Source organism: Episyrphus balteatus, chromosome 4, assembly GCF_945859705.1.
Source record: "Episyrphus balteatus chromosome 4, idEpiBalt1.1, whole genome shotgun sequence".
NCBI classification, from domain to species: Eukaryota; Metazoa; Arthropoda; class Insecta; order Diptera; family Syrphidae; genus Episyrphus; species Episyrphus balteatus.
In genome coordinates, this window is record NC_079137.1 from 24,251,858 (window position 1) to 24,323,946 (window position 72,089).

Below are 72,089 nucleotides of genomic sequence, written 5' to 3' on the forward strand. Positions count from 1 at the left end.
ATTAAAAACATTAAACTTTTATTTTGTATTTGAGACTAAACTGAACTTTTCTAAAAGTTTTTTTGTGTCCTGCTCTGCAAAACTAGGCCCCAGGAAATAAGGCTCAAAAAGAAAAAATTAAATAAGGCCCCAAATTGAGGTATTTTTTCATGATGAAATTATGCGTTATTATTATTACGAATAAATCGCGCGATTTTGTCAGCTATTCTGTAACTTACTACCTAATGCTTTTCAATGTAAAATCTAGCTGCAAACCATCAGTGAGTCCACAATAAGCGGTACTTTGACAATTCTGGGTCTAAGCGGAGTTTCACAAGAGTTTTTTGAAAGACAATTCAGTTTAGCATTTTCATGTAAATTATGGAAAATTAAATAAGGCCCCCCAAAATTAGTGTTGAGGTCTTATGTCATTGGGGACTTATTTCATAATGAAATTATGCTTCAAAAACAAAATGAAATAAGGTTCAAAAAATGAAACAATACCCCAAAATTTGTTGTTTTGTGTGTATTTTTTGGGGCCATATTTCATGTAACTTGCTCTATAGGGCAAGTATTGGTTTCGTGTCAAAAAAAAAAATTCGAAGTTTTAATCAAAACTAACATTACGCTAATGGAGAAATCCGAAAAAGTGGTTTTCGTCATGACGTCCGTCGGTCTGTGCGTCGGTGCGTCTGTGCGTCGTCAAAAAAAGCTGTACAAGAAGCTGCAGCCTAAACGGGTGGACCAATTTTCTTGAAATTTGGTACAGATGATTATATCGTAATTTCCAAGGTTGGTTTTATTTTGTTTTTTAATATCTCGCCTAGAACGTATACCTCCCATACAAACTTTTCGAAGTATTGCAGTTTTCTCGAAAACGGCTGTAACGATTTTGATTAAATTTGACACAAGTAATGCTGTACGTATATCTAATATAACTGCGTTTTTAGTTTTTCTCAAAAAATACGGATAGTGGAAATATGACAGTTTCTTTTTTTTTGTATCGCTAATGTCGGCTCTTCCCGTGTATCATTAATGAGTTATTGCAATTTCCTCGAAAACGACTCTTACGATTTCGATTAAATTTGGTGTTCGTTATAGTTTTAATCAGTCTAACAAAACTGCGTTTTTAGTTTTTCACAAAAATTTCGGAGAACGGTATGGCGTTGCCGTTGTCTGCCAAATTTATGTATTTTTTAGTTAATGACGTATATTTCATCAAAGGCTAAGCCAATTTTATTCAAAATTTGCAGACAGATATTTCTTGTCATTTAGAAGTGTATATGTAAAAAAAATCAAAAAAGTTTATGAAAAAAAAATTTTTTATTTAATTTTTTTACTTTTATTTTTTTTTTTTTCAAAATTTAACGAAAATCTTTAATTTCCAATAGTTATTTAAGATATAGATACTTTGAACCACAAGAGCAAGTACGTGCGGCCCCAGTCGTGCATTTTATTTTTATTGCAGTCTTATTTCCTGAGGCCGCTGAACTCGAATCCGAAGTCAAAATATAACTTATAAAGCGGTCACTTTTGGACTTTCGCTTTCGTATTTCTTATGGCAAAGTAAAGATAATTGCATTTAAAAATATTATTTCAAAACATGCATTTGAAATAAGATTCGTCGAGCGTTATTTCAATTTTCTTAAGGAAATAAAGCCACCTTTGAAAATTGGGTATATTTCGTAGGACTATTTATTTCACGTCACCAATGGTCCTTAGGCGCTGCATCAACAATAACATCATTAAAACACATGAAAGGTTATACAAAATAAAATTTTCTTGGTATTCGTTGATCTTAAGTTGATTTTTCTTTCCCTCAAAGTACATACTGATACTTTTGCAGATGCTTTTGCAGAAAGCATCGTTCGTTTGAAGAAAATTAAGTTAGTATATTTTTATATCTTAATTTTTTTTTTTTGTTAGAAAAGTTTTCTTGCGGAAGTACTTCTGAATAAACAAATGACAAACTAATTACTCTCGACCGACCTTGATATTAATGACATTGCTATGGGAAACGTTTTCATATTTCTTCCTCCAACCAAATAGCTATCCTCTGCGTCTTTATTACTATCATTTTTTCTTTTTTTTCGCTCGTGTCGCATTTTCAAAGCGAAATATACGCCAATAAAAACACAGCTCAGAAGCATTATCACGAAAACCATATAGTCGGGCCAACCGAACTTCTGTAACCGAACTTTAACATCGTGCACGTTTGTCATGTTTGACAATTTAAACCAAACTAAATGGTAGGTACTTGTTCTTGTTTACTTGTTTTCAATTTTAGCTCTCAACGATAATGCTTTTAATTTAAAATATTCACGCTCGGCTCCCGTTAAATTACTAAGTTACTAAAGCTGTTATTTTTTCTTATAATTCGCGTTTTCATAAGTACTGACTGGCGATAGTAAGATGCCATCTACATGTGAGACTGATGAAGAGATGCGTCAAGCGTGTATCAAAATTAAAGTTCCATTTGACTAAACACAACTCACAACACACTGTAAATACTTATTCCACCGATTTATAGATAATCTTCAAAATGCACTCATGGATCGCACAACCACTCCGCGACTGACAACGTAGGCGAGTAGCTCTAGACGATGCTAGTTTATAGTTTATATAACAATTTGCCATAAGTACCTATGTAAGTTGTATTGGATAATTGTTATCTTGATCATCTAATAAAAAAAAAGATTTAGCTCCCCCATTTAAATGGTTTAGCCACATACCAGTACCGAGTAGAGGAAGATGAGGCAGTTGCTTCAGGGCTCAGTGATTAAGGGGCTCCTCAAGACCCTAAATCTAAAGAAACCAGTGTTGCCAGAATATTTTAAAGGCAAGAAGCTGATTTTGAAAAACATTGGAGCAAAAAAGAGCCGCTTTTAAAAATTGTCAAATTTGATTTTTTTTTTAATTTTCAAACTTTTGCTTACCAGATTTCAAGTATAATTGTTGTTTTTCATTTTGTTGATATATTCTGGTTTTCTGCTCATTGACGGACGTCAAACGTGGAATTTTGTGGTAAAATGCTTTGATTTTAAAAGAGCCTTAAATCGCCAAGTTCAAAATTAAATGAATCGAGATCCCATAAATAATAGATCAGAATTTTAAGGAGTGATTGAAATCTTCAAGGAGTCTGTTTGGCTATAAATAGCCGGCTCTGGCAACACTGCATACAACATCTCTTGGCAATTTGGATCTATATCTAGTATAGTGCTGACGCATACCTACCTTATCATCTATTCTCATAAAAATGTGGAAATCATCGCCAACCACCAGCTGATGAGAAGGGTGACAACCCAACGACATGTCGCGACATCCCAAACCATGGAATCTTTGTACTTTGGATATACTGGATGAGCACATAAATAATCTCAATCGACAACGAGGAAGTAGTATACTTTTGAATTTGAATTTGAAAGTACTTAAGTATTAAGTACTTTCAAGTACCAGTACTTGGTGCTGGTACTGGTACTTAAGTACTTGGTACTGGTACTTGAAAAATACTTCAAGTACCGGTACTTAAGTACCGACTATATAATTAAGAAATGGTAACGGAGTTACGAATAACAGAGTTACGCGCGACAGAGTTACGGCCGTCAAAGTTACGCGAAACCGAAGTTACGAAAAACTAGAGTTACAAATTCTAAAGTTATGTTAAGCTATGACATGTGATTTTTGGGTTGGCAACAATTGCGAGGAACGATATGGAATTATGGAAACATAAATAAGAGAATATCGATTCTCATTGGTTATTTTAATAGATTTTAACGAAAATGGGTGTGGTTTAATCTTTTTATGCAAAAAACAACCCCATTCCTTGTTTATTTATTTGACACAGGATAAGTTAAAAATCAAACAAAAACCCCACCTAATAAAAAGAATTGTAATATACCTATATATTTGCCATATGGGCAGGTCTTTTGTGTCATATTTATGTACCTGCCCAACTATCAGAATTTTATGTTTTTTTTTTTTAAAGACAACGAATTTCAGTATTTATCATCAATTAATACCTGACAATTGCAATAAGGATGACCTATCCAATCAAAAACTCTAGTTTTTCGTAACTTCGGTTTGGCGTAGCTTTGACGCTCGTAACTCTGTCGCCCGTAACTCTGGTATTCGTAACTTCGTCGGTTTCCCTATAATTAAGTACCTGAAGAACTTAACCAAAAACTAGAAATAACACCAAGCCTTTAATTGCTTAAACATTAGCTTATAAGTAAATATTGCTATACGTGCAATCAACTTTACATCTCATTTACATGAAGTCTGAGTTCGTCATTCGGGGACACCCAGTCTTAATCGGGGGGTCTATCTCTCTTCATTTAGGAGGGGGGTAGTTTTCTAAAAAATGATTCAAAATAAAATAAAACTTATTCAAGAATACGGCAACTCTTACAATTGTTATGAGTGATATTTTTTTCAAAAGCCAGAACCTAACAAAAAATTTTTCTGAATTTTTAATTTTTTTTATTTATTCCCACGCCTCTTTCCCTCCCAGATACCGCACGCGCTGGGGTCCATTTTCACCGAGTACGAAGTCATTTGCGGATGATTATCGTATCGGCACATTTTAGTATTTTTTGAAGGTAAAAACAAATTAAAAATAACTAAGTAAGTAAAGAGAATAGTGATACGAATATCAAAGGAAGGTCAAAGATTGGGACTGCTTAGTACAAGCATTTATTATATCTATGCAAAATAAAAAAAATCTAAAATGAATGAATGAAAAAAAAAAAAATAAAATGCACGACTGGTTCGCACGTACTTGGCTCTTGTAGTTCACAGTATCTTTATCTTAAATATCTATTGGAAATTTAAGATTTTGTAGAAAAAAAAATAAAAAGTTTAAAAATTAAATTAAAAAATTTATTTTTTCAAAAATGTTTTTAAAAATATTTTTTTTTAACATTTTATACTTAATGAACTCTGTAAATTTTAAATAAAATAACTAATGCTTTGATGAAATATATGAACTTAAAAAATATGTCAATTTTTGAAAAACGGCAACGCCATATTTCCGTTCTCCGCATTTTTTGAGAAAAACTAAAAACGCAGTTTTGTTAGAATCAATAAGAGTATTCCGCACCACACCAGATTTCATCGAAATCGTTAGAGCCGTTTTCGAGAAATTTGCAATACCTCGAACACGTTATATGGGAGGTATGCGTTAAAATGGAGATATTAAAAAAACAAAAAAAGCGGTTCTAGGGAATTACGTAAACATCATCTGTACCAAGTTTCAAGCAAATACATCCATCCGTTTAGGCCCTAGCTCGATGTACAGATGGACGCACAGACGCACACACGCACAGACCGACGGACGGCATGACGAAAACCACTTTTTTGATCTTCTCCATCATTTTAATGTTGGTTTTGATTCAAACCTCGATTTTTTTTTTTTACACGAAACCAATACTTGCCCTATAGAGCAAGTAATAAATTTAATATTTCATGTTTAATTTTCAGAAAGTGTCAAAATTTTAAAACAAAAATGTTTTAATAGTCAAGAGTTTTTTTTTTTTTTTTTGACGGGAGGAAATCTTCAAAAGACACTTGGCAGTATTCGACACCAAGTAGTGTGGGACTCTTAACCACTAAAACCACCTCTTTATCAGGACCAATCTTGAGAGATCGACATCAGATTTTTCTTTCTTAACTTTGTAAAATCACTTTGGGGGAAGTTTAAACTTTTAATACTTTCCCATGTTTTTTTAGACCATAAGCTCATGAGGCTTGGTTCTTCTTAATCTCCGAACATGGTTTCTGGTATTCAAGACGGACACCATTTCAGAATTGGTATGACATTGCAGTCTCTGATTATGGGATACAGCGTATTTTTTAACAACTTCTGTAACCGTTTCTATTTGTAAGTCACGATGTAGATCGCTATTTCTTATGTAGGTACCAAGGTGCATTAACTATTCCACGAAGGACTTTGTTTTGGAATTTTTGAATGATTTCGGTATTTGTTTTCTTTGTACAGCCCCATAATTGGATACCATAGGTCCAAACAGGCTTTAGTACTTGATTATACAGCATTATTTTGTTTTGGGTTGATAAATCAGAGTTGTTACCAAGTAACCAGTACATTTTTCTATATTTCAAGTTTAGTTCTTCTCTTTTCTTTTTGATGTGCTCTTTCCACTTTAGCTTTGCATCCAAAGTCATTCCAAGGTATTTGGCCGTATTGGCGTAAGGTACAGCTTGATTACACTGGTCAACAAGGTTTTTGCCACAAGAACCAAAATATACTTTTCTAGTAGTTTTTGGGGTGTTGAATCCGAATCTGAAGTCAGAAAAATTTGATTGGCCTTCGTTTTTGAAATATTACCGTTAGGAAATGTCAAAAAACGTAATTTTGGCTGTTTTCGAGGTTATGTTTTTATGTGGAGTAATTAATTGTGAATAAATTTGTAACGGTGCCAATAAGAACTGGTTTTATTCATTCAAAAAATGTTTAAATCTTTCCGATATCTCTTTTATTGCCCGAGATATTTAAAATTTAAGTAGCGGTCTTTGAATCCGAAACAACACTGGCCAACCAAATTACACTTTTTTTGCCACGAGAATCAAAATATACTTTTCTGAAGGTTTTTGGGTTGCTGAACTCGAATCCACAATCAGAAAAATTCTATTAGATTTCGTTCTTAAAATATTACCGTTATAAAATGCAAAAAAGGGTTTTTTTTATAACGGTTATATTTCAAGAACGGAGGCTAATAGAATTTTTCCGATTGCGGATTTGAGTTCAACAACTCAAAAACCTTCAGAAAAGTATATTTTGGTTCTTGTGGCAAAAAAAAGTTAAATTTTGTTGACCAGTGTTATTAATGAATATTGGAATATTGTTTATCTTTTTATTTGTAAAGTTTATATGTGAAGATTTTGTTTCATTGAGTTTGCTACGCCATTTTTCGGTCCAATCTCTGACTGTGTCGACGGCATATTGCAGCTTTACTGTTCCCCTAGAGACACATTTGTCGGGTACCAAAATTGCGGTATCATCTGCAAAAGTAGCCATTATGGTGTGATTCCCAACTGGGATATCCCTTGTGTATAGTAAATACGGGGTAGGACCTAGGACACTTCCTTGTGGTACACCGGCTTCTATTTTCTTCAATTCCGAATATTCTTGATCGTAACTTACTCTAAACAATCGGTCGGAGATGTACGATTTTAATATTTCATAGTACTGTCTGGGAAGATCCCTTTGCAGTTTGTACTCAAGTCCCTCATGCCAAACCTTGTCAAAGGCTTGAGCAACATCTAAGAAAATAGCTGAACATACTTGTTTTTCTTCTAATGCTTTTTCTATTACATCCGTTATTCTATGAAATTGGTCTATCGTGGAATGTTTATTTCTAAACATTTGTAAACACATACTTTTTATTTCTTATAATCTTACAATTGGTATTTCACTTTCATCTATCTTATCAACAAACTGTAAGCTATTTTCAGCCGCGTTTGTTGGGTATGGCTTAAAAACATTCGCAAGATGCTCCGCGAAAAGGTTAGCTTTTTCTTTTGGGTTACCGATCCATTTCCCATCTTGAGATTTCAAGGGAGAGTTTAGTAACTGCGGTCTTTTCAGGCGCTTGGCTGCTTTCCATAGTGAAAAATCGGTTGAAGCATCAGTCGTTAAATTCTTTAGGAATGTACTGAGTGAATCATTTTTGAATTTATAAATTTGTTTTTTAAGATTGTTGCTTATAGGTTAAACGTTGTTTTATCGTCTGGAAATCTAGTATTTTGCCATTTTCTTCGAGCTCTTCTTTTCTCTATTATCAACTCTCTTATCTCTAAAGGATATTTTATTTCATTTTGTCTTCTATTAGAAAATGTTGGAGTACTTTCTTCAGCTGCCTGTTGCACATCAGCAATAAATTGTTCCACTTCATGGTCAATTTGCTCGATTGTATCCATTGGAGATCTTAAATTTATAAAAGTTAAAAGCCTTTCTCTAAAATCACTCCAGTTTGTTTTCTTATTTACAAGCTTTGGATTACTTTTTTCTATTACTTCCGATTCACTTAGTGATAGAATCACTGGAGTATGATCTGATGACAAGTCATAATTACCTTCGACACTAATGTAATTTCGTTTGATTCCTTTAGCTACGAAAAAGTCAATAAGGTCTGGTATTTTGTTAGTATCGGAAGGCCAGTAAGTAGGCGACCTGGAGGAATAGAATTCGCAATTGTATTTACGGCCTGCTTGGAAAAGTCTTTTGCCTTTTGTTGATATAAGTCTTGAACCCCAATGGGTGTGTTTCGCATTGAAGTCTCCACCAACAAGAAAGTTATGCCCAAGAAGATTTAGTAGATCTGTATAGTCATCTTCTGTCGGGGAGCGCCTTGGTGGGCAGTATATAGCTGCTATCTTAAACTCTTTCTTTTTCATACCAATACTAATAGTTGTTACTTGCATATTTTCATTAGTAAGCTTGGTTTCTTCATAATGTTTTAAGCTTTCTTTTATAAGAATCGCCGATCCACCTCTTGCCTTGTCAGCTGGATGTGGAGCGTGGTAACATGAATAGTTTTCTATTACATTATCTAGACTTTGCCCATTGGAGAAGTGAGTTTCGGACACCAGGCAAATATCTATATGTTCTAGATCTAAAAAGATTTTTAATTCGGATAAGTGTTGTAAAAGACCGTTTGCATTCCATGTAGCGATTTTAAGTGTTCTGTCCATCATTGTTTTTTAAGAGCGACTTTTTCGCTTAACTGTTTGATATTCAAATCCTGTTTATCAATTCTTTGAAGAATGAGGTGTAGCTTTTCTTTTATGGAAGTCTCTTCATTCTTCCGCACATTTTTTAGAATCTGAGAATAGGCTGAACAGCTTTTTTAGGCGGTTCATTCTTAGTATTGTTTTCAGCAGTTAAATCGGTATTTACTGTGTTTCTGGGTTTGTCTCTAGCAGATGTATTTTTGCTTCTGAACTCTTGGAATTTTTTGGCAACTGGGCAGCCTCTATAGCTTGCCGGGTGATTACCCTGGCAGTTCACACATTTTGCTTTCTGATCTTTGCTCATCGGACAATTTTTAGTTGCATGTTTTCCTTCGCACTTTACACAAGCAAACTCGCGGTTGCAGTATTTTTGGGTATGACCAAAAGCTTGGCAACGTTTGCACTGCGGAACAACTTTAGATTTTCAAAAGTTAGCATGAATAAAGGTAGTAAGTAACCTCTTACTTGTCTTCGATTCTCCAGAGGAGTTTTTAATTGTCTCATTCTTAAATAGATTGACTGTATCAAGGGCTTGGTAGCCTTTTTGTACAAGATCTTCCACTACTTTCTCAGGAGAGCACGAGGAATGAAGACCTCTGGCTACTACTTTTATTGGCCTTGTAGCTTTGTTCTCATATGAGTGCCATTGAATTTTGTGTTTGCTCAATTCTTCAGTGACAGATCTATACTCGTCGGCTTCTTCGACTGTGACTTTCCAGTTGTCTTTGTTGTACGATGTGTATTTGCAAGCTTTTTTAGTACATTTTTCTATTATTTTCTTAAGATCTCCAAAAATTGGAAATCCCGAGATCATAATTGGTGGTGGTGTAATTTTTTGCTGCCTTTAGCGTGAGAATTTGATTTAACAACAGCTACCACATTATTCGCTTCTTTAGTTTCAAGAGTGTTGAGAAAAAAATAATTCAATATAAATACATAAAATTAGGTATAAAGACATTAAATGAGAAAAAAATCAGTAAACATTACCTAAACATAAATACAAAAAAAAAAGTTTATGAGCGTGGTACACTTGTTTTTAGTATTTTTTTCAGACTAGTTTTATTAATATTAAAATCAAACAGATTAGTATTCAAATTTACAAGCTTACACATGCGAGTTAAGGGCACATGCATACCATAATTAGTACTGTGTTGGGGTAATTTTATTAAATCTAAGCTACGAAAGTTATAAGGAGTTAAAATTAATAGAATTAAGCAGATCAGGCCCATCAATTACACTCGTTATAAGTTGATGAATAAATACAAGGTCGTTATTAACTCTCCTTTGAGACAAGGTTTGGATCTGCAGTAGGTTGATTCGATGCTCATAGGAAGGAAGGTTAAAAGGGTCCGTCCATGGTAAGCCTTTTAAGGGGGGAAATCCCTCTGGAAGACAGCTTTTTCAATAATTTTTTTTGGAAAACCGAAAGCATTTATTTAAATTTGGAAAATTATATATATTATTGACATTATGAAGTATTGATACAATTTTTTTGAAGTAAAATAAAAAACAAAATGGCGTCTCTACAGCTCATGAAAGTTGGCGTCTACAGTTTGCGCCGTGCAATGCCCAAATCTACAAAATTATTTATAATCAATAAAATAAATAAATTTTTCCAATAAAAAACGAGTAATTTGCATTTTATTTCAAGTCGATAGCTTCATTAGTTTTTGAGTTACGCTGCACGGCGCGGAAAAAAATGCGTTTCGAGAAAAATGCGTTTAAAGTTTTCGTACTGTGGTAGGTTCGGAGCGCGTAGGTTTCGGGACTATCTAGGGACTTTTGAGGCTTCATTTAAGGCTAAGACCACTGAAAATAGTTTCTTCGGTTGATAAATGAATTTATTACGCAAAAAAAAATAATAATGCAAAAATAAAAAATTCCAGAGGGATTTCCCCCCCTAAGGCAAAACGAATAAAATTACGTTGGACTGATTCTACTCTTTCTATATTGGATGCTGTATAAAGGTGTCCAAACTTGAGATGCGTATTCTAAGTGGGGGCGAACTAAGCAGTTGTAAAGAGCTAATGTAACGTAAGGGTCCCTAAACTCTTTCGACCAACACTTGACAAAACCTAACATAGAATTGGCCTTGTTTACAATCAGGTTTATGTGCTCTGTGAAATTGAGGTTGGAGTTAAAGTTAACACCAAGGTCTTTAAATCTATGCAAACGGAATAAAGTGAGATGAGATATCTTATAATTATAATCATACAGACTAGGAGTTTTTTTTCTTTGAAAAGGTCATCGTCTGACTTAGTCGGGTTGAGATTTAAACCTTTCTTTGTACATCAAATAGTAAATCTATCAAGATCATCTTGCAAAGATATGCGGTCATTCACAGAGCTTATGATTTTGTAAAATTTCATATCATCTGCGAAAATAAGAATTTCACTCTTACGTAAACATAACGGTACGTCATTAATAGCTTAAATAAAAAAAAGAGGTCCCAGGTGACTACCTTGCGGGACGCCCGATTTGGCAATGAAGGATTTTCAGAAGGTCCCTCTGAATTTCACCTGATTATGACCTATTTTTAAGGTAAAAAGAAATCCAAGTGATAAAACTTATAGCATTGCCGGTTTAAGCACCACCGGCTCCCCTGGGCAAGATTGCAAGTGGCGCCTCTAAAAAGAAAATCATTTTAAAACGAAAACCCAAAATCCCAAAAACCCAAAATCCAGATCCGAAAATTTTTTCGGGATTTCGGTTTCGAAAACAACCTTTAGTGTGTAATTAAGGTGTTAAGTTGGAAAAATCGTTGAACTAAAATCAAAAGAATTATGATGAGTTTTAATATTTAACTTATAATAATTTTATGTTTAAATTGTTATTTAATTGGTTTTAATTTTATGTTTCAGTTAAAATTTCAGTGAAAAACAATTTTGAAGAGTTTTTTTTTCTGTTTTATTTTCGGGCTTTCGGGTTTTTGGATTTTCGGGATTCTGGGTTTTCGGGATTTTAGGTTTTCGGGATTTTGGGTTTTCTGGTTTTTGAGTTTTCGGGAATTAGGGTTTTCTGGATTTTGAGCTTTCTGGATTTTGGATTTCGGGATTCTGTCCGTCTCCCTTCTGTTTCTTTATTCATTATTACAGTCTGGATATTCTCCATAATATATTTTGTCTCGTCGGTCTATTCTTTTCCATATCCGGAAAAAATAAAGGAACACACTCCCTCTCCATATTACCAGCTATGATTTAGTGATTTATATATTGGGGCGCCTTTGCAAAAATTAAATTGGTTGGAGGAATATTAAGATTGCTTTAGTTTTCCAAAAGAAATTGGGGCGCCTTGTTCTTCAAAGATGAACGAAGATTTTGGACACCAAACAAATTAACCCAAAATTGGGGGCGCCTTCATTCTTCAAAAAGTTTAGGACAAAAAATACGAGCGACGTTGAAAAAGTAAAATAGAAAAAAAATTGGGGCGCCTTTGTGAAAGTAAAAAAAAATAAAACATCAATTGGAAAGACTTCGTTATTTACATAACTTTTGTAAAAGTTCGGGGCGCCTTTGGCGCCCCTCAATTCTTGCGCCCCTGGGCGACGGCCCAGGCTGCCCCCCCCCCTAAAACTGGCCCCGACTTATAGGAAAACCAAACATTTTTAATTTAAACTTTATGGTGCCATGAGAAAGTTGATCAAAAGCCTTAGAATAGTCTGTATAAATGCAGTCGAGTTCCTATCCACTTTCTAAAGCGAATTTATTAATTATTTCAAACAACGGTTTTTTTTTAAATAATGTTTAACTATATGCCTGTAAGACCTGAGGTGTTTTTGAATGCATACTGCACTGCCTAGTTCGAAAAAATAGAAAGATAGGAAAGAATTTGTTGTTGGTACAGTGAATTGAGAATAAGAGATTATTATCTCTTATAATCCCACGGGTGGCTTCCAAGCTGGAAGATAAGGAAAAGAATGCTGCCCGAGATAGAGCTCGAACCCACACCTATAGGTTAGCAGTCAAAGACTACATCCACTGCACCATTTCCATCCGTTTTTCCTCAAAGTCAAAATTTTATGGAAAAACCTTACAAAAAAAAAAAACAAATTCAGTATACTTTTCAAGCCATTGCACTTAAGGCCCCAACCCATAGAATCCGTTGCGTCCGTTCCGTCAATCCATCCGTTGAAGTTGAAGGATGGGACAGAAAGGAGTGACCCATAGAATACGTCGTATGACGGATTGCTTTTTGACAGCTCACTTCAAATTCCAAGGTGTGTTCGATATTTTATCGCTGAATGTGCACTAAGGAAGTTCTGATGCAAGAAATTTTCAACTATTATTGTTGTTCTTTTTTTTAATAAAATAAAATGCACGACTAGATTTCCTCTAGGTACTTGCTCTTCAGTTAAAAACAATTTTGTATAACAAATTATGAGTTGTAGGTATGTCTTTGGCGTAACAAAATTGAACTCTACAACAGAATTTGAGTATTTAATTGATATAATTTATTAGATATATCATTAAATATTACTTCTATTATATTTTCTTCACAAATATACAATTAAAGTTCACAATTATTATTCATAAAATCTGAGAAGAAAAGAACTCAGTTCTTAGTTCTGAAATTCCCCGGTGTGCACTCAGAATCAGAAAATCGAACTGATCTATTGTTGACAACCAATGTCAAAGGATACGACGGATGAAAAAGTAGAAAGTTATGCTACTTCTTCCGTCGAATCCGTCCGTCTCCGTCCGATCCGTCGCTTATGGGTCGCTTCCCATAAGAACGTGTGTATTTTATCGAGCTGTCAGTTGAAAACCTTTAAATACAAAATTTATAACAAAACTAACTAAGAATATGTACTTACTTTTTTATGAGATTCACGCGTAACTCGAGAGCGTTCCTATTTCGAATACCAAGAAAATTTTATTTTTTATAACTCCATGTGTTTTAATGATGTTATTGTTGATGCAGCGCCTAAGGACGACGACCTTTCACGTCACCATTGGATGGTGACGTGAAAGGTGGCTTTATTTCCATGAAAAAATTGAAATAACGCTCGACAAATCTTATTTCAAATTCATGTTTTGAAATAATATTTTTAAATGCAATTACCTTTATTTTGCCATAATATTAATATAAGCTACGCTATTAAAATAGTCCTGCGTGATTTTAATGCAAAGCTAGGAAGAGAAGATATCTTTAAGCATAGCCTGCACGACAACAAATCCGATAACGGACTCAGGCTAGTCGACTTTGCTGCGGGGCAAAATGTTGTCATAGCAAATACGCGTTTCCCGCATCTCAAGATGCGAGATCAACCAGATTGACAATATTGCTATCGACGCGACGCTAGACAACCTTTTTTCTGAAAATAGAAAATAAAAAATCTTAATTTGTACTATTTTAAAGGTGCTTTGTGTTTTTTCGAAGTGGATTACTGAAAAAATTTGATCGGCAATGAGATTTCACTTCACATAGTTTGTAAAAAAAGAGATAATAATAAAGTGGACGTCCAGTATAACGAATACTGATGTAGCGAATTTCGATATAACAAACGCTTTTTAATACGCTTCGCTTGTAACTAACTAACTACAGTACCTTGCCATATTATTAGGCCCAAGCGATAAAAATACAATTTTTTGTGTCCGTATCTACATTATAAGTGTAAGTAAATGAAACAAAAAAATGTTTGATATTTCGACGAAAACTGCGCTTGGGCCTAATAATATGGCAAGGTACTGTAACTAACTATGTAACTAACAATGTAATAAAATCATGGAACTAAATTTTGACCCACTTCCACTTATCGTATCGATCTGAAACCTTGTACATGTATGTAGTTCCGATGACAACACAATATTTTGGTGGTCCGGACCCTGGCAAGGGGCATTGGGGGTCTAAACACCCTAAATCAATTTTAGCCTACTTTAATCGTATCGAACTGAAACTTTGTAAATATATGTAGCTCGAATGACAATACAATATTTTGACAGTCCAGACCCTGGGGAGGGGCATTGGGAGGTCGAAACATATGATACGACTAAAATTAACAAATAAAATATATAGTTAAAAAAAACTAAAAATATCACGCAATAAAAACTTTAAAATAATAGTAGAGTGCATTTTTGTTTCTTGTAACTACTTTTATAAAGTTTAAACAAAGCGCTCAACGCTTTTTGATTTAACCATTTACATACCATAATATCATTATAATAAACTGAAACTTTAAATTCATTAAAACGTCCTTGACTTTGAATATAGAAAATTTGAATTTCAGTAATTTTTTTATTACCTAGACTTAAAAATGTAATATAATCAAATTATACATTTAAATAAAATTTTGATGTTGCTTCAAATGTAATCCAAATTTTCGTAGAATCTACACCAAAATTATTAACCCTGTACTCGATCCGCAACCGCATCAAATTTCAATCCGTGAACTAGTCGGAAGAGAGCAAAGATATTAGCTGCAAAAGAAGACAAAATCAGAGGATTCCTCGGAAAACTTCAATTATGGTCAGTGTCTCTACAACTACAAGCAAATAATTTTGATGCTTTTCCCTGTGTTCAAAAGGATTGTAAGAATAAACATATTTTTTGGCTCCCAATTTCGAAAGTGAAAATGGGCAATGATGGATTCTTAATCATTTTTGGAACGAATCCGTTGAACCTGCTCATCACCCAGCATCTAACGGCAGAAGACATGCTAAAATGGAATGGGGAGTAACCTGAGATGTCATATAGCTTTCAATTGTTTGAAAGTTATATGCGAAAAAACAATGTTTTCGAAATTTAACATGGAATAGCTTACGAAGTTCAGTAATGAACCTACGTATTATTCCTTATGAAATAATAATTTTTAACAAAAAACAAAACCGACTTCCATGTATCAAAACTGGGTTTTATGGTTTTTCTCATAGTTTCCAAACCTGAAATGGGACAAAATTGCAGGCACCAGCTTTCCAATAAAAAAAATTATCAAAATTGGCTCACTCAGTCCAAAGCTCCATAGTTATGAGGTAACAAACATCAAAAAAAAAAAAACAAAAATACAGACGAATTGAATACCTCTTCCTTTTTGGAAGTCGGTAAAAATTTATTATGTGAACATCGTAATCGAGGACTCTACTTTCACTAGCGAGCTTAAATTTTGAAGTTATTTCATAAGGGAGCGTATCGGAATCCCAAAAAAAAAGTTTCAAAATCCCGTCTACTAAAATACCGATTTTTTAAATCCCGTCTTCTGAAATCCCGCTTATTTAAAATCCCGATCAATTATAATCCCTCAGTTTAAAATCCTGTCAAATCCCGAAAATCCCGTTTTTTTTTACAGACAACATGCTTAATAAATAAATAATCATTTTTATCAAAAACAAAACCGACTTCCATGGGTTTTATGGTTTTTCTAATAGTTTCTATGGCTAGAACTGAAATTGAAATGGGACCACATTGCAGCCACCAGCTTTCCAATGCAAAATGAATTATCAAAATTGGTTCACTCAGTCCAAAGTTATGAGGTAACAAACATAAAAAAAAACATACAGACTGTAAAAATATACATTGTAGTAGAGTAACTAAAGCAAATTATTAGGGAACCCGGCCGAACAGCTCTGGTTTTGACGATTTTTTTTTTTCAAACGTAGGTAATTAAAAATACTTTAAAGTCTATAGATTAAAAATTGCCGATGTTGCCGTATTGTTTTTTAAAATTAAAATTAAATTTTTTTTGAACAAAACCATTTTTTTTGCTTAAATTTCATAAAACAAATGATAGCAAAACATTCTCTAGGTAATTTAAGGAAAAAAAGTATAGAGGAGTAAGGGAAAATCTTCCATCGTTTAAGCGATAAATGCAATTTTCTCACAATCTGACTTCAAACACAAAAAAAATATTTTGAAAACAACGGCAACACCTACAATATTTAAAAATACATTTTTAAAAAGTACAGTTTTAAAACAAATTAAAAATTACTTCAATTTCAATGGGTTTTTTTTTTGATAAAAACTGAATTTTTGCATTGAAATAATTGATTTTCTCAAAGACTTTGGTAAATAAGAACTTTAAATGTTTGCTATTTAGCTTGCAACAGTAAGGGTTATTAAATTAATACACAATAATTTTATATTTAGAAGTTGAACTTAAAAAAAAAAAATAAGTTAAATTTTTTTCCAAAACTTCTATTCAAAAAAGTTCTTCGAAAATGAAATACTTTTTAATTTTTTTCATAAAACGTAATACATATTGACATTTCCTTTTATAATTTCAAATCATAATAAATGTGGCCAAAAAAAATTGAAAAAAAAATGCATTTTATATTACGAAAAAGTTTTAAAAACCACATGTTAAAATTTTTTCAATAATTTTTTTTTTCAAGAATCTGAGTTGAGTTACCATTCTTTCAAAAGTCCTTAATTCAATTAACTTTATTTTAATTTTACAAATATGACTAAGCTTCTAGCTTTTTAAAAATGTACATTTAAATATTGTAGGTGTTGCCGTTGTGTTCAAATATTTTTTTTTGTGTTTGAAGTCAATTAATAAGAAAATTGCATCTATCGCTTGAACGATGAAAGATTGTCCCTCAATCCCATATATATTTTTTCCTTGAATTTCCTATACAATCTTTTGGCATCAATTAATTTATGAAATTTAAGAAACATTTTTGAAAAAAAATTTTTTGTTCACAAAAATCTTCAATAAAATTTAAAACATCAAAACGGCAACACCGGCAATTCTTAATCTATAGACTTTAAAGTATTTTTAATTACCGACGTTTGAAAAAAAAAGATCATCAAAATCTAATCTGTTCGGCCAGGTTCCCTAATATTGCCAATTTTTGAGCTTTAGTTACTCCACTAAGCTAAAAAAATAATGAAATTTCAGGAACTTTTCAGTTAGGAGTTTTTTTTTTCAGGAATAGGATTATGACGATTACAACTAAACTTCAACTTTTTGAATCGTTATACCTAAGAAACGGTGGGTCTTAGGAAAAAAAGTGTCATGACACTTTTTATATATAATAATCTGGTCTACAATTCTTGCATTGAAAATTTTTTGATAAGACTTACCGTTTTGCTGAAAATCGTGAAAAACCAGTTTTTGTGACCTTTTGACCCCTATAACTCTTAACGCGGACACGATATCAATGTCGATTTTTCACATCTTCATAACAAAGCCGTCATTAAGCTGTATACCAAAATTCAGCCCAGTAGGAATTTTTCGCAGATAAAACCTAAAATTACTGGACTATACCTATTGGTAGAAAAAAAAATAATAGAAACAAGGTGCTCTGCAAAATCTTTCTGAATTTTGTTATGTGTATTTACATGCAAAGTTAAAATTGAAATATGTGCAATTACTTAACATAACATTTTATAAAAACACAGCTTTAAATCTTCTTTTTAAAACCATTAAAACCATTGAAAAAATCAAAGATAAAATTATCAGCGCATTTGAGCTGGAAAAAATAATAGAAACAAAGTTGAGTTTTTATACTTTTTGGTAAAAAAAGAATGATTTTCTATAAAAAATGCTATTATTCTTTTAATACTTTGTTGTTGTACCTTCCTTTTTAAATCCTCTCACAGCATCGTCCTATAGAAACCACCAATTTCGCACAGTGATAGAATATAATGCATTTTGTATATTTCTTGCTTGTTCTTAGACCTAGTGCCATCAATCTATTGCTTAAGAACTCTCCATAGGTGTTCCATAGGGTAAAAGCCAGGTGACTGAGGATGTCCACTCCATAACACTAAGTTTTTTGTTGCGAAACCATTTTTTCCCATTGTTGAGGAGTGCCTGAGGTCATTGTACTGGAGAAACTCCCATAAAATTAGCATGTCCTCATCGGCGAATGGCAATATTACATTGTCCAGAATTCAGAAGTAATGGATAGCAAACATTTTTTCTTTTATACAAACTCTTCTTCTGGCCAAACTCCAGATGAAGAAAAGCATACGCAGAAAATTAGAAAACCTCTTCCGTATTTAACTGTCTTTTAAAAGTACTTAAGATTGAATTCTGTGTTCTTTGGCCTTCATAAAATTTTCTGTCGGGTCTAAACAAGTTCACCTTGGTTTTATTGGACCAAAAGCCCATCCAGTTAAAACGACCAAGGTGTTTTTTTTTTTTTCCATCACTGTAGATAATTGCATTTAAAATCTTCAATTTAATTTTTCGCTGATAATGTATATACTCTCTGGCCTATCAGATGTTTAATCTAACCTTAAACTCATTTTAAATATTGAAAGGATGACGGGAGGGCCCCAAACATTTTCTTGCCTCAGGGCTCCGCAGAACCTTAACTCGGCACTGATGCACACACATCTCTTATACCAATTATGACTTACCCCTAGTGAACAATTCACGGTGATCCCAGTCAGCTGCAATTTTACTTAAAATGAAGTGAGTTAGTTCTACATTTGATATAGGAGATAGAGGTTTCTTAATTTGTACCGACCCGGCCATACATACCTATGTATATCTAATCTTTTTTTGTGCCTACATACATTATAATATACATACATGAACGACGAGCCATTGTCATGTATTCCAACAGTTGAATAGACATTTTACACCAAGAGGCTTGAGACAAGTTTTGGTATCTACAGGGTGTCCCAAAAGTAATGGATCAAACCAAATATGATGATAGGCCAACTTTAGGGCTCTCAGAATTTTGTAACTTGTTCGTTCCAAATCCTTACGGTTTTCGATTTAATGCAGTTTTTATGAAATTTTGAAAAATCCAGACTTTGCAACAGTATTTTGCTTCCTCTGCTCATAATTGATTTTTGTTTTTTACAATTCTTTCACTAAAACATTGCTTAATAATAAGAAATAATTAACTAATCAAAATATTTTCTATTTCATACGCCATTTTGCTGCAAATTAATTAACAGTTCCATATTTTATAAAAACTCAATTTCATTCTTTTATTTCAGAGCAACAGCCTGAAAAAAATTTGTATAGTGTGGCACTGGTTTATTATTTTGAAAACTTGCCGTGTTATAGCAGTTTTCAAAAATGTATTAAAAATTCCAAAGTTGCAAATAGAACGAAAGATATTAAAATTTGAATGCAAAAAAACAGACGTTTTCAGAGCAAAATAACAAACAAAAATCGAGTCTTTTGTTCAAAAAGAAATAAACAAACAACACTCGAGAAACTGTGTTTATTTTTCTTTGTTATTTTTCTCTGAAAAGCCCTGTTTTGTTGCTTTTAAATTGTAATATCTTCAGTTCTAACTTCAACTTTGGAAACTTTTATACATTTTTGGAAACTGCAATAACACGACAAGTTTTCAAGATAATAAACCAGTGCTACACCATACAAATTTTTTTCAGGCTGTTGCTCCGAAATAAAAGAAAGAAATTGAGTTTTTATAAAACATGGAACTGTTAATTAATTTGCAGCAAAATGGCTTATGAAATAAAAAATATTTTGATTAATTAATTATTTCTTATTATTAGGCAATGTTTTAGTGAAAGAATTGTGAAAAACAAAAATCAATTATCAGCGGAAGAAGCAAAATACTGTTGCAAAGTCGGGATTTTTCGAAATTTCACAAAAACTGCATTAAATCGAAAACCGTAAGGATTTGGGATGAACAAGTTACCAAATTCTGAGAGCCCTAAAGTTGGCCTATCATCATATTTGGTTTGATCCATTACTTTTGGGACACCCTGTATAGTGAATGTACATTTTACATAAAAGTCCGTTTTTTTGCCGACTTCCAAAAAGGAGGAGGTATTCAATTCGTCTGTAATTTTTGTTTTGTTTATTTTCTATGTTTGTTACCTCATAACTTTGGACTGAGTGAACTAATTTTGACAATTCTTTTTGTATTGGAAAGCTGGTCCCATTGCAATTTCGTTCAGTTCTGGCTATATAAACTATGATGAAAAACCCATAAAACGCAGTTTTTATCCACGGAAGTCGGTTTTGTTTTTTTGTATAAAAATAATTATTTGTACAACAACTCGGTAGCAACTCATTTTTGTATTTTATTCACAAAACTTTGTCAAGAAAATTTGGTCAAGAAATACACATGAATTTATATTATTTTCATGGAAAATGTTAGGGCCCATTCCTCATTGTAAATTTGTTTGGTTGGAAGGCGCGGATCTAAAAATGTGGTTTGGGGGATGGAGGGGGTCAGGATTAAAAAAACTTACTTCCAAAATAATCAAAAAAATGGTCAAGTGCTCAAAATATATGCTAAATTTTAGCTAACATACAAAATTCTATACAAAATCTTAGATCAAATGTATTTTCGAGAGGATTTTGTTTCGGAGCTTAAATTAAGCTCAATACTCTTCATACTTATAAGTAAAAAACTTGATTTATTTTATTAAGGCCAATAGTCAGTTAAACAGTCAGGTAGTACTTAGAGAAAAAATCACTTTTTCAACAATCAGATATAGCTTATTCGGTGCAGGGAAATAATTCCACAGGAATCTGCTCCACATGGCAATTTATTCCACTTCAAGTGGGAATCTATTACACTTTTTGAAGTGGAATAAATTCTCACCGTATAAGGGAATTTATTACACCTATTTTTTTGTGGAATTATTATCCACTAAAACTCTAAAAAATAGATTAATTTCTGAATATTTTGAGAGCCATTCGTATTAATTCATATTAATCAATACTTTATGTATACGAAAATATAAGGTTTAGTTTTACCAAACTACTACTTTTTCAAAACAAACGATTAAATAGTTTTTCCTTCAACTGAAGTTGCTTTTGGACGGAATTCTTAATAATGTACCTTCAATCATATTAATAATGATGCTATGAAATAGTGCGAAGTAAAATAAGACCAACATTTAAAAATTGGCCTTATTTCACATTTCAAAATAGAAATAAGGCAAGTTTTTAACAATTTTTTTTTTGATAAAAAAAGCCAACTTGGCCATATTTATCTTAAATAAAACGAAATAAAATATTCACAAATGTTTATATAATTCCAATTCTTCAAAAATTTCCTTCATGCATTTTATTTGTTTTTACATGACTTGGACTTGATGGTAAATTTATTAAAGAAACATCTTTCTGCTATTTTTTAATCAATTTTAAAGCTCACTGAAGTATTAAACTGAATTGTACATATATTTCATAATTTTTTTGTAAGAAAAACAAATAAAAAATTATTAAGTAATAATAACTAAAGCTCAAAAATTGGCTATATTAGGGAACCCGGTCGAACAGCTTAGATTTTGATGATCTTTTTTTTCAAACGTTGGTAATTAAAAATACTTTAAAGTCCATAGATTAAAAATTGCCGGTGTTGTTGTTTTGATTTTGTAAATTTAATTGAAGATTTTTGTGAACAAACAAATTTTTTTCAAAATTTGTTCTTAAATTTCATAAATTAATTGATGCCAAAAGATTGTCTAGGAAATTCAAGGAAAAAAATATAAGGGATTAAGGGCCAATCTTCCATCCATCAAGCGATAGATGCAATTTTCTTATTAATTGACTTCAGACACAAAAAAAAAATATTTGAACACAACGGCAACACCTACAATATTTAAATATACATTTTTAAAAAGCTAGAAGTTTAGTCATATTTGTCAAATTAAAATTAAGTTAATTGAATAAGAGGCTCTTGGAAGAATGGTAACTGAACTCAGATTTGAAAAAAAAATTAGTGGATTTAAATTTAAGAAATAAGAATGAGCTTTTGGCTTTTTAGAAATCTTATATATAAAAGAGAGTTCCTTAAGTGTGTGTAGCCGATAAACTCGCGTTTGGCTGGTCCAATGGTATTTTTTTGTAATTGAAAGGTATTAATAAGAAGATGGTTTGCAAATCCAACAATCCAAAAGCAAATCCAGCAACCCAAAATCAAATCCTAAACCGCTTATACATATAGATAAAAGTTTTCAAAAAGTGGAGATAGTCTAGAGGATAAGGTGAATGTCTGGTAAGTTTACTTGCCTAGGTTCGAATCTGGCGGGAAATTGAGATTGTTTTTTTCACATTTCCACAGCCTAAACGGATGGACAGGTTTTCTTCAAATTTGGTACAGATGATTTTTATGGAATTCTGAAATTGTTTTTTGTTTTTTTGTTTTCTTATATCTCGCTAAGAAAGTCTACCTCCCATACAAATCTTTCATGTTATACCTACCAAATACACTCGAAAACGGCTCTAACGATTTTGATTAAACTTTGCAGACGTAAAATTCAAAGCGATTGCTAAAAAACTGCATAAACATTTTTTTTCATTAACAAAATTTTGCTCTAAATGTCGGCTCTGCCCCAATATCAAATATTTTTTACTTGCGATATAGGTACTATATATCAAGTTATGCATTCGTACAAAAAAAAAAAGTTGAGATAACATTTTTCCATGACATTACGATGGTAGACAATGCCAAAAAAGTGGGTCCCGGAAGTCCGTCTGTCTGTCTGTCTGTCTGTCTGTCTGTCTGTCTGTCTGTCTGTCTGTCTGTCTGTCTGTCTGTCTGTCTGTCTGTCTGTCTGTCTGTCTGTCTGTCTGTCTGTCTGTCTGTCTGTCTGTCTGTCTGTCTGTCTGTCTGTCAGTCTGTCAGTCTGTCAGTCTGTCAGTCTGTCTGTCTGTCTGTATAAGGAGCTACAGCCTAAACGTATGGACCGATTAATGTCAAACTTGGTATGTAGCGTTATTTGGCGACTCTCCAGAGGGGTTTTTGGAATTAATTTTTTTGGACCAAAAATAACGGTACTTGTCATATACCGATTATAGTAAAATTGAAATATCTCGAAAACGGCTCTAACGATTTTGTTTAAAAAATTCAAGTGTTAGTTTTAAGCTAAGGTCTATCTTCCAATGAAAAATTTTTTTTTTGAGAATCATTATTAACGGTACCTGCCATAGAACCGTTTTTTTTTTTCAAATCCGATTATCTCCGAAACTACTGATTCGATTTCAACGAAACTTTTTGTGAAGAAGCATTTATATAATTTAAATATAAGCCAAAAATAAGATTTTGAAAAAAATAATTTTTGGATTTTTAAAAAATTTTGAAATTTTTTTTTGAAAAATCAAATTTTCGAAAACGGGACATTGAATTTTCTTGAAATTTTGTTTTTAGATGTTGATAAGTGATTTCTAAAGAATGGCATACCAATTTTATTTTAAAACTTTTTTTCCAAAAAATTATTTATAAAAAATTAGTTTTTTAAAAAACGGCTCTAACGATTTTGAAAATTTTTTTTCTAAAAATGCATGTTAATATATCAATCAAAACTGCATACTTGTTTTGGAGGGCAATTTAATTTTAGATTTTATTTTATTTTTTTTTAAAAACGAATTTTTTTTTCCAAATTTCTATATAAAAAGTCTTAAAAATTTAAGCAACTTTAACTCTAAGAGCAAGTTCGTGCGACCCAGTCGTGCATTTTATTTAATTTTATATAGAGCCAGTTCATAAAATCTACAAGTAAAATAGAAAAAAAAAAATGATTTGAACTGCAAGAGCAAGTACGTGCGACCCAGTCGTGCATTTTGGTTGGATTTTTGGAAAAACTGTTTGTTTGAGCAACAGAAATTTTTATAATTATGATTAAGTGTCGAATGTTCATGTGCAAGCTCCTACAAGTTTATTAAACTCCCGTTTTTATAACCCCGCTTTTGGAATCAACACAAGGTGTTTTAATTACAACATCGCGGCGATTTTTAAAATAAAACACCTGGTGTTGATTCCAAAAGTGGGGTTATAAGAACGGGAGTTTAATAAACGGGATGGTGAAAAACGGGATTTTAAAAAAGTTGGATTTAAAAAAAAAAAAAACAGTATTAAAAAAACCGGACTTTAATGGCAGGAATTTAAAAAACAGGATTATGAAAATCGGGATACCAAACCCAACCCCACTACAATAAACAAGTTCTTTTTTTTAGGTTTTAATTTATTTTCAAACAGGTTCAATTCTTTTCAAAAGTGCACTCAGCGAAGCGGGTGGGGGTTAGCTAGTGTATTTTAAAATATTGTAGGTGTTGCCGTTGTTTTCAAAATATTTTTTTTGTGTTTGAAGTCAGATTGTGAGAAAATTGCATTTACCGCTTAAACGATAGAAGATTGTCCCTTACTCCTTTATATTTTTTTTTCCTTAATTACCTAGAGAATCTTTTGCTATTATTTGTCTTTTAAAATTTGAGCAAAAAAATGGTTTTGTTCAAAAAAAATTTAATTTTAATTTTAAAAAACAATACGGCACATTACAATATTCTATAGACTTAAAGTATTTTTATATACCTACGTTTGAAAAAAAATCGTCAAAATCAGAGCTGTTCGGCTGGGTTCCCCAATAATTTGCTTTAGTTACTCTACTATAAGCAATTTTGAATTTTCGTATGTTTCCATACTTCTTGCAGTCAGGCTTGCTGTTTTTCGTCAATTCCATTATAATAAAAACAACAACTATTTGATACTAACAAATGAACTAAATCATATCTTCGGATTTTTATAATAATATACGTTTTAAATATTCATTTTATTTAACATGAACATTATTATTATTATTATATATTTAAATTAAAATTTGTGTGACCTAGTAAGAATTTATAGATCCTAGAATCCTAGGATCTTCATCGAATTTTTGAAAATATGTAGAATATATATACGGTGACCATCCGTCCCGGGACTGTCCCGTATTTCTATAGCTCGTCCTTTTATTTAAGAAACCCGGGACCTATAAGTGTCCCGTATTTGCAAATTCCTTGATTTTTGTATATTAAAATTTAATTACTTTGTAAGGAAAACAAGAAAACAGTGGTTGAAAAATAAAATTTTTTTCTAATTTTCCGGATAAAAGCATTAGTTCAGATTTTTCTAGAATTATTTCGCTTAAAAAGCTACCCCAGGAAAGTTTTTTTTTTAATAATGAATACCATATTGAAGAGTTAAGAACCTAGCAAAATTTTAAAACTTTTAAGAGAATGTTAAATTTGAATTAAAGATTAGGTACACAACTTCAAAATCGATTTAAATAAAACTAAAATGTTAAAAACCAGCTCTCACGGTTTTAATTAAAAAAAATATTTTTTAGAGGTTATTCACAGTAGGTAACTATTATAAAACCTTTTTCTTCACTTCTGACTTTCTTGTAAACGATTAAATGATTTCAATGAAAATGTTTCATTAAAATCGTTAAAGAAAGTTTGAATTCAAATAAGGAATAATTATGAAAAGTAATTTTAAAATCATTAATTTTCTTTTTTGAAAAACCGATGTTTTCAAAACCATCCAACGAATTTTTAACCGTCCCGGGTTTCGCTCCTAGAAATATGGTCACCGTAAATATAAAGGACTTAATCATGCCTATTACCGAAGACGCAGATGCACTGCGGCGGGAGTGAGAGTCACTTTCACAAGATTTCTTATTACCGAAGCCGCCGGTGCGGATGTGATAGAATGACATTTGGCTATGTAAGTGTCAACAATGACATATGTCGGTAAGCAGTTTAGTGTGTTTTCGTGGATCGATAATACAGTTCATCCCGGGGAGTTCACACATTGAAATTTGATTCGGTTGCGGATCGAGTAGATTCCCGGGGATTGAGCCACTGCGTCTTCTGTAATAGGCATGAATGAGTTTTTTTTAGTATAGGTATTAAGGTTCAAAGAAAGGTTTACTCATAACACTGGTTTACAAGGGTTTTGTTGCCGAAACAAAAATATACTTTTCTGAAGGTTTTCGGTGTGCTGAACTCAAATCCGAAGTCAGAAACAACTAATCAGCTCCCGTTTTTGAGATATTACCGTTAGAAAATGCAAAAAAAAACGTTTTTTTGAGTTTTTCGGACCGTATTCTTTTGTATAAAAAAATTGTTAGGGCATATTTAGTGACGGTTTCCATCTTTCGATACCTGTTTAAATCTTTTCAATATCGTTTGTATTGCCCGAGATATCTTAAAATGAAGTAAGTGGGTTTGACTTCATATATCATAAAGGAGATAATGACGTTATAAAATTTATAAAATATGCAAAACAACTGAGGATATCTTGGGCAGTAAGATATCGGAAAGATTTAAACAGATTTAAAAAGGTGGAAAATAGCTCTTATAAAAACCATTACTAAATATGCTCAAACAATTTTTCTTATATAAAAGAATAAGGCCCGAAGTACTGCATTTTCTAACGGTAATATTTCAAAACGTTAGCTGATTAATTTTTTTTGACTTCGGATTCGTGTTCAAAACACCGAAAACATTCAGAAAAGTATATTTTTGTTTCGGCAACAAAAAAAAAGTTTAATTTTGTTAACCAGTGTAATTTGTTTGCTCCTAAATAATTAACCAAAATTGGATTTTTTCCGATAACCGACTATTTGAGGTCTTGAAGAGAAGTTATTTTCTTTACAAATTAAGTGATATTTACGAGTATAGTCTCAGTGCCGGCTTAAGCACTACCGGCGCCCCTGGGCAAGACTGCAAGTGGCGCCTCTAAAAAACAAATCAAATTGTTAATGCAGTTTACCTTTATCTCTGACTTTTTTGTTTAAACACATTTAAAGAGATGTAGATCCAGTAGGTACAGTTGGGCCATTCATATACAATGTGAATTCTGTTTTGAAATCAAGAATAGAATTTCTCTTCTGACAAGCGAGACATTTTCGTGTGAATAAATAAATGCTTTCAGCAGGCTACAAACTATTTTTTTTTATTCTCACACACAAACGTAGTTTTTATGAGAAATGGAAGAGCTGTCAATTTTTCAAGAGTTGGTAAATGAGTTTGGGAGTAGTTCTCGCGTTTAGTTTCAAATAAATGAAAATTGTGGACAGTAAGAATAATACAAACCGATAGTTTTAGAGTGCTTATTTTGCACCTACATATTTGCAACTATGTAAATCTTCATCTATTTAATTCTTTAGAGTACAATATTTTAAAAATAACCCATTTTAATTTTCTTTTGACATATAAATATGACAGTACAGCTGAGCCGATTGATATCTATTCTTTTCGGTCCATTTCTTTTTTTTTGTATTCATTACAGTCTGGATATTGTCGGTCTATTCGATTCCATATCCGAAAAAAATAAATAAACACACTCCATCTCCATATTACCAGCTATGATTAAGTGATTTAAATATAGGGGCGCCTTTGCAAAAATTAAATTGGTTGGAGGAATATAAGGATATTAGTCTTCCAAAAGAAATTGGGGCACCTTTTTCTTCAAAGATGAACGAAGATCAACCCAAAATTGGGGGGAGCCTTCATTCTTCAAAATGTTTAGGACAAAAAATAAGAGTGCCTTTGAAAAAGTAAAATAGAAAAAAATTGGGGCGCCGCACAGTGGGCCCATATGGCCATAGGCGTCTCAAAAATCTGTAACTTTGTTGTCTTTTGTGATGACTGCGTCAAATTTGGAATATATTACCTTTGTTATATAACAAATCATTCAATTTACTTTTTTTATAAATTCAAATTGTTTCTAAGCTTTTAAAAATTAGTCAAAGTTGAAAAAGTGCGATTTTCGCTTGATTTAGGTGTTTAAAAATATCTGTAACTTTTTTGTCTCCTGAAATAATTAAACCAAATTTGGAACACATAATCTTTAATATATCAGAAATCATAAAGCATAGTTTTTTTTTAAATGCAAATTATTTTTGAGTTTTGAAAAGCTAGGCAAAGTTCAAAAAGTACAATTTTGGCTCGACTATGGCGTTTGAAAAATCTGTAACTTTTTCGAGTCTGGAAATAATTAACTCAAATTAGAAATATATTACCTGAAATGTTTAATAAATAATTTGACACACTGTTTTTTAGGTAATATTTTTTATGTAAGTATAAAAAGTTTATTCAAAGCTAAAAAATACGATTTTGACTTGGCTAGAACGTCTCAAAAATCTGTATCTTAAAACTGGTTTTCTTCCTTTCGTGTCTTAAAATTACTTAACTATTTTTATGAGTATAAAGTTTAGAAAAAATAAATTTCAATGTAGTTTGTTTGTGTTACGTTATTTGAAATGTAATCTATTTATTTAAAAATTATAAGAAAAATATTGACTTTACACATTTTAAATAAAGTCGTTTTTGAGGCAAAGTGAAATAGTCGAAAAACTCCGTTTTTGGGAAAAGAGAAAAAAAATCACAAAAAAAAAACTGGTTGTCAATTTTTCGAAAATCCTTCTTAATAAAATACTTTAAACGGCTCTTTTGAAAATCTTCGAGTAAAATCAAAATCAGTACATAAAATCTCTATGTAACTTTTTGCAAAGATGAAATTTTTTTTCAACAGTTACAATATCAAATTCTAACATTTTTCTGCTACCATAGACTTTTTCTAATAGTACAAATATCTTCAATTTCGGGTGCATATACTAAGTCTAAGAGCCCACAGCAAATTTTGGGAGTGGAGGTATAACCAAAATGTGAGTATGCAGTCTTATAGCCTTATGCGTTTTAATAACGAATTCAAAAGTTTGGCAGCTTTAAATCGCGGCTTTATATGGTTTCCGAGGGGTTAAATATCGCGAGTTTTCCAATTAATGTGAGTAGGCTAAATTAACACAAAATCACATTCTGAATATAACGAATGATGCTCATTTCCCCAAAGCCTGAAGACATCAATCTTGACAGTGCGATCAATAGAACTCAAGATATATATTGAAACAGGTCAGGAGCACCAAAATACGTTTTTTTGTACTATGTCTTTCGACATAGTAGATAAAAGCAGCCAATTCTTTTTGTATCTTTTAGTACATAAACCAAAGAACAAAATTGTGAAAAAAGTAGACAGCGGAAGACCAGCGGAAACATTTAAAACTCAATTCAAAATTAAAAAACTGCAAATAAAAGCTTATTGTGTGAAAAAATAATATTAGCTAAAAATAAATTTTTTTAAATTTTTATTATCAGCAATATAAATAGCAGTTAAAATAAGCTTTCCAACGACATACAACGATACAACACTTATATAATTTATTCAAATATAGTTTTGAAAACGTATCGTGAAGATTTGCTTTATTTTGTTACTCAAACAAAGTATTTTGAAGTGGAGACTTCAGATACAATTTTTTAATAGAGAAACTCATTTTAAAAATCAATTTTCAATGAAAACATATAGATTGACTTTCCCTTGATTTATTTAAGTAAAGAAATTACCAAAAATTTAAATTTCATAAAAACCATTTTTGAGACGCAAATGGTCCTTTGGGCCCATTGTGCGCCGTTGTGAAAGTAAATATAATATTAAAACATCGATTGGAAAGATTTCGTTATTTATACAGGGTGTCCCAAAAGTTAACGTCGAAACGAAAACGGTAGATAGGGTAGGTGGTGACAGATATCAGAAAAATAATAAAAAAAATCGCAGCCATATATTTTTTGAGTTATGGGCATTTGAAAAAAAGTCGAAAAAATGGTCACCCTGTGACGGTTTTTCATGTGCCGTGACTACAAATCTTAATTTTTCTCATTTTTTTCTTTTGTTACGGAACCTTGAATAACCCTGCTACCAAATGCATTCAAAAATTTTAACTCAACTGTATCAGTTTTAAAGTAAATATTACTTTTTTGCACAACTTAGTACTAAAATTTTTTACTTGACTCTATTTCAAAGAACCGTAGTGTAAAAAATATGCACTACTATGTTTCGGCAAGTTACCTAAAAAGTTGGTGTGTTCAATTCTCTTTTCAAAATGGTATAACATTGTTGGGAATATTCCATAAATAACCGAGATAAAATTTGTTTTCTTAAGAAATCCGACTTTTTTATTAGGTAATTTTTCCATATTATTTAAGTTTTTGTATTCTGAAAGGTTCTGAAATGTTACTAAAATCAGTTGTTTTTGTATAAAAGAATAAAAAAAATATTTTTAAATGCCCAATATACAAAACTATTTGATTTCGGGAGAAAAAATTCAGATTATAATTTTTTTAATATTAAGCATGCAAATATATTAAAATTTTGTATGTGCTAAAAATTCGCGCAACTGCTTTATTCTGACTCTGAACTGTTAAGAACTTGTTACGTAAGGCATTCAAGTTTTCATATGAATAACAATAATTGCGGGATCTAGGAGGATACACAAAGAAATTTCTTTTCATATATAAAATTCTTAAAAAAATTATCTTTATTTTGGCGCATTTTTTGCCCATCACTAAAAAATACTAAGGTAAAACAAATTTCATAAAATGAATTGTATTTGAAATTTCTTATACCTGTAGTTTCCATATCCATCGCTAGTTTTCACCAGCAATAGTTTAAACATCGGAATTTTAATAAGTAGCTAACACTGTCCCAAGACCGCGCAAATCAGTCCTGTCTCAAAAATTTTCAATGATTAAGTTCCGACTAATTTTTTTTGGTTTCTCATCATTCGAGAAGAGTGGGATTTCAGCCTGTTGTTTGTTGGAGTGTCCCCTACTTGTGGACGGCAATAATAATGGATTTGTGTTAACTTTGATGTTTTGACTTTTGGCCGCGTAGATCATGCAAATATGATCTATGTGCGCCGTTTAGGTGTTTACCCGGTATTAACCCAGTAAATACCCATTTATAAATACCCACCCGATTGGTATATACCCGAAGCACATCACTGTAAAAATCAAAATGAAAATTAAGGAATTATTTTATCACATTCAAATCAGGGGTGGAATCGTGTAGGTAAGCTGATTTTTGATAGTTGACTGTCAAATTCAAGAAAATTCGTCTGTGTAAGATGATAGTCAAAAGTGACTATCAAATGACATATTTTTTTGACTTTTTCTATTACTATTTAGGTGCCAATTTGATACAATTAACATTTGTAGGATATTTTTTTTCTTGATTTTCTTGGTGCTTTTACTTTGTTTGGGAAAAATGAATATTTTTGTGCCTGTGCAATTTTGTTAAGCCTACAAAATTAAAATAAAGTAAATGAATTTGAAATAGAAAATAGAAGAGTCAGACTTGAGGAACAAATTAAATTATATTTTACCTCCCCGACTCAAAGTAATGTGCAATCATACCTATCTACACAAAAAAAAATAATTTCAAAATAATATTTCGTGTTTTTAATAGGCTCGTACAAAATTTTCTAAGCGATCCTTTTCGAGTTTTGTTTTGCTAGGTAGATATTAAAGTTATAAATTATTATTTTAAGCGTTTAAAAAAATATTAACTTACGTTTTTAATAATTGTCTTCTCAATTATTGTAGCTATGGAAGTGAAAAACTGAAACTCTTCATCGGTTATTTTGAAATTTACTGACGTTTGACAGATGTCAAACCCAAGTGATACCAAGTAAACCAAAATTAAAAATGATCTCAAAACGATCACCTTACACAGATGGAAAAAAATTTACTATCAAATTTGATAGTACAAAATATGATAGTCAAATATCATTGTAGCCGATTCCACCCCAGTATTTATGTGTAAATTCGCAGAGTTGTGCGTAGTAGCGGCTTAATTTTTCATATCTACGGCCAAAATAATTAACCTTCTACTTCATCTTCACTCAGATCTTAATAATATCTACAATTTAGTATTGATTTTGATTAAATTAAATTTTTATTACCGAAGAAAATAAACAAAATTATTGAATCTCTGGTTTTACTTGGCAGAAATTGGGTGCTGTCATAAATACATGGTTGCGCAAGTCTGACGAATCCAAAGCTTTCATTAATGACAAACGTCAGGTGTTCATAAATGTAAAACGCAAATATTTGCAACGCAAATGTGCAAATATAAAATTTCACATGCGTTCTCAATTTATATTTTAAAAAGAGACACCATGTATACTACATATAGTATACTCGTATGACAATAATTGTAGTTTTCTTAATTGTTTCTATCTGCAAAAAGCATTCAAAATACCTTGTGGAATCCATATCGCACGTTGAGAATGATAGTGTCACAATTCAAATAACACGATTTTTCTGGAGAATTTAAATAAGAAAATCATAAAACTAAATTTACATATATATAAAACAATTCTTCTTTGAATTCGACTTAGTTCAAAATCGACACTTTTTGAGTTGTGACACTATCTTTCTCAAAGTGAGTTGTGTGAAACAGATGGATTTAATAAGATGAATCGAAGACCAAGCTTCAAAATTTTGAGAGATGACGCAAATCAGAAAAAAGTGTTCATAAATCCAAAGTAAAATACATGCCCAAATATTTTTTTTGACTATAGTCTGATCCCAAATGACTGCATGTAAACAAATCAACAAACAAAAATATATTTTTCTGGCTTAAGCCTTATGCGGGGTTTTCGTTTGGTAAATTTTTATTTTGATCTATAAATTGATTTTTTCGTTACGAAACGAACGCGTTTTCTGATTGATTTTTATTTGCAATAGTATTGGTGTGTATGTGTGTCTGTGAACCAGAAAGCGATCGCAGTTGTCAAATATTGATTTTTTTTATCCGAAGATGAGTTGCACGAATAAATTATAATTCACTTAAAATTACTGAAAACTATTTTCATTCTTTTTTGAAACCGAAACAAATTATTTTCAAACATAAACTTGTCAAACAGATGTATGACGATAATAATGCATATTGGTGTAAGTAAAAGAGGGGTAAATCTGCCGAAAAATCCAGATCTGGAAAATTGATCTAAGATAAAAAAAAAACAATTTTTTTGGCCAAACGAAGGCAAAAATTGTCAAAACCAGTTTTTTGACAGATCTAAATAAAAAAATAAATTGATTTTTGTACCAAACGAAAACCCCATTCAAAAGCTAACGACAAATGATTTATTTTTTTGTTTAAGATCATTTTTATTTAAGACACAGTTACAACAAATATTGAAAGTGGCCTCTTTGATTTTGTCTGTATTTACATTCAAAACTATATGAAATTTGATTTTGCGGTTTCTTTATAAAATAAACTATGCATTTATTTTTTAAATTACTAATAATAAAACCTTGTAAAATGAGTGTCAAATTGTAGGGGCAAGTTTTGGGTTTTCATTAATAATATAATTAAAATGAAAAAATAATACAGTTTTTTTTTATGTAATGAGTAGCCAAAATATGCAGCTTTGGAATTTGATAAAGCTCTTTATTATATTTTCTATATTTCGCTTGGAATCGTGCTTCAAAGTCGAAAGTGCGTACACTTACCCCGCCCGACTCTACATATATAAAGGATATTTATGTACAGTTAATATTAATCTAACTACGTAGTTCGATGTTACTGGATCCGATACTTTTAAGCAGGCGCGGATCCAGAAATTTTGTTTGGGGGGGGTCATAACACTCTTTAATCTCACTGACCGAGATGAAAAAAAAAGACAACCAAATTCAAATTTTTATAAATATGTTTTTAATTTGAACAAAATCATTTACATATAAATCATTTACATATAAATTATTTATGTACATATAAATTATGAAAACTTAACAAAAAAAAAAACAAAAAACTTAGTTGAGATTGTGTATTGGGCTGGAATTGTTTACCATTAAAAGGTCACTAGAGTTGGTATTGTTTTTACATTTGAATAAACCTTCACTTTTGGCTTCGAAAGATATTTTTTGGTATTTTAAAAAAAATGTAGGTATTCTATATTTATTTTAAAATATGATAGGTAAAGGTAATTAGAAGACATAACATAGCTTTAAATTTTCTTTAAAAAAAATAAATAAATTAAAGAGAGATAAACTAAACAAATGTGATGTGTTTGTTACGTGGCTAAGGCAAAAAAGTGACAATATGATTGATGTTAGGAAAGTTATGATTTTTAACTGCATATGCATATGCATTCAAATAAATCGAAATTATTTTTTTTTATTTTGTACTCCAAAAAATCGATTGCTAGACACCTCTAGAATATGCACATCAAATATGAACTCTTTATATTAATGGGAAGGTCCTCTGCTTCGCAATTTTCCATTTTTACATCAAGCTTTTACTAAAAAAAATCATTTTTATCATTATCATTAATGACTTTTTAGCAAATTTCTTTACAAATTCTTGAAGGAAATTGAACGCTCTAAAAAAGGCGCCTTGAACAATTTTTTGTTTATCTAACCGTTTAATATATATTTGAGGTCCAAATATCGAGAAAATCTTTAAAAATTCGTATTTTGTGCTTAATTTTTTAACAAATTGAATGAATATAATCAAACGCATAAGACATATTCTTGTAAGAAACAGATTGCTCCACAAAAAAGGTCTTGGTAACTTTTTTCATTTATCTAACCATTCTAAAGATGTTCGAGGTCAAAGTTAAAATAAATTATAAAAACATTTTTTACTTTTAAAAATTTTCCAGTTCACTAAAAACTTATTATTTTCAAATTACCAAGATGTATTCTTGTAGACGATTCAACGTTCTACAAAAAATTCCTTAACATCAAATTGATTGTTTTAACCGTTTAGAAGATATTTGGATGATTTGGATACGAATATCTTCTAAACGGTTAAAGCAATCAATTTGATGCTAAGGAATTTCTTGTAGAACGTTAAGCTCCTACAAAAATACAACTTGCTAATTTAAAAATAATAAATTTTCAGTGAACTGAATAATTTTTAAAAGTAAAAAATGTTTTTATAATTTATTTTAACTTTGACCTCGAACATCTTTAGAATGGTTAGATAAATTAAAAAAAATTACCAAGACCTTTTTTGTGGAGCAATCTATTTGCTACAAGAATATGTCTTGTGCGTTTGATTATATTTTTTCAATTTGTTAAAAAATTAAGAACAAAAAAAGAGTTTTTAAAGATTTTCTCGATTTTTGGACCTCAAATATATATTAAACGGTTAGATAAACAAAAAATTGTTCAAGGCCTTTTTTGTAGAGCGTTCAATTTCCTTCAAGAATATGCAAAGAAATTTGCTAAAAAGTCATTATTGATAATGATAAAAATATTTTTTTTTAGTAAAAGCTTGATGTAAAAATGGAAAATTGCGAAGCAGAGGACCTTCCCATTAATATAAAGAGTTCATATTTGGTGTGCATATTCAAGAGGTGTCCAGCAATCGATTTTTTGGAGTACAAAATCAAAAAAAAAGAAAAGAATTTCGATTTTTTTGACCCACCCTAATATGCATGTTCAAATATTTTGCACACTCATACTACAAATTCTAGGCGGCGATCCTTTTTTTTAGCAAAACTTGTTATGACAGTGTCGACATCGACCTCAATTTCCCTATGAACGTTCAAAAGTGCAAGGCCAGTGAGACGCTCTTCACCCATATTTGCACGAAGCCAGGTCTTGAGACGTCTTAGTGTTGAGAACGACCTCTCTGCCGTTGCCACGCTCACAGGAAGAGAAGCAAGTATTTGCAAAAATGTATGTATATTTGGATACATACACGTATCACAATCATTTAATATCGTTTGAAGGTCATCCGGAAATTTTTGGCCATTTTCAGCTTCTCTTTTCCATTTTTTTGTCCACAATTGGAATTCCTGGACAACCATCGAAACGGGAGGGTTATTTAAAAGCTGGCTATAAAATGTTGTTGCTCGTCTCACGGCTTCCAAGTCCTTTTCGGTAGCAGTTTTTTTTTGGCAAAAAAACACCCAGTTCAAATAAAGATAAAACATCTTGTGATAGCCGATCTTTGAAATCGGTGAGTACTGAATCCAACAGAGGAATATATATTGCTCGTCGGAAATATTCCTCTGTTGATTGAGCTGGCTGATTATTGTCTCGATGTATTTGTTTTGAGACAATTCTTGGTTTTTTTATTTCTACTTCGAGTAGTTCACCAATCTTTTTTGCTTCGGAGAACAACTTTCCAAAAACAGAATCAGCTTCCTTCCTTTTTTCCTCTAAAACGCTCATCACATCTTTAACTGCATCCGTTGCCTTAGAAAGGTCTAACGAGGCTTTTTGAAGAAATCTGCTGAGAGATACAGTTACATCTGAAATATATTAATGATCAATAAAATAATTTTTGAGAATTTTTTTTATTTATACCTAAGACGTCACATAAGCAAATAGATGTAACTAGGAATTCCGAACTTTGGAGGGCTTGTTTAAGACACTGTGCCTCACCCGCAGTCTTGCTGTCCTCCCAACAGGAAATTCTCTCAAGAGCATTACAAATATACACGAGGTTCAGACCTTGAAATTGAAGGTGGTCGTCATGTCGCTCGACCCATCGTGTTTCGCACAGCCCTTTTAACGCCACTCCTCCCATTTCCTCTTCGAACACTTTGTGTCGCTTCGCTGATGCATTGGCAAAAGCTACAACCTTCTTCATTGATGATGATGCATTCCTGCATATTGCGACTTTGGAAGATTTTGCTAAAGAATTGTTTAAAATATGATTGTTGCAAGGGCAACGTTTAGCGTGGGTAGCTTTTTTACAAAGTTCAAAAACAGCACCCTTTGCTTCTGACGCCATGACCGAGCAACTGTCAGTTCCGATACCCACACAATATGCTAAATCGATGACAAATTCAGAGCAAAGATCCTCCACTATTCGTTCGGAGTTCTTCGCCATTGCCATCAGTGCGTATCATTTTGTACGCATCACAAAAAGTGAGGAAATCTTCCCTGATGGCTCCGCCATGAACGTATCTGATTGATAGACTCAATTGCTCGGTATGAGATATATCGGTAGTCTCATCAAATATAATGGAAAATATTTTGGATTCCTTAACTTTATATAAAATTTTCTGCTGAATCAAAACTTTGCACGTTGCAATCAGTTCATTTTGAACCGTCTTGCTTATATAAGTTGCATTAGAGTTAGTAGTCTCTAGGTGTTGGGATAATATTGAATCACCAGCTTCAATGCGAAATCTAAGCAGAGCTCTAAAGTTGCCCTCTTGCACTACAAGGCTTTCTTTGTCGTCATCAGATTTTTCATGAAACAATTTTTTGTCGTCCCTATGACCACGCAGTGGCAGGTTTTGACGACCACAGAAGATAATTGTACTTACTATAGGTCTTAAGCGATCCCTATTTTCTTTAATCTTTTCAGCTCGCTGTCGACAAATAATATTAGCAATATCCTTTTGGGGATCATGATATGCTTTCAAAAAATTTTTTCCTGCTTCAACAGCTAGTTCATGGTATCCATGTTTTTGGTGCTTTGGAAGTGCACCTTTTTCTCCAAGGAGGTCATCAAAAGCTTTAAGTGGTTCTTTAACTAGACGTTGAAGAGGTGTATTACTTTGGAGACCACCACCTGTACCAAAGGCAAAGAGAGCACAGTACCTATTGAACGAAACAATTTGTTTGTAAGCCTAATACTCTAAATAATACTCTACACATTAACATGACATACTTGCAATATAAACCCTTATCTTTTCTTGATAAGACAAGCCAATGAAATTTTTCAAGATGTGATCTCTGGGCATACTTTTTAATTGCTTTTCCCTTCTTTGTAACAACACAATACGGGAATTCATAACTTGGAGGTGGAACCCAGTGATTTTCGAGAAGATTTGCTTTGATAGAATCACTGATATTTTTACTTTTTACATAGCATCCGATATCTGAAGAAAAATCAATTTGATTTTCGGAGTTGGTTGTGGGCTCGCAAGCAGTATTTTCCCGAGAGCATCCGATATCTGAAGAAAACTCAATTTGATTTTCGGAGTTGGTTGTGGGCTCGCAAGCAGTATTTTCCCGAAAGGAAGTTGTTGGAGTAGGGGATGAAATATTTTCTTCGACAGATGGTTCAGGCTCAAGTCTAGGTTTTTTAGTAAAAAAGGAGTCAATTTTTCTTAAGGACCCACTAGCACCGATCCGCTTCTTTTCTTGATTTTTTTTTATCAAATCACCCTATAAATCCAAAACCAAATAGATAAAATGTAAGGGTTTTCACTTCGAATTCATATTAGTAGGTACAGTCAAAAAAGGAAAAAAAGTGTAAGCTTTGGAATTACTTCAAGGTTTGTAAATATTTCTACATTCTTGTTATTTAAGATTTTAGTGCTAAATATCTTTTTTTTTACAAATTGTAATTGGACAGTCATTTTTTTAAATGCCCCTTACTGCTAAACGAGGCGGAATAGAGCCTCCCATACGATTTTTTTCTTGTCTTGACCAAACCTTCGCGCTCTAGCTTTTTAGCCCATTCCTCCTGAGTTACCCTGTATATGTATGCATGTCATTTGTTTATTAAGAATTTGTTCTATTTTATTTTCAAATATTTGAAATGTGTCCCTTTGATGGAAGCGAATTTAGACCAGTGCCAACAATTTTTGAAAATAAAAAAATTATTAGCAGCATAAGGGTGGTGGGAAAATTTAGGATAAATGGTACCTATATGAAAGGGGAAAAATAAATTGCCCACAAACAAATTGGGGGAAAGGGGGTGGGTGGGCGAAAAAGTGGAATGGGTGTCAAAAATCATGGTTTTTTACGATTTCTGTCAAAATTAGACGTCCTATCGAAAAAAATCAAACACAAAAGTTGTACGCAGTACATATAAATGTCTACAACTTTTACTGAAACACTTTTTTTCTATAACCTCAAAAATATTGAAAAAAATACAAAAAATTTGATTTCTATAAAAAGTTTTTTTTATAGAAATCAAAGTATATTTTTCTAATGGTTTTTTGTGCGTTGAGCTCGAATCTGAAATCAGAAAAATTCTATCACATCACGTTTTTGACCTATAACCATTCCAAACATCAGTAAAATAGTGTTTTGGACGTTCAAAATCCAATATCTCAAAAACTTTGTACGTTAGAACTATTCCAGTGCTTGAGTCCAATTTAAAAGGTCAATGACCATTAGAAAAATATAACTTGGTTTCTATGGACAATTATTTCTCGCCAATATTACTGTCATTTACGGAAACATCAATCTTAGAAATCGTTTTTTGGTTTTTTTCAATTTTTTTCAATATTTTCTAAAACAAAAGTATAGTTTCTCCACACAATCTTTAAAAAATGGTTTTAAGCTAAATAATTGCATTCCAAACTTTTCAAAAATCAAAAATTTTTTCGGTATTTTTTTTGACTGAAAAACAGGCTATTTTTTCAAATTAAATTCGTCAAAAATCCAAAAATTAACTTTTTGCTCAAAAAACATTTTAAATAGATAGAAAACATAACAAAGTAATTTTTAACCAAGTTTTGTAAGAGATAAAAAAAAATCAAAAAATCGTGTTTTTGTATTTTTTTCAATATTTTTGAGGTTATAGAAAAAAAGTGTTTGAGTAAAAGTTGTAGACATTTATATGTACTGCGTACAACTTTTGTGTTTGATTTTTTTCGATAGGACGTCTAATTTTGACAGAAATCGTAAGAAATCATGATTTTTGACACCCATCCCACTTTTTGTAAGAGATAAAAAAAAATCAAAAAATCGTGTTTTTTTATTTTTTTCAATATTTTTGAGGTTATAGAAAAAAAGTGTTTGAGTAAAAGTTGTAGACATTTATATGTACTGCGTACAACTTTTGTGTTTGATTTTTTTCGATAGGACGTCTAATTTTGACAGAAATCGTAAGAAATCATGATTTTTGACACCCATCCCACTTTTTCGCCCACCCACCCCCTTTCCCCCAATTTGTTTGTGGGCAATTTATTTTTCCCCTTTCATATAGGTACCATTTATCCTAAATTTTCCCACCACCCTTATGCTGCTAATAATTTGTTCAACTTTTGCCCTCTGAAAACCGGATTGGTACTGGTCTAATTGTGCTCAAGCACAATTTATAATTTATGCAGTAATGATTATTTTGTGGATTTTTATAGATTACCATTAAAATTTTCTAAAATTATTTAGACAAAAAAAAATTGGAGAAAATGAGATTTGAAAAAAAAACTCTCATAGAAAAAATAAACTAAAAATTGATTGACATGGTTGCATTAAAATAAAAGTAGGTTCTTCAAAATCTATATTCATGATAAAGGTCTATAAAGAATTCTTTTAAGATTACTAGACAATTAAAAAAAATATGATTCCCGAAATATGGAAAAATTAAAAAAAAAAATATAAAAATGTTTCCAGTGCCTACTTTTTGTGACTCTCGCATCGAGAAATTTCTCGCATGAAACACGCAAACCGGAACAAAAATAATGTAAATCGACACAAAAATCATTTTCTCACATTCGCTTGTTTTTATATACAAAATTTTCTCGACTTGAAACATTTCTGAATAAAAATGATTGAAAGACTGGAAAAAATGTGAATAAAACTGTGTCTGTAAGAGAATTCTCGAGATAATTTCTCGATTTAACTGCCAAAATTACTCACAAGCAAAAAAGATGCGAGAAAGTAAAATATTTGAATAAAAATTGATAATCTTGCCTTAAATGTGAGATGTTACGACTGAAAAAGTGTTCACGTTTATTTATTTTTGTGTCACTTAAATTTTCAAATTAAAAAAAAAAGAATCTTAACCCTGGATGGTTATGCTTCGTCGAATCGACGAACACATTTTTCAAATTTTGAAATTTCCCTAAAAACATCCCAAAATAATATTAACTTTTAGTGAATAAAACATTATGATATCTGCACAAAATCTGATTTTTTGATTAGAAAATATGTTGAAAGGTTTTAATGCGAAATTTCAGAATCAAATTCACTATAGTTTGAGAAGAGCGTAGGTGTTAAGATGGGCTTCGTCGATTCGACGAAGGATAACTTTAGTGTGCGTTAAATATGCATAACCATCCAGGGTTTTAAAGAAAAAAATAAAAAAATTTCATGCAATAACCGTGTTACAGCCACAGGTTATTATTCCAAATGGAGAAACTTTTGAAATTTTTGTTTATGTACGCACAATTTTAATTACACATGCATGCAGTTTTACTGGGATATACCTAATACCTATACTTACAACAATAATTGAAACTGTAAGTCATAGTAGCCGACGACCTACACATTTTTTTAGAATTTCGGCGATGTAGGTATGTATCCAATTCTACGAAACTTTCTGAAAATTCTAAAACATGTCTCTCTGTTTTCCATTTATTCAGTTTTCCATTTCCACAGATTTCACAATAAAACATCATGACTTTAATGCATATTTCAACATTCCAAATTCCTATTGTTGTTGAAATAATGTAACTATGTATAACAAAATAAATTTAAAGATAGAAATAATCAAATTTAAATTCAGAATTCATTTCCGTAGATATGTAGATACCTACAACATTGAACGAAAAGCATAATAACAGAAAAAAAGTTAGGCAGGTCAGGTTTTGTTTGTATTTTTAATTTATATTATAGGTAGGCGACGAGACGGCAGTCTCGACGACGACGCACGCGACGCAACAAGTTCTAGGTAGATAGATATGCACAGATGCAGTTACACATACCTACTTATTATATTTGCAGTGCCTTACATTGAGTGCAGATAATAAAATATTAGAAGGCTAGGATTCATTTGCATAAATTATAATAAAATAAGTCCTTTTTTATCTACAACACTTCCAAAATAAAAATTACTTGAACGTGAGAAATGAAAGAAGTGCTTTAAGACATGCATACATACCACGCAGAATTATAACTATTGGAAAATATACAACCACAAACCCCTATGTATACATACATTTTGTGTAGGTGTATTCACTTACCATTTGTTCGTTGTTTAATCTATTTTTTTTTTGTTGCACTATTTATGATTATCCACAATTGAATAATAAATTTAACACTTTTTAACACAATTGAAATTTGAAATCACTACGAATACAACACTTACGGCACACGCGAAACACCACTTTGAAGTTTGGTCATAAGAAAAAGATACAAAAAGAGAAAACAAAAATAACGTCGTTTTCAAAGCCTACTAGGAAAATATATTTGAAAAAGCTACACAGAGAAAAATATGACCCGCTAAAAACTAACAGATTGCCATATTGTTTTACCTTCCATACATTTCATAAGGAAATCTTATTAAAATCAACGATTAATAAGGTTTTTTTAAGGAGATTTCTTATTATTTTTATAGAGAAAATCTTATTAAAATTTGACTGAAAAGTTGTTTTTTTTTGCAACTTAGCACTAGAACAAAAATCGCGATCAATATTTTCATGGCAGGTTGGTCCAGGTGGTAAGGTGGGCGACTAATGATTTGAAGTCTCCAGTTCGATTCCCAGCCTGGTCATCGTTTTTTTTTTATTTTTTTGCAGATTTTAAAACAATAAGGAAAACCCGATTGTTTTAATAAGGTTTCCTTCTTGGATGAAAACCATAGAGAAATCTTATTGTTTTTGTTCTATTTTATGTGGTCTATTTTTCTCTGTGTAGTTTGTTTTTTTTTTTTTTTTGAAAAGACGCGATGCACGTATAAAATTAAATTATTAAGGAAACAATGTTTGGTAATTATTTTGGTAAAACAAACCGTCGTCGTATGTATTGAGCCGTACGTCACGTATATATATATATATATATATATATTATATATATATATGTATATATATACCTATTTCAATTACACGGATAAAAGTTGTTTATAAAAAAATAAAACAATTTTGAACACCAAGTGCCGTCATACTTTTCGTATAGATTCAAACAAACCCAGAGAACTCGAAAATTATCTAAAAAATGTTTATGGATAGCTTTTCGAGGTATGATTTTTCAAACTTTGTAGTTTTTCCAAGCATACTTAGTATTCGTGCTATATCTTGAGTAATAAATGTCCAAACTTAATAGAAGAATCGGAACCTGAAAGCTGAATAAGTAAGAAACAAACACCGGAATAACTTTTTTGGATCACTTCAGATGATTAAGTGCAATGTATGAAAACATTTTAAAATAATCGATTTTTTAAAGGAAATTTTTGCCAAAAAATGAAATAAAAAAACAATCTTTCGAATCCTTATAGTTTTATATTTTTATGTGTAGTGTACTTCCTGGCAATGATAACAAGATAATTTTCTTCAAAATCTATGGATAAGCTTTAAAGATATGATAATTTTTGTAACGATCAATATTTTCGACTCTTTTTGTTACTTTTTGCGTTTTTGTCTCTAACTTGAAAAGGAAGCCGAATTTAAAAATTTGTATTAAGTAATTTTTTGTAGATAAATTAAATTTCCTATCGATTATATCCTTTTAATTTTTTTTTAAATTTAGACATTTATTCCAGCCAAAGCGTCGTAAAAAAGGGCCTCACCTTGCGCAGAGAAGCACTGTCAGTTTTTATTTCATGGATCGATAGGGGTATATTTAAAAGGCTTAAACTCAATTTCTCACCACCAGTGGCGTATCCAGAAAAAAATTTGGGGGGGGGGGGCTGAAAAATTTTTCAAAAATTTTTGATAAGGTAAATGTACTACAAATTTGTCTCTTTTTTTATTCATCTTTGATCGAGAGAAAAGCGCTGTGCTGCGGTACTGAAAGCTGTATAGTAGCATTTTACTGCTCCCGACAACTTCGTACTACTGTCTCCTTTCACATTCAAAGTAGCTATTTTTCCAAGTTCTTGTTCTTGTTCCAAGTTCCCAAACATTTTACACAAACAGCAAGGTGTTTAGTTATCTGTACAAAAAAAAACACTTTTTCGTTCGAACTTTTTCATGTGCTGAATTCAAAACTGTTTACAGATTTATTCCTATCACGTCTAGTTTTTGAGCTATACTCATCACTTTTTTCGGTATAAATGCCCATATTTCCGCAATTCGACCGAAAGTGAACTGGCATCACTTTTCAATTTCACGTGAAATTGATCTTCGATCGATTTCGAAAACTTCGAAAATGCTTCGAACTGTCAAAACTGAAGGATCATCCATTTTTATTTTGTTTCTAAAGTTAAATTACTGCTACTTTGAACATGGATGCAATTTTATTGGCAACTTTATTGGAAAAAAGCAGAATTTAAAAGAAAAAATAAGAAGTCACATTTTGCGAGACATATGAAATATGTAAGTGAAATGCAGAACAAGGGCGATATTATTGCAAATTTTCAAAGAAAAATGAATTAGATAAAGTGTAAAGCGAATGAGGTTGCAAACACAGAGGCATGATATTTCATGCCTCATGTGTTTTATGTATTTTATATTAAATTAACAACAAATAAACATTACAAAACAATAAAAATATAAGTTTTGATAATATTTTGCCCAAAAATTGGAGATTCATTGAAAAAGATACCAAGTTCACTAGCAGAAACAAAGCGAATTGAATTCGATCAGAAAATCGAAATGAGCGAAAAAATGTAGAACACCTAATTTCACTATCAGCAACGCAAGTGAATGCTCAAAAAGTGAAATGCAGAACGTAAAAGTCTCAAAAACTAATTTTCAATGAAATTCTTTTGATGTTTAATCCGAAATATATATTTTTTAATAATAAGTTCTTTTTTTAATACAAATCAGAAGCACAAACTGGAATTTGCTTAAATAAACCATTAGTTATGTTGACCACTAAGATATTGAGATAGAAAAAATTTGTATTTCCAATATCTTTGAGAAAAATATTATTTTTGAAAAAAAGTAATATACTCAAGACAATAAAATACGACGTGATTGCATAAGAAGCTTTTCAAAATTTAACGGTGATGTAATTCGACATCAAAACAACAAACAAATTATTTGAAGAATTCTGAATTGGACTAAAATCCTGAAAATCCGAAAACTCAACGTCAACTAAGGCACTTACTCAAATAAACACAAACAACCATTTTAGAATTTGGAGGGGGCTCGATCATTTGAGCTGCCTCTAAATCTCTACGATTTACGAAGAAGTTTCAGTTTATCATGTAGATTATGATGAAATCAGCTAAATAATAATATGATTTTGGAGGCTTGGGGGGGGCTTGAGCCCCCTGAGCCCCCCCCTCAATACGCCACTGCTCACCACCTGATCATTCTTTTTAGCGGAGTTATTCACAAAAATGCATTTTTTGGGATATTTTACTTCTAAGCTAATATCTTTGCTCAAGACTGTCGTAGACCAAAAAATAAACATACATTCTCTTCCTTATAATATTTTCTATCGTTGTATGTAATTTAATTGTATTTGAGTGAGTAAATATAAAATGGCAGCCGTTTAAAGTCAATTTCTTGTTGTTAAAAAACACATTTTTGTCATTATTTCGAAAAAAGCTTGTATCATGATTGACATTTTTCTGGCCTATTTTGTAGCTCTGTTCATGTCCTGCATTTTAAAGAAAAAATGAGCTCTTTATCACCAAAGATGGCCGAGCTATTGATAAATGAACGCATGCAAAACCGGTGCAAAACACCCAAAAATATTGTTTTTTGGGAATAACTCGACTTTAGAATGTCCTACGGCAAAAAATAAAGGAATGAATTGTTCGTTACAACATTTTCTATCAATTTAGTGCACATTCTTTTTGTTGAAACAAATAAAAAATGAGTAATATTAAGTTAAAGTCGTTTTTTTGTTTAGCAAACTCTTGCCTTATTATTTTGCAAACGCTGCGAGTATTGGCTAAGAAAATAAAATATTATTGTAGTCCTTTAAATTATCTACAATTCAAAAAAAAAATTTAGCTTTCTACGACCCACGGGAGCCGAGTTATTATAATTTTAAAAAAGCATTAATCCGTACGAAAATTCAAAAAAATTTCCCTTGTTTATGATTTGAATACTAGTTCTCAGTGAGAGGGGTTGTTTTCATTTTTTCTTGTTATAAGAGAATTTGTCTTATGTTTTTCGTTGGTCATTTTGAACTTTTTTAAAAAATTAATTTCTCGGCTCGTGTGGGTCGTAGAGAGCTAATTTTTTTTTTTAATTGTAGATAATTTAAAGGACTACAATAATATTTTATTTTAATAGCCAATACTTGCAGCGTTTGCAAAATAATAAGGCAAGAGTTTGCTAAACAAAAAAACGACTTTGATTTAATATTACTTATTTTTTATTTGTTTCAAAAAAAGAATACATATTTGTATCTTTTTTATTTTTTTATATGTATTTAATTTAGTTTTATTTTATTTTTTGAGAATGTTTGCTTGGAGTTTTTTTGGGGGGGGGGGGGGGGGGGGGGTCATGCTTTATATTGACTTTATGAAACCAACCTTTACAACTGAACAAAAATTAGCAAAATTATTAAGAATACATATTTGTATCTTTTTTATATTTAATTTAGTTTTATTTTATTTTTTGAGAATGTATGCTTGGAGTTTTGGGGGGGGTCATGACCCCCACGACCCCCCCCCCCCTAGATCCGCCACTGTCGCAAGAAAAAAAAATTCTAAGGCAAAAGACAGGATGTCCGAAAAAGTAGGTATAAAAGTTCACAAAGTTGAAGTTATATCGAAAAATATTACAATTTTACAATTTATACTCAACAAAAACCTTGTTTTTATACAAATTGTAATATTTTATTTTTCGATCTATGTAACTTCAACTTGGGAAACTTTTTCGGAAATCCTGTATTTTGCCTTTGAATTTGAAGGCGTTTGAAATAGAAAATCTTTTGATTAATTAATTGTGTCTTATTATACATATTAGACAATGTTTTAGTGAAATAATTGTAAAAAACAAAAATCATTTATGGGCGGTGGATTTAAAAACTGTTGCAAAGTAGGGATGAATTTAAACTTACCAATATCGCATGGTCTCGGTCTGTTCGGAAACAAATTTTATGTTGCCAACTAGTAATATCATATCTGACGACCAGGGCCGGATTTAAGAATGGGTAGGCTCGGGGCAGCAAAAAAGTGGGGATCCCCTTTCAGCTAACTTTTTTCCGAAATAAAATTAAGATTATTTTTGATAGTTTTAAATTTATAGGGAATAGAAGATAAATACCATAAAATGGTATGATTTTGTGACTCAAAGGTGGTTTTTATACCAGCCCTGTTTTTTTTACCTTCAATTCCATTTCACCAATAACATATTTAAACATGGAATTTCTTTAAATGTGGAATTTTGCTGTGATGCTTTTCCAATCATTTCTTTGAGAACAGAATAAATATAAAATGACGATATTCAAAATAGTTTATATTAAGCGTTTAAGTCACACGCAGAAAAATAACGGACCTACCGAGAAGTGGGTTAAATCAAATGTGTTTAAAATAACGCAGTCTTGGTTAAAAACTACTTAGTTCTTGTTGCTAAAATCAACGTAATCGTCGCGGTTAAGTTAGTTTGTTTAAAATTACCATTTTACAAGGTTATTTTAAGCGATTAATTTGTTTATATTGATCAAGAAACTCGGTTAAAATTTGAGATTTTAGTAAAATTTAACCGAGAAAGTGGGTAAGATTAAACAATTTTGAATATCCGAGTCGAATTGTGTAATTTTAACCGGGGTGAGTTTTCAGGTGCTATATTAACAATCTTCTCTGTTAATTTAACACGAGTTTTTGGTACGTTGTTTTTAACTGATAATTTTTCTGCGTGGAGGGATCTTTTACCTTTACTTTTTATGAGCTTATTTTTAGAAAGCCGCAAATTCATGGGGTTAGGTACTTTGGGCAAATTCAATTGCTAATTTATTTCTCACAGAGTCTCAATCAAAATATTTATATCCATTTAATATTGTAGGAGACAAGGTATTTCGTAATTTCGTAATTTAATATTGTAGGAGACAAGGTATTTCGTAATATCATTGAATAATTACAAATAGAAGTGACACCGCAGATTACTCATGCGACTATAAGAGTACCGGAAGGTAGATGAACTACAGGTTTGCGCCTCAACTATCATGTATTTTCGAGTTGAGTCTTAACTTATAATTTTTTTTAAACCTTCATAAAAAAATTTATAATAATTATACATTTCAAAGAGCTTATATTGATATTAGTTTTCGTATATAGCCCAGGGAAATTAGTAATTTAAATCGCATTTTTCGCGGGACAAAATTTTTTTCATGGAATGTGTTCGGGTGGTTGTCCTTATCATAAAAGTCAATTTGTTGGGATAATTGGAGGTTGGGAACAGCCGCCATCTTGGAAAAGAGATTGGTATCGTTTTTATTGAATAGCTCCATTGTTATTCATTTTAACAAAAACTGACAAAGGTAAGACTTATTAACAATAAAATTATCTAAAAAATCATATACAAAACAATTCCGTGAGTTGATTAAATAAAATTTTATAGTTGGTCAAAGTGCGTGTTTGTATCGCAAGGTTGGGGCAAAATGACATTTGTTCATATATCTGACGAACTTTTGATTTGTTTGGATAATTCTTCAAGAATGAATTGTAGTACTTATAATTACCTATAAAATGAGCCCACAATCGTTATTGTCACCATCGTATTGTAGAAGTAATCTAACTCCGAAACTCTCCATGTACTAGTCAAAAGTAAGAAAAAAGCTGTTTTTTTGCTAGTAGGCCGAGAAAATTTTGGGAGTAGAGGTATAACCAAAATATAAGTACGCAGTTTTGCAGCCATACGCGTGTTAATGTCGATTTCGAAGGTCTGATAACTCTAATTTTGTGCTTTATACGGTTTTTGGGGGGTTAAATAACGTAAGTTTTCCAGTTAATGTGAATGGGCTAAATTTATACTATTTGAAATTATAAATATACAAGCTGATGCTCTATTATTTTTCCTAAATCTGAACACCCCAATCTTGAGGATGTGACCAATAGAACTATACAGGGTGTCCCAAAAGTAATGGATCAAACGAAGTATGCTGATAGGCCAACTTTAGGGCTCTCAGAATTTGGTAACTTGTTAATCCCAAATCTTTACGGTTTTCGATTTAATGCAGTTTTTGTGAAATTTCAATAAATTCCGACTTTGCAACAGTATTTTGCTTTTTCCGCTCATAATTGATTTTTGTTTATTACATTTTTTTCACTAAAACATTGCCTTATAATAAGGAATAAATAATTAATCAAAATATTTTTTATTTCATTCACCATTTTGCTGCAAATGAATTAACAGTTCCATGTTGTATGAAAACTCAATTTCTCACTTTTATTTCAGAGCAACACCCTGAACAAAATTTGTATGGTGCGTCCCTGGTGTATTATTTTAAAAACTTGCCGTGTTATTGCAGATTTCAAAAATGTATAAAAGTTTCCAAAGATGAAATTAGAACGAAAGATATTACAATTTCAATGCAAAAAAACAGAGGTTTTCAGAGCAAAATAACAAACAAAAATCGAGGCTTTTATTCAAAAAGAAATAAACAAACAACAGTCGAGAAAATTTGTTTATTTTCCTTTGTTATTTTTCTCTGAAAGACCCTGTTTCGTTGCTTTTAAATTGTAATATCTTTAGTTCTAACTTCAACTTTGGAATCTTTTATACATTTTTGAAAACTGCAATAACACGGCAAGTTTTCAAAATAATAAACCAGGGTCACACCAAACTATTTTCTTTCAGGGTGTTGCCCTGAAATAAAAGTAAGAAATTGAGTTTTTATAAATCATGGAACTGTTAATTAATTTGCAGCACAATGGAGAATGAAATAAAAAATATTTTGATTAATTATTTATTTCTTATTATTAGGCAATGTTTTAGTGAAAGAATTGTAAAAAACCAAAATCAATTATGAGCGGAGGAAGCAAAATACTGTTGCAAAGTCGGCATTTTTCGAAATTTCACAAAAACTGCATTAAATCGAAAACCGTAAAGATTTGGGATGAATAAGTTACCAAATTCTGAGAGCCCTAAAGTTGGCCTATCAGCATACTTCGTTTGATCCATTACTTTTGGGACACCCTGTATATAAGCCGTTTATACGATTATGTTTTAGAAGCTTTTTTTGTTTAGATTTTTGTTTGTTTATTTGAATTGAAAAGCCTGATATGGTTAGTTAAAAAAGCTTATATCGTGAGTTCTATTAACCCCATAGCCGAGATTGAGGTGTCCAGATTTAGGAAAAATAATAGAGCATCAGCTTGTATATTTATAATTTCAAATAGTATAAATTTAGCCCATTCACATTAACTGGAAAACTTACGTTATTTAACCCCCCAAAAACCGTATAAAGCACAAAATTAGAGTTATCAGACCTTCGAAATCGACATTAACACGCGTATGGCTGCAAAACTGCGTACTTATATTTTGGTTATACCTCTACTCCCAAAATTTTCTCGGCCTACTAGCAAAAAAAACAGCTTTTTTCTTACTTTTGACTAGTACATGGAGAGTTTCGGAGTTAGATTACTTCTACAATACGATGGTGACAATAACGATTGTGGGCTCATTTTATAGGTAATTATAAGTACTACAATTCATTCTTGAAGAATTATCCAAACAAATCAAAAGTTCGTCAGATATATGAACAAATGTCATTTTGCCCCAACCTTGCGATACAAACACGCACTTTGACCAACTATAAAATTTTATTTAATCAACTCACGGAATTGTTTTGTATATGATTTTTTAGATAATTTTATTGTTAATAAGTCTTACCTTTGTCAGTTTTTGTTAAAATGAATAACAATGGAGCTATTCAATAAAAACGATACCAATCTCTTTTCCAAGATGGCGGCTGTTCCCAACCTCCAATTATCCCAACAAATTGACTTTTATGATAAGGACAACCACCCGAACACATTCCATGAAAAAAAATTTGTCCCGCGAAAAATGCGATTTCATGCCCATATTTTGACTAATTTCCCTGAGCTAATATTGAAAAGTCATATTTTTCTAGAGAACAAGGACGATGCCTTTTACTCCAACTGGTCTAGGTTCGAATACCGGTAAAAATTGAAATTATTTTTTGTTTTTGCGGAGATTTTTTTTTAACAAATTTAATTAATTTTTATTCTAGTACCTAATGTAAAAAAAAAAAAAAAACAAATCTCAATTTTCCGCCAGATTCGAACCTAGGCAAGTAAACTTACCAGACATTCACCTTATCCTCTAGGCCAGGAATGGCGAACCAATGGCACGCGTGCCATTGGTGGCACGCCATGAAATAGTTCCGGCACGCCACCAATGAGTAAGTTATCCAATTGCATATTTGAGCGACATTGAACGATTTTTTTAGTGAAGGTTTTTCTTGAGATTTTGTTCCGCTGTAACTCTTTTCTTCATTTTCTCACTTGATTTCAACATTCAACAATCGTCACTGAAAGAAAAGTTAAATGGTTGAGGGTAAACTGCAAATTTTAAGTAAAGATATTATATTGAAACTTATGTGCATGTATTTTCCAAACATGAAATAATTTAACAGATTGAATTAATTCGAAACACCAGACGAAGTGAAACTAACTGAAGAGTTCAAATCGTTTATTAGTTCATCAGTCGAAGAGTTTTCTTCAAGGTTTTCACAATTAAAAAAGTTTTCGGAAACACTTAACTTTATTATGTACTGATATGAGAGATCTTTAACTTGTCGAAATTTGATTGGTTGGAAATTAAAGACATTTAAATGCAGCTAAATTAATTCCAATCTAGTTCGCTATTGGCTCAAAAATTTGTCAAAACGAGGAAACGTTTGTAATCAATCGAACTTGAGAGGTTGGAGGAGGGCAATACGACAAGGAATGCAAATTCGAAATAAATGGACAAATGGAATTCAATTCCCGATACATATAGCTTGAAAAAGCAGGCTTTTGCTTTCTTCACAATATTTTCGTTTACCTACGTGTTGTTGGAGCTAAAAATCATTCTAAAATCTATTATTTTGTAAACTATCTAAATTTGAATTTCATTTGAACTACTACAATTTACTTTTATTTCAATTTAAATTTTGCGCCTAAATTATACCATTCGCCATAATAATTTGCTTTTGAATTCGCTTTAAAATTGTATTTGTAAAATTAACGTAACTTCTCTCACAAAAAACTACTAGAAAATTATGTGTATAAATAGAAGCTTTAAAATGAAATAAAGTCTCTTCTTGTATTAAAACCCTTAGGGGAAATTATCGTCTTTCGTTTCTTCGCTCGATACAAATTCTCGTTGTTTTTTCGCTCGCTTTGTGTGGAATTCACTCGGCCACTTCAAAGTCGAATCTAAGTATCTGCTTCACGAAAAAGATAGTTAAAAAGTACAAGTTGGTACAAATTAATTTCGAATCTTTTGCTCAATTCGCCACCGTTAAAATAAATAACGCACCAACCAGGATCAATCTATCTTTTAGTCAAAAAAGTATATATAGAGATCCCGGGTTGACGGTCAATTTTTTAATTTGATCGTTCATTTTTTGTTAAAAAGTTGTAATCCATGTACAAAACTATATAAAAAACTATTGAAGTGTAGCCATTAAAATTCGTCGGTTTTTATATATATATAAAGTACTAAAAACAGTGTTAAAAACTATAAAATTCAATGAAAACTATATATATATATGTATAATATACATATGAAAGTGCAAGACATTGAACATTTTATCGTCGCGCTTCGGTTTCGGTTTCGTGAGTGCATGGTGTAGGTCAAAATCCAAAGGAAAATCGAGAAAAAAGGTCCAGGAAAAGTGCCAACAACATCCCAGAAGGAAGAAGAAACCCGAAGAAAATCTACAAAAATTGTGGGAGATAAGTATAACATCTTCCACCAAGGTACGTTTGTCCAATTTTATTCCAATGTGCGTTGCTGCTTGACAAAAATCTAAAAATCAAACAAATAAAAAGTCTATTCTACAATAATTAAAACAAAAAACGCAACTTCGACATAAAAAGGACATTAAAATTGCTACATTTAAAACTAAATATACATATATTTAAACTATATAATATACGTATTCTAACAACATATACATATATTAAATGAACAACATATCGCAAATTTATTAAAATAAATATTTAAAATTAAATCTGCAAATCATAAAAGATAAAACATAAAATAATCTTGCAAATATAATTTCGCCCTAAAAACCATTGCCCGCATAATATTTAATGCTTTCATTGGATTAAATTTGATATAATCCACAAGAGAAACATACAATCCACAACACATTCAAATAGTAGAAAAGCTTTCTCTCACTTTCGAAATTAAAATTTCTTTTAATTCGCCGCCACTCCACCCATACACCATCGCACTTATCGTCGTTTCGCTCCATTCGCTCTTAATCTCGCGCTTACCTGCTTCTGCTGTTGCTGTTGCTGTACCAGACACAAGCTTTCATCAACAATTTCGCTCCATAGTATACACACCTTATTCGATACAAATTGATTTCAGTGCATCGATCCTCATTTCGCCCATACATCATCACCCATTGGACTTGGTCGTCATCGTAGTCATCATCGTCATCGTCGTCGTCGTCGCGGGAGATCTTGCTGCATGATCATTGCACTGAAAGAGCTTTTTTTGTTCAATTGAATTTTTATCGTTGATTGCAATAAACATTTATTACTTTTTGGTGGATTCTAATTTCAACCCTTGAACTAAAAACATATTTTGAAAATAAATTCCCTACTGGTTATTACTCAACGAAGATATTTTTAACTTCCACAATTTATTTTTGAAGTTAATTCGCCTTGGGATTTAAATTGTTTATAAGGATTTTGTTGAGAAAAAATATTCTTGGAACAGGATTGCCACCTATAATTTTTTAATTAGTTGGAACAAAATTAACTGATTTTTATTTAAAATTAAATCATTTCAATTTCTTTTGTCGTTCTTTGAGGAAAAGTTAAAAATAAAATATTTTTTAAAATGGCTGAACCAACTCTAGAGGAATTGAAACAACAACGAGCTTCAACCAGGGGAAGTATTACTCGTATTAAAAATATTGTTGAATCCACTGCATACGTTTTAACTTCAACTGAGCTTGAGTGTCGCTTAGGGATTTTAGAGTCCTACTTCAAACAAATTTTAGTTTATCAAACAAAAATAGAAGTCTTAGCTCCCACTGACACTTGTAGAGGTGAAATAGAAGATTTATATATCACAGCAAAAACAAAAATTCTTTCACTTTTGGGAACAAATAGGCGGAGTAGTGTTGCAGATATGACTTTAAGTATTCCACATTCAACTAGTCACCTTCCGAAGCAGCGTTTACCCAGGTTCAGTGGAAAATATTCCGATTACAAGAATTTTATAAATTCTTTTAATCGGAATATTTTCCGAGCAAAAACAAAAATTCTTTCACTTTTGGGAACAAATAGGCGGAGTAGTGTTGCAGATATGACTTTAAGTATTCCACATTCAACTAGCCACCTTCCGAAGCAGCGTTTACCCAGGTTCAGTGGAAAATATTCCGATTACAAGAATTTTATAAATTCTTTTAACAATCTTATAGAAAACGATTCAAGTTTAACAAAAATTGAAAAATTTTATTATTTGTTGTCGTGTCTAACCGATCAAGCTCTCGGTACAGTAAAGGCCTATCAAGTAACATAAGCTAATTATCCTAAGGCACTTGCAAGTTTAAAGGAGCGTTATGATAATGACTGTCTCATATTTTTAGAATGCATTTCGCAACTTATCGAATTACCAAAGATTCCAAAGGCTTCTTCAGTTTCGTTACGGAGTTTGGTAGACAACATTTCTGCACTATTCAGTTCCTTGCTTTCGATAGGTTCATATGAAAATATCTGCAATGCAATTATAATTCACATTGCCATATCAAAGGTGGACCAAGATACACAGTCTAAGTGGGATGAGCAACTCGACTACAAGAAGCTGCCTGAATGGAAGGAATGTGCAAGCGTTCTCAACAAACGATGTCAGTTCCTGGAGGCTAGAGATAGCAAACAAAGCCGTTCAGAATCAACTTTGAAACCAGCCATCAAATCAAAACCAACTTTCGTGAACCATCATCGTCCTCAAACTTCACTAGCTGTTAGCCAACGATCTTGCATCCATTGCGGGGACAGAACTCATTCAATTACAAATTGTAAAACTTTTCTCGAGCTATCTGTTATGGATCGATTTTGGAAATCCAAAAAATTAGGTCTATGTTTGAACTGTTTAGGTAAAGGGCATAATGTTTCCAGATGTCCATCACATTATAAATGCCAAGTTTGCAAACAACCGCATCATAGTCTTTTGCATAGAAACAAATCTACAGAACCTGTTGCTGATAGTACCGATGTTCAACAACACACATCCCAGCCAACTTAGTCAGCTGCAGTGCACTCGGCAATGGAAAAGGAAGGTCAAGTTATCCTGGCAACTGCTTTAGTTTTGGTTAAAGATTCATCAGGAGGTTTTCAGTTGGGAAGAGTTTTACTTGATTCAGGGTCTCAGGTCAATTTTATAAATGATTAATTCGCAAACTCACTTGGTTTACAAAAAGACAAGAAGATCGTGGACATCGTAGGAATTGGTACAACAGAAACAAAAACAAAACATCAAACACAAACTACGATTCGATCAAGATATTCCAATTTTGAAATTTCCTTGGAGTTTTTAGTAGCCCCATCTATTACGGGATATCAGCCTGAAGCAGCACTTAATGTTAGTGGTTGGAATATTCCGATTAGTTCTGAACTAGCAGATGAGAGTTTCAACCGACCTGGTCAAATAGATTTGTTGTTAGGGGCAGAAGCATTTTTCGAGTTGCTCGAATCAGGTCAAGTTAAATTGGGTGAGGGGCTGCCATCTTTGCAAAAAACGGCTCTAGGGTGGATTGTATCGGGAAGATACAAAACAAAATTCAACAAAAACAGAAAGTCATGCTTCGTCAATTCAAAAGATAGAACTAGAAGAGATTCAGTATCTTAAATGCAAATGGTCAGAGGAGCAAATTGAATGTGAAAATCATTTCATAAAAACAGTAGAGGTTCTTCCAAGTGGTCGTCTTATGGTCCAATTGCCTTTGAAGAAAGATCCTTCTTGTCTTGGAGCTTCTTATGACATAGCATTTCGAAGGTTTTTATCTCTGGAGCGCAGATTATCTAAAAATATTGCTTTGAGAACACAATATGTAGATTTCATGAAAGAATATGAAGCTTTAGGTCATATTTCGCTGGTAACTAATCCAAATCTTGAGCAAACTCATTATTATTTGCCACATCAATGTGTAGTACGTCCCGATAGCGTTTCTACAAAATTACGCGTAGTCTTCGACGCGTCTTGTCGCACTTCTTCGCAAATTTCCTTAAACGGAATCCTTATGGTTGGCCCTACAATACAGGACGAACTTCTCATAACATTGCTTCGCTTTCGACTATATAGATATGCCTTGACTGCAGACATCGTCAAAATGTATCGACAAGTCTTGGTACATCCATCGCAAAGAAGTTTGCAGTATATTTTGTGGAGAGAGAATTCACAAACTCCAGTTAAAACTTATCAATTAAACACCATCACATATGGTACTTCATCGGCTCCGTTCCTGGCAATTCGTTGTCTTCAATCCTTGGCAGATACAAATCAAGACCGCTTCAGTTTAGGTGCTTCATGTCTTAGCAACGACTTTTATGTGGACGACATGCTAACTGGGGCAGACGATTTAGAAACGTTAACTCGCAAAAGGAACGAAGTAGTTTCCATCCTGAATTCTGCTGGGTTAGAGCTGTCGAAATGGAATAGCAATCATTTTTCTTTGATTCAAGAAGCTACAAGAAAAGAAATTAAGCTTACCGAATCAAATTTAACTAGTACTTTGGGTATAGCTTGGAATCCTAGTACGGACCAATTTAGTTTTTCGTATAAACCCAACCATACCTATACAAAGTATACCAAGAGATCAATTCTTTCACTGTCATCTTCACTCTTTGATCCAATGGGTTTGCTAAGTCCCATCATAATCCGAGCAAAAATAGTTCTCCAGCAGCTTTGGATAGAAAAGCTGGATTGGGATGAATCCATTCCAGAAGCAATTGAAGCAGAGTGGCGTCAATTCATCACTGATCTTCACTCACTCCAAAATTTGGATATTCCTCGATATGTTTTTCTTGAAAACAAAATAAGTTGTGAAGTCCATGGTTTTGCAGACGCGTCAATGAAGGCTTATGGATGCTGTATATATTTGCGAAGTTTAGATTCCTTTGGGTCAGTTAATGTGAAGCTGTTAGTCGCAAAGTCTCGAGTTGCACCCGCAAAAAAGAGACAACTTCCTAGACTCGAACTTTGCGCAGCACACCTTCTAGCCAAACTCTGGGTCAAAATTCAAAAAATTGTAGATTCAAACTACTCGAAGGCGTATTTCTGGACTGATTCGACAATTGTGTTGCATTGGATTTCTACTCATTCGTCGAAACTGAATACGTTTGTTGGAAATCGAGTTGCAGAAATCCAGGATACGACAAAAGAGGTCGTTTGGAGACACGTCCCAACACACGAAAATCCGGCAGATGTGGTTTCGCGAGGATGCACGGTAGATGAGATTAAAAATTCCCTTTGGTTTGAAGGTCCATCATTTCTGGTGAACGAAGAAGAAGAATGGCCATCCACAGCAGAAATCCATCTTTCTCCAGAAGAAACTTCATTACAAAAGAGACAAACGGTTCTAAGTTGTCAACAGCTCGAACCAAGCTACTATTTAGATCTTATAGAAAGAATGAGCTCGTATACAAAATTGATACGAATCTTCGCATATGTCAAAAGGTATCTCAACCTACGAGTATGGGCGATACCATTTCCAAATGAGTATCTAACAGCTTACGAGCTAGAAAATTCGCTAAAAATCATCGTTTATATAACTCAAAAGAAGTACTTTTCGGAAGAAATCGAAGCAATTATTAAAAACAAATCACTTAAAGGTTCTATAAAGGCTCTAAGTCCGTTTATCGAGGTTGATGATTTCAGTGGGATTCGTTTGTTAAGAGTCGGAGGCCGATTGAAGCATGCAAACATCCCAGAGGAAAGCAAGCATCCACTTTTACTGCCAAAAGATTGCAGTTTCACCAAAACTCTCGTCAGACATCTTCACCTTTCAAATTACCATGCTGGTCCAAAGGCTCTTGTAGCGCTGACGAGACAAACATTTTGGATTGTCAATGCTCGTGAGGTAGCAAGATGGGTAGTTCGAAAATGCCCACACTGTGCCAGATACAGGCCAAAGTTGTTCGAGCAGGTAATGGGAGATTTGCCTGCTGCTAGATTGACCCAATCTCGCCCATTTTTATGTTGCGGAGTGGACTTTTGTGGTCCAATATACACTTATTACAAAATTCGTGGCAAGGTGCCATACAAAACATATGTAGCTGTCTTTGTTTGTTTTTCATCGAAAGCAGTCCATTTAGAAGCTGTGTCTGATCTTTCAGCTGATGCCTTTATAGCAGCCTTAAAAAGGATGATAGGTCGTAGAGGTCTCCCAAAAACCATCCATTGTGATAATGCGACAAATTTTGTTGGCGCACAGTCAAAACTTAAAGAACTGCGTGATATGTTGTTCAAACGTTCTAACCAAGAAACTATAGTTAATTTTTGTACTAATGCTTCCATAAATTTTCATTTTATGCCCCCCAGGGCACCTAATTTCGGTGGAATTTGGGAAGCGGCCGTAAAAGTAGCAAAAGGCCATCTTTATCGCAGTCTTGGCGGTGCAAAACTGAACTTTGAAGAGCTGACAACGGCACTGGTAGAGATCGAGGCCATAATGAACTCCAGGCCAATTACTCCAATGTCTCCTGATCCCAACGACCTAGAAGCCTTAACGCCAGCCCATTTTCTCATCGGGTCATCCCTAAGAGCGATTCCGGAAATAGGCCTAGAAGTTTCCGACATAAGTTATCTGGAACGATGGCGTCGAATCAATGCCGTCAAAACCCACTTCTGGAAGCGGTGGTCATCAGAATACGTTCTAGAACTCCAGAATCGTGCCAAATGGACTACTTCAAGGCCAAACATCGAAGTTGGTAGTCTCGTCATCATCCATGAAGACAATTTGCCACCCCAAAAGTGGCTCTTGGGAAAAGTCGTCAACATTATCGAGGGTCCTGATGGTCGTATACGAGTCGCCGATATCAAAACGTCACGAGGAGAATTTCGAAGGCCAATTCGAAAACTAGCAGCGATACCGTGTTGAAAGGAAGTCCTTCCAAAGGAGGCGGAATGTTGGAGCTAAAAATCATTCTAAAATCTATTATTTTGTAAACTATCTAAATTTGAATTTCATTTGAACTACTACAATTTACTTTTATTTCAATTTAAATTTTGCGCCTAAATTATACCATTCGCCATAATAATTTGCTTTTGAATTCGCTTTAAAATTGTATTTGTAAAATTAACGTAACTTCTCTCACAAAAAACTACTAGAAAATTATGTGTATAAATAGAAGCTTTAAAATGAAATAAAGTCTCTTCTTGTATTAAAACCCTTAGGGGAAATTATCGTCTTTCGTTTCTTCGCTCGATACAAATTCTCGTTGTTTTTTCGCTCGCTTTGTGTGGAATTCACTCGGCCACTTCAAAGTCGAATCTAAGTATCTGCTTCACGAAAAAGATAGTTAAAAAGTACAAGTTGGTACAAATTAATTTCGAATCTTTTGCTCAATTCGCCACCGTTAAAATAAATAACGCACCAACCAGGATCAATCTATCTTTTAGTCAAAAAAGTATATATAGAGATCCCGGGTTGACGGTCAATTTTTTAATTTGATCGTTCATTTTTTGTTAAAAAGTTGTAATCCATGTAAAAAACTATATAAAAAACTATTGAAGTGTAGCCATTAAAATTCGTCGGTTTTTATATATATATAAAGTACTAAAAACAGTGTTAAAAACTATAAAATTCAATGAAAACTATATATATATATGTATAATATACATATGAAAGTGCAAGACATTGAACATTTTATCGTCGCGCTTCGGTTTCGGTTTCGTGAGTGCATGGTGTAGGTCAAAATCCAAAGGAAAATCGAGAAAAAAGGTTCAGGAAAAGTGCCAACAACATCCCAGAAGGAAGAAGAAACCCGAAGAAAATCTACAAAAATTGTGGGAGATAAGTATAACATCTTCCACCAAGGTACGTTTGTCCAATTTTATTCCAATGTGCGTTGCTGCTTGACAAAAATCTAAAAATCAAACAAATAAAAAGTCTATTCTACAATAATTAAAACAAAAAACGCAACTTCGACATAAAAAGGACATTAAAATTGCTACATTTAAAACTAAATATACATATATTTAAACTATATAATATACATATTCTAACAACATACACATATATTAAATGAACAACATATCGCAAATTTATTAAAATAAATATTTAAAATTAAATCTGCAAATCATAAAAGATAAAACATAAAATAATCTTGCAAATATAATTTCGCCCTAAAAACCATTGCCCGCATAATATTTAATGCTTTCATTGGATTAAATTTGATATAATCCACAAGAGAAACATACAATCCACAACACATTCAAATAGTAGAAAAGCTTTCTCTCACTTTCGAAATTAAAATTTCTTTTAACTGGCCGCCACTCCACCCATAGGTACACCATCGCACTTATCGTCGTTTCGCTCCATTCGCTCTTAATCTCGCGCTTACCTGCTTCTGCTGTTGCTGTTGCTGTACCAGACACAAGCTTTCATCAACAATTTCGCTCCATAGTATACACACCTTATTCGATACAAATTGATTTCAGTGCATCGATCCTCATTTCGCCCATACATCATCACCCATTGGACTTGGTCGTCATCGTAGTCATCATCGTCATCGTCGTCGTCGTCGCGGGAGATCTTGCTGCATGATCATTGCACTGAAAGAGCTTTTTTTGTTCAATTGAATTTTTATCGTTGATTGCAATAAACATTTATTACTTTTTGGTGGATTCTAATTTCAACCCTTGAACTAAAAACATATTTTGAAAATAAATTCCCTACTGGTTATTACTCAACGAAGATATTTTTAACTTCGACAATTTATTTTTGAAGTTAATTCGCCTTGGGATTTAAATTGTTTATAAGGATTTTGTTGAGAAAAAATATTCTTGGAACAGGATTGCCACCTATAATTTTTTAATTAGTTGGAACAAAATTAACTGATTTTTATTTAAAATTAAATCATTTCAATTTCTTTTGTCGTTCTTTGAGGAAAAGTTAAAAATAAAATATTTTTTAAAATGGCTGAACCAACTCTAGAGGAATTGAAACAACAACGAGCTTCAACCAGGGGAAGTATTACTCGTATTAAAAATATTGTTGAATCCACTGCATACGTTTTAACTTCAACTGAGCTTGAGTGTCGCTTAGGGATTTTAGAGTCCTACTTCAAACAAATTTTAGTTTATCAAACAAAAATAGAAGTCTTAGCTCCCACTGACACTTGTAGAGGTGAAATAGAAGATTTATATATCACAGCAAAAACAAAAATTCTTTCACTTTTGGGAACAAATAGGCGGAGTAGTGTTGCAGATATGACTTTAAGTATTCCACATTCAACTAGTCACCTTCCGAAGCAGCGTTTACCCAGGTTCAGTGGAAAATATTCCGATTACAAGAATTTTATAAATTCTTTTAATCGGAATATTTTCCGAGCAAAAACAAAAATTCTTTCACTTTTGGGAACAAATAGGCGGAGTAGTGTTGCAGATATGACTTTAAGTATTCCACATTCAACTAGTCACCTTCCGAAGCAGCGTTTACCCAGGTTCAGTGGAAAATATTCCGATTACAAGAATTTTATAAATTCTTTTAACAATCTTATAGAAAACGATTCAAGTTTAACAAAAATTGAAAAATTTTATTATTTGTTGTCGTGTCTAACCGATCAAGCTCTCGGTACAGTAAAGGCCTATCAAGTAACAGAAGCTAATTATCCTAAGGCACTTGCAAGTTTAAAGGAGCGTTATGATAATGACTGTCTCATATTTTTAGAATGCATTTCGCAACTTATCGAATTACCAAAGATTCCAAAGGCTTCTTCAGTTTCGTTACGGAGTTTGGTAGACAACATTTCTGCACTATTCAGTTCCTTGCTTTCGATAGGTTCATATGAAAATATCTGCAATGCAATTATAATTCACATTGCCATATCAAAGGTGGACCAAGATACACAGTCTAAGTGGGATGAGCAACTCGACTACAAGAAGCTGCCTGAATGGAAGGAATGTGCAAGCGTTCTCAACAAACGATGTCAGTTCCTGGAGGCTAGAGATAGCAAACAAAGCCGTTCAGAATCAACTTTGAAACCAGCCATCAAATCAAAACCAACTTTCGTGAACCATCATCGTCCTCAAACTTCACTAGCTGTTAGCCAACGATCTTGCATCCATTGCGGGGACAGAACTCATTCAATTACAAATTGTAAAACTTTTCTCGAGCTATCTGTTATGGATCGATTTTGGAAATCCAAAAAATTAGGTCTATGTTTGAACTGTTTAGGTAAAGGGCATAATGTTTCCAGATGTCCATCACATTATAAATGCCAAGTTTGCAAACAACCGCATCATAGTCTTTTGCATAGAAACAAATCTACAGAACCTGTTGCTGATAGTACCGATGTTCAACAACACACATCCCAGCCAACTTAGTCAGCTGCAGTGCACTCGGCAATGGAAAAGGAGCGTATTCCCGAAGGTCAAGTTATCCTGGCAACTGCTTTAGTTTTGGTTAAAGATTCATCAGGAGGTTTTCAGTTGGGAAGAGTTTTACTTGATTCAGGGTCTCAGGTCAATTTTATAAATGAGAAATTCGCAAATTCACTTGGTTTACAAATAGACAAGAAGATCGTGGACATCGTAGGAATTGGTACAACAGAAACAAAAACAAAACATCAAACACAAACTACGATTCGATCAAGATATTCCAATTTTGAAATTTCCTTGGAGTTTTTAGTAGCCCCATCTATTACGGGATATCAGCCTGAAGCAGCACTTAATGTTAGTGGTTGGAATATTCCGATTAGTTCTGAACTAGCAGATGAGAGTTTCAACCGACCTGGTCAAATAGATTTGTTGTTAGGGGCAGAAGCATTTTTCGAGTTGCTCGAATCAGGTCAAGTTAAATTGGGTGAGGGGCTGCCATCTTTGCAAAAAACGGCTCTAGGGTGGATTGTATCGGGAAGATACAAAACAAAATTCAACAAAAACAGAAAGTCATGCTTCGTCAATTCAAAAGATAGAACTAGAAGAGATTCAGTATCTTAAATGCAAATGGTCAGAGGAGCAAATTGAATGTGAAAATCATTTCATAAAAACAGTAGAGGTTCTTCCAAGTGGTCGTCTTATGGTCCAATTGCCTTTGAAGAAAGATCCTTCTTGTCTTGGAGCTTCTTATGACATAGCATTTCGAAGGTTTTTATCTCTGGAGTGCAGATTATTATCTAAAAATATTGCTTTGAGAACACAATATGTAGATTTCATGAAAGAATATGAAGCTTTAGGTCATATGTCGCTGGTAACTAATCCAAATCTTGAGCAAACTCATTATTATTTGCCACATCAATGTGTAGTGCGTCCCGATAGCGTTTCTACAAAATTACGCGTAGTCTTCGACGCGTCTTGTCGCACTTCTTCGCAAATTTCCTTAAACGGAATCCTTATGGTTGGCCCTACAATACAGGACGAACTTCTCATAACATTGCTTCGCTTTCGACTATATAGATATGCCTTGACTGCAGACATCGTCAAAATGTATCGACAAGTCTTGGTACATCCATCGCAAAGAAGTTTGCAGTATATTTTGTGGAGAGAGAATTCACAAACTCCAGTTAAAACTTATCAATTAAACACCATCACATATGGTACTTCATCGGCTCCGTTCCGCTTCAGTTTAGGTGCTTCATGTCTTAGCAACGACTTTTATGTGGACGACATGCTAACTGGGGCAGACGATTTAGAAACGTTAACTCGCAAAAGGAACGAAGTAGTTTCCATCCTGAATTCTGCTGGGTTAGAGCTGTCGAAATGGAATAGCAATCATTTTTCTTTGATTCAAGAAGCTACAAGAAAAGAAATTAAGCTTACCGAATCAAATTTAACTAGTACTTTGGGTATAGCTTGGAATCCTAGTACGGACCAATTTAGTTTTTCGTATAAACCCAACCATACCTATACAAAGTATACCAAGAGATCAATTCTTTCACTGTCATCTTCACTCTTTGATCCAATGGGTTTGCTAAGTCCCATCATAATCCGAGCAAAAATAGTTCTCCAGCAGCTTTGGATAGAAAAGCTGGATTGGGATGAATCCATTCCAGAAGCAATTGAAGCAGAGTGGCGTCAATTCATCACTGATCTTCACTCACTCCAAAATTTGGATATTCCTCGATATGTTTTTCTTGAAAACAAAATAAGTTGTGAAGTCCATGGTTTTGCAGACGCGTCAATGAAGGCTTATGGATGCTGTATATATTTGCGAAGTTTAGATTCCTTTGGGTCAGTTAATGTGAAGCTGTTAGTCGCAAAGTCTCGAGTTGCACCCGCAAAAAAGAGACAACTTCCTAGACTCGAACTTTGCGCAGCACACCTTCTAGCCAAACTCTGGGTCAAAATTCAAAAAATTGTAGATTCAAACTACTCGAAGGCGTATTTCTGGACTGATTCGACAATTGTGTTGCATTGGATTTCTACTCATTCGTCGAAACTAAATACGTTTGTTGGAAATCGAGTTGCAGAAATCCAGGATACGACAAAAGAGGTCGTTTGGAGACACGTCCCAACACACGAAAATCCGGCAGATGTGGTTTCGCGAGGATGCACGGTAGATGAGATTAAAAATTCCCTTTGGTTTGAAGGTCCATCATTTCTGGTGAACGAAGAAGAAGAATGGCCATCCACAGCAGAAATCCATCTTTCTCCAGAAGAAACTTCATTACAAAAGAGACAAACGGTTCTAAGTTGTCAACAGCTCGAACCAAACTACTATTTAGATCTTATAGAAAGAATGAGCTCGTATACAAAATTGATACGAATCTTCGCATATGGCAAAAGGTATCTCAACCTACGAGTATGGGCGATACCATTTCCAAATGAGTATCTAACAGCTTACGAGCTAGAAAATTCGCTAAAAATCATCGTTTATATAACTCAAAAGAAGTACTTTTCGGAAGAAATCGAAGCAATTATTAAAAACAAATCACTTAAAGGTTCTATAAAGGCTCTAAGTCCGTTTATCGAGGTTGATGATTTCAGTGGGATTCGTTTGTTAAGAGTCGGAGGCCGATTGAAGCATGCAAACATCCCAGAGGAAAGCAAGCATCCACTTTTACTGCCAAAAGATTGCAGTTTCACCAAAACTCTCGTCAGACATCTTCACCTTTCAAATTACCATGCTGGTCCAAAGGCTCTTGTAGCGCTGACGAGACAAACATTTTGGATTGTCAATGCTCGTGAGGTAGCAAGATGGGTAGTTCGAAAATGCCCACACTGTGCCAGATACAGGCCAAAGTTGTTCGAGCAGGTAATGGGAGATTTGCCTGCTGCTAGATTGACCCAATCTCGCCCATTTTTATGTTGCGGAGTGGACTTTTGTGGTCCAATATACACTTATTACAAAATTCGTGGCAAGGTGCCATACAAAACATATGTAGCTGTCTTTGTTTGTTTTTCATCGAAAGCAGTCCATTTAGAAGCTGTGTCTGATCTTTCAGCTGATGCCTTTATAGCAGCCTTAAAAAGGATGATAGGTCGTAGAGGTCTCCCAAAAACCATCCATTGTGATAATGCGACAAATTTTGTTGGCGCACAGTCAAAACTTAAAGAACTGCGTGATATGTTGTTCAAACGTTCTAACCAAGAAACTATAGTTAATTTTTGTACTAATGCTTCCATAAATTTTCATTTTATGCCCCCCAGGGCACCTAATTTCGGTGGAATTTGGGAAGCGGCCGTAAAAGTAGCAAAAGGCCATCTTTATCGCAGTCTTGGCGGTGCAAAACTGAACTTTGAAGAGCTGACAACGGCACTGGTAGAGATCGAGGCCATAATGAACTCCAGGCCAATTACTCCAATGTCTCCTGATCCCAACGACCTAGAAGCCTTAACGCCAGCCCATTTTCTCATCGGGTCATCCCTAAGAGCGATTCCGGAAATAGGCCTAGAAGTTTCCGACATAAGTTATCTGGAACGATGGCGTCGAATCAATGCCGTCAAAACCCACTTCTGGAAGCGGTGGTCATCAGAATACGTTCTAGAACTCCAGAATCGTGCCAAATGGACTACTTCAAGGCCAAACATCGAAGTTGGTAGTCTCGTCATCATCCATGAAGACAATTTGCCACCCCAAAAGTGGCTCTTGGGAAAAGTCGTCAACATTATCGAGGGTCCTGATGGTCGTATACGAGTCGCCGATATCAAAACGTCACGAGGAGAATTTCGAAGGCCAATTCGAAAACTAGCAGCGATACCGTGTTGAAAGGAAGTCCTTCCAAAGGAGGCGGAATGTTGGAGCTAAAAATCATTCTAAAATCTATTATTTTGTAAACTATCTAAATTTGAATTTCATTTGAACTACTACAATTTACTTTTATTTCAATTTAAATTTTGCGCCTAAATTATACCATTCGCCATAATAATTTGCTTTTGAATTCGCTTTAAAATTGTATTTGTAAAATTAACGTAACTTCTCTCACAAAAAACTACTAGAAAATTATGTGTATAAATAGAAGCTTTAAAATGAAATAAAGTCTCTTCTTGTATTAAAACCCTTAGGGGAAATTATCGTCTTTCGTTTCTTCGCTCGATACAAATTCTCGTTGTTTTTTCGCTCGCTTTGTGTGGAATTCACTCGGCCACTTCAAAGTCGAATCTAAGTATCTGCTTCACGAAAAAGATAGTTAAAAAGTACAAGTTGGTACAAATTAATTTCGAATCTTTTGCTCAATTCGCCACCGTTAAAATAAATAACGCACCAACCAGGATCAATCTATCTTTTAGTCAAAAAAGTATATATAGAGATCCCGGGTTGACGGTCAATTTTTTAATTTGATCGTTCATTTTTTGTTAAAAAGTTGTAATCCATGTAAAAAACTATATAAAAAACTATTGAAGTGTAGCCATTAAAATTCGTCGGTTTTTATATATATATAAAGTACTAAAAACAGTGTTAAAAACTATAAAATTCAATGAAAACTATATATATATATGTATAATATACATATGAAAGTGCAAGACATTGAACATTTTATCGTCGCGCTTCGGTTTCGGTTTCGTGAGTGCATGGTGTAGGTCAAAATCCAAAGGAAAATCGAGAAAAAAGGTTCAGGAAAAGTGCCAACAACATCCCAGAAGGAAGAAGAAACCCGAAGAAAATCTACAAAAATTGTGGGAGATAAGTATAACATCTTCCACCAAGGTACGTTTGTCCAATTTTATTCCAATGTGCGTTGCTGCTTGACAAAAATCTAAAAATCAAACAAATAAAAAGTCTATTCTACAATAATTAAAACAAAAAACGCAACTTCGACATAAAAAGGACATTAAAATTGCTACATTTAAAACTAAATATACATATATTTAAACTATATAATATACATATTCTAACAACATACACATATATTAAATGAACAACATATCGCAAATTTATTAAAATAAATATTTAAAATTAAATCTGCAAATCATAAAAGATAAAACATAAAATAATCTTGCAAATATAATTTCGCCCTAAAAACCATTGCCCGCATAATATTTAATGCTTTCATTGGATTAAATTTGATATAATCCACAAGAGAAACATACAATCCACAACACATTCAAATAGTAGAAAAGCTTTCTCTCACTTTCGAAATTAAAATTTCTTTTAACTGGCCGCCACTCCACCCATACACCATCGCACTTATCGTCGTTTCGCTCCATTCGCTCTTAATCTCGCGCTTACCTGCTTCTGCTGTTGCTGTTGCTGTACCAGACACAAGCTTTCATCAACAATTTCGCTCCATAGTATACACACCTTATTCGATACAAATTGATTTCAGTGCATCGATCCTCATTTCGCCCATACATCATCACCCATTGGACTTGGTCGTCATCGTAGTCATCATCGTCATCGTCGTCGTCGTCGCGGGAGATCTTGCTGCATGATCATTGCACTGAAAGAGCTTTTTTTGTTCAATTGAATTTTTATCGTTGATTGCAATAAACATTTATTACTTTTTGGTGGATTCTAATTTCAACCCTTGAACTAAAAACATATTTTGAAAATAAATTCCCTACTGGTTATTACTCAACGAAGATATTTTTAACTTCGACAATTTATTTTTGAAGTTAATTCGCCTTGGGATTTAAATTGTTTATAAGGATTTTGTTGAGAAAAAATATTCTTGGAACAGGATTGCCACCTATAATTTTTTAATTAGTTGGAACAAAATTAACTGATTTTTATTTAAAATTAAATCATTTCAATTTCTTTTGTCGTTCTTTGAGGAAAAGTTAAAAATAAAATATTTTTTAAAATGGCTGAACCAACTCTAGAGGAATTGAAACAACAACGAGCTTCAACCAGGGGAAGTATTACTCGTATTAAAAATATTGTTGAATCCACTGCATACGTTTTAACTTCAACTGAGCTTGAGTGTCGCTTAGGGATTTTAGAGTCCTACTTCAAACAAATTTTAGTTTATCAAACAAAAATAGAAGTCTTAGCTCCCACTGACACTTGTAGAGGTGAAATAGAAGATTTATATATCACAGCAAAAACAAAAATTCTTTCACTTTTGGGAACAAATAGGCGGAGTAGTGTTGCAGATATGACTTTAAGTATTCCACATTCAACTAGTCACCTTCCGAAGCAGCGTTTACCCAGGTTCAGTGGAAAATATTCCGATTACAAGAATTTTATAAATTCTTTTAATCGGAATATTTTCCGAGCAAAAACAAAAATTCTTTCACTTTTGGGAACAAATAGGCGGAGTAGTGTTGCAGATATGACTTTAAGTATTCCACATTCAACTAGTCACCTTCCGAAGCAGCGTTTACCCAGGTTCAGTGGAAAATATTCCGATTACAAGAATTTTATAAATTCTTTTAACAATCTTATAGAAAACGATTCAAGTTTAACAAAAATTGAAAAATTTTATTATTTGTTGTCGTGTCTAACCGATCAAGCTCTCGGTACAGTAAAGGCCTATCAAGTAACAGAAGCTAATTATCCTAAGGCACTTGCAAGTTTAAAGGAGCGTTATGATAATGACTGTCTCATATTTTTAGAATGCATTTCGCAACTTATCGAATTACCAAAGATTCCAAAGGCTTCTTCAGTTTCGTTACGGAGTTTGGTAGACAACATTTCTGCACTATTCAGTTCCTTGCTTTCGATAGGTTCATATGAAAATATCTGCAATGCAATTATAATTCACATTGCCATATCAAAGGTGGACCAAGATACACAGTCTAAGTGGGATGAGCAACTCGACTACAAGAAGCTGCCTGAATGGAAGGAATGTGCAAGCGTTCTCAACAAACGATGTCAGTTCCTGGAGGCTAGAGATAGCAAACAAAGCCGTTCAGAATCAACTTTGAAACCAGCCATCAAATCAAAACCAACTTTCGTGAACCATCATCGTCCTCAAACTTCACTAGCTGTTAGCCAACGATCTTGCATCCATTGCGGGGACAGAACTCATTCAATTACAAATTGTAAAACTTTTCTCGAGCTATCTGTTATGGATCGATTTTGGAAATCCAAAAAATTAGGTCTATGTTTGAACTGTTTAGGTAAAGGGCATAATGTTTCCAGATGTCCATCACATTATAAATGCCAAGTTTGCAAACAACCGCATCATAGTCTTTTGCATAGAAACAAATCTACAGAACCTGTTGCTGATAGTACCGATGTTCAACAACACACATCCCAGCCAACTTCGTCAGCTGCAGTGCACTCGGCAATGGAAAAGGAGCGTATTCCCGAAGGTCAAGTTATCCTGGCAACTGCTTTAGTTTTGGTTAAAGATTCATCAGGAGGTTTTCAGTTGGGAAGAGTTTTACTTGATTCAGGGTCTCAGGTCAATTTTATAAATGAGAAATTCGCAAACTCACTTGGTTTACAAAAAGACAAGAAGATCGTGGACATCGTAGGAATTGGTACAACAGAAACAAAAACAAAACATCAAACACAAACTACGATTCGATCAAGATATTCCAATTTTGAAATTTCCTTGGAGTTTTTAGTAGCCCCATCTATTACGGGATATCAGCCTGAAGCAGCACTTAATGTTAGTGGTTGGAATATTCCGATTAGTTCTGAACTAGCAGATGAGAGTTTCAACCGACCTGGTCAAATAGATTTGTTGTTAGGGGCAGAAGCATTTTTCGAGTTGCTCGAATCAGGTCAAGTTAAATTGGGTGAGGGGCTGCCATCTTTGCAAAAAACGGCTCTAGGGTGGATTGTATCGGGAAGATACAAAACAAAATTCAACAAAAACAGAAAGTCATGCTTCGTCAATTCAAAAGATAGAACTAGAAGAGATTCAGTATCTTAAATGCAAATGGTCAGAGGAGCAAATTGAATGTGAAAATCATTTCATAAAAACAGTAGAGGTTCTTCCAAGTGGTCGTCTTATGGTCCAATTGCCTTTGAAGAAAGATCCTTCTTGTCTTGGAGCTTCTTATGACATAGCATTTCGAAGGTTTTTATCTCTGGAGCGCAGATTATCTAAAAATATTGCTTTGAGAACACAATATGTAGATTTCATGAAAGAATATGAAGCTTTAGGTCATATTTCGCTGGTAACTAATCCAAATCTTGAGCAAACTCATTATTATTTGCCACATCAATGTGTAGTACGTCCCGATAGCGTTTCTACAAAATTACGCGTAGTCTTCGACGCGTCTTGTCGCACTTCTTCGCAAATTTCCTTAAACGGAATCCTTATGGTTGGCCCTACAATACAGGACGAACTTCTCATAACATTGCTTCGCTTTCGACTATATAGATATGCCTTGACTGCAGACATCGTCAAAATGTATCGACAAGTCTTGGTACATCCATCGCAAAGAAGTTTGCAGTATATTTTGTGGAGAGAGAATTCACAAACTCCAGTTAAAACTTATCAATTAAACACCATCACATATGGTACTTCATCGGCTCCGTTCCTGGCAATTCGTTGTCTTCAATACTTGGCAGATACAAATCAAGACCGCTTCAGTTTAGGTGCTTCATGTCTTAGCAACGACTTTTATGTGGACGACATGCTAACTGGGGCAGACGATTTAGAAACGTTAACTCGCAAAAGGAACGAAGTAGTTTCCATCCTGAATTCTGCTGGGTTAGAGCTGTAGAAATGGAATAGCAATCATTTTTCTTTGATTCAAGAAGCTACAAGAAAAGAAATTAAGCTTACCGAATCAAATTTAACTAGTACTTTGGGTATAGCTTGGAATCCTAGTACGGACCAATTTAGTTTTTCGTATAAACCCAACCATACCTATACAAAGTATACCAAGAGATCAATTCTTTCACTGTCATCTTCACTCTTTGATCCAATGGGTTTGCAAAGTCCCATCATAATCCGAGCAAAAATAGTTCTCCAGCAGCTTTGGATAGAAAAGCTGGATTGGGATGAATCCATTCCAGAAGCAATTGAAGCAGAGTGGCGTCAATTCATCACTGATCTTCACTCACTCCAAAATTTGGATATTCCTCGATATGTTTTTCTTGAAAACAAAATAAGTTGTGAAGTCCATGGTTTTGCAGACGCGTCAATGAAGGCTTATGGATGCTGTATATATTTGCGAAGTTTAGATTCCTTTGGGTCAGTTAATGTGAAGCTGTTAGTCGCAAAGTCTCGAGTTGCACCCGCAAAAAAGAGACAACTTCCTAGACTCGAACTTTGCGCAGCACACCTTCTAGCCAAACTCTGGGTCAAAATTCAAAAAATTGTAGATTCAAACTACTCGAAGGCGTATTTCTGGACTGATTCGACAATTGTGTTGCATTGGATTTCTACTCATTCGTCGAAACTGAATAC

At 32.9% G+C, this 72,089-nt stretch overlaps 6 protein-coding genes, 1 long non-coding RNA gene and 1 other non-coding gene across 9 annotated transcripts in view; 6 read left to right on the plus strand and 2 right to left on the minus strand.

Annotated features, from left to right (window-relative positions):
• Positions 1-2,579, minus strand: part of LOC129919916 (sodium-coupled monocarboxylate transporter 1) — a 24,346-nt gene extending 21,767 nt beyond the window's left edge. Inside the window, exon 1 of the mRNA XM_056001026.1 lies at positions 1,969-2,579. Coding sequence (XP_055857001.1) covers positions 1,969-2,201 — 233 coding nt within the window. The 5' untranslated portion in view covers positions 2,202-2,579. The remainder of the gene's footprint in view (positions 1-1,968) is intronic.
• A 26,092-nt stretch (positions 2,580-28,671) lies between these two features.
• Positions 28,672-29,488, plus strand: LOC129919920 (uncharacterized). Of its 2 annotated transcripts, none has more exons than XR_008773141.1 (3): positions 28,672-29,040; positions 29,091-29,284; positions 29,369-29,488. It is a non-coding gene; the product is annotated as an uncharacterized LOC129919920 (long non-coding RNA). The 2 variants fall into 2 exon arrangements; XR_008773142.1 differs by having other exon boundaries at positions 29,091-29,159; positions 29,226-29,488.
• Positions 29,489-32,709: 3,221 nt separating this feature from the next.
• LOC129920326 (small nucleolar RNA Z122) lies at positions 32,710-32,802 on the plus strand. Its single transcript, XR_008773244.1, has one exon. It is a non-coding gene; the product is annotated as a small nucleolar RNA Z122 (small nucleolar RNA).
• Positions 32,803-34,898: 2,096 nt separating this feature from the next.
• LOC129919917 (uncharacterized) lies at positions 34,899-37,023 on the minus strand. Its single transcript, XM_056001027.1, has 2 exons — positions 36,533-37,023; positions 34,899-36,477 (listed from the first exon to the last, which is right to left on the minus strand). The coding sequence occupies exons 1-2, from the start codon at positions 36,960-36,962 to the stop codon at positions 36,059-36,061; spliced, it is 849 nt and encodes a 282-aa protein (XP_055857002.1). The 5' UTR covers positions 36,963-37,023; the 3' UTR covers positions 34,899-36,058.
• Positions 37,024-55,437: 18,414 nt separating this feature from the next.
• On the plus strand, positions 55,438-59,269 carry LOC129919161 (uncharacterized). Its single transcript, XM_056000012.1, has 3 exons — positions 55,438-55,501; positions 55,592-55,882; positions 55,965-59,269. The coding sequence occupies exons 1-3, from the start codon at positions 55,438-55,440 to the stop codon at positions 59,267-59,269; spliced, it is 3,660 nt and encodes a 1,219-aa protein (XP_055855987.1).
• A 3,470-nt stretch (positions 59,270-62,739) lies between these two features.
• On the plus strand, positions 62,740-66,541 carry LOC129919162 (uncharacterized). Its single transcript, XM_056000013.1, has 2 exons — positions 62,740-63,196; positions 63,279-66,541. Exons 1-2 carry the CDS (start codon positions 62,740-62,742, stop codon positions 66,539-66,541), a joined length of 3,720 nt encoding a protein of 1,239 aa, XP_055855988.1.
• A 2,035-nt stretch (positions 66,542-68,576) lies between these two features.
• Positions 68,577-71,400, plus strand: LOC129919163 (uncharacterized). Its single transcript, XM_056000014.1, has 3 exons — positions 68,577-68,631; positions 69,163-70,464; positions 70,547-71,400. The coding sequence occupies exons 1-3, from the start codon at positions 68,577-68,579 to the stop codon at positions 71,398-71,400; spliced, it is 2,211 nt and encodes a 736-aa protein (XP_055855989.1).
• A 204-nt stretch (positions 71,401-71,604) lies between these two features.
• LOC129919164 (uncharacterized) overlaps positions 71,605-72,089 on the plus strand; it is a 2,247-nt gene continuing 1,762 nt past the window's right edge. The window contains exon 1 of the mRNA XM_056000015.1: positions 71,605-72,089. This exon is cut by the window's right edge and continues 1,762 nt beyond it. Within this exon, the coding sequence (XP_055855990.1) occupies positions 71,605-72,089 (485 nt within the window).

Excerpts from the sequence above, each read along its gene's own strand:
- LOC129919917 (XM_056001027.1), bottom strand. The coding sequence starts at position 36,962 with ATGGCGTCAGAAGCAAAGGGTGCTGTTTTTGAACTTTGTAAAAAAGCT. Across the intron at positions 36,478-36,532 it reads TTGCTTATGTGACGTCTTAG|ATGTAACTGTATCTCTCAGC; the intron begins GTATAAATAAAA and ends AATATATTTCAG.
- LOC129919161 (XM_056000012.1), top strand. The coding sequence starts at position 55,438 with ATGGAAAAGGAAGGTCAAGTTATCCTGGCAACTGCTTTAGTTTTGGTT. Across the intron at positions 55,502-55,591 it reads GGTTAAAGATTCATCAGGAG|ACAAGAAGATCGTGGACATC; the intron begins GTTTTCAGTTGG and ends GTTTACAAAAAG. Across the intron at positions 55,883-55,964 it reads ATCAGGTCAAGTTAAATTGG|AAAGTCATGCTTCGTCAATT; the intron begins GTGAGGGGCTGC and ends CAACAAAAACAG.
- LOC129919162 (XM_056000013.1), top strand. The coding sequence starts at position 62,740 with ATGGAAAAGGAGCGTATTCCCGAAGGTCAAGTTATCCTGGCAACTGCT. Across the intron at positions 63,197-63,278 it reads ATCAGGTCAAGTTAAATTGG|AAAGTCATGCTTCGTCAATT; the intron begins GTGAGGGGCTGC and ends CAACAAAAACAG.
- LOC129919163 (XM_056000014.1), top strand. The coding sequence starts at position 68,577 with ATGGCTGAACCAACTCTAGAGGAATTGAAACAACAACGAGCTTCAACC. Across the intron at positions 68,632-69,162 it reads ACGAGCTTCAACCAGGGGAA|AAAACGATTCAAGTTTAACA; the intron begins GTATTACTCGTA and ends ACAATCTTATAG. Across the intron at positions 70,465-70,546 it reads ATCAGGTCAAGTTAAATTGG|AAAGTCATGCTTCGTCAATT; the intron begins GTGAGGGGCTGC and ends CAACAAAAACAG.